The sequence below is a fragment of the Ranitomeya imitator genome, chromosome 5, assembly GCF_032444005.1.
Source record: "Ranitomeya imitator isolate aRanImi1 chromosome 5, aRanImi1.pri, whole genome shotgun sequence".
Lineage (NCBI taxonomy): Eukaryota > Metazoa > Chordata > Amphibia > Anura > Dendrobatidae > Ranitomeya > Ranitomeya imitator.
In genome coordinates, this window is record NC_091286.1 from 251,045,661 (window position 1) to 251,117,749 (window position 72,089).

Here is a 72,089-nt window from a genome sequence, read left to right on the forward strand (position 1 = left end):
AAGGATACTGTGCGGTCAGTATAAAAAACTACAAAATCCACGCAGAGTTTACAAAAATGAACTCCACACCGACTCATGGTGTGGAGGGGCAAATCTGCTTTCCCAGAGCTTCCAGCTAGCCTGAATAAGACATAGTGACAAGCTGGACAAAAGGAGACATATTTTCAAAGCAATAGAGTCCAAACAAATGGACAAACAAAAACTAGCAAAAACTTATCTTTTGCAGACAAGGACTGGCCATAAGAAAATTCCAAGGAGAGAACCAAATCCAACCAAGAACATTGACAGCAGGCATGGACTAAAGCCCAGAGCAGGTTTAAATAACAAACCCAGGCAAGGCGATAAGTGAAGGCAGCTGCTACAGCTACCTAAAGGAGCAGCAGTTCCACTCGAAACCACCAGAGGGAGCCCAAGGGCAGAACTCACAAAAATACCATTAACAACCACAGGAGGGAGCTCCAGAACGGAATTCACAACAGATATTCTAATTTTGTGAGAAGCACCTGTAAGTGTAGGGCATCTCCAAACACTCTTTTTGTGTTTTTTTTTTCAAACATATTTGCTCTACCAAGTAACCAATGTAAACATACTCCACAACAATGAAAAAAGGTTATAGTATACAGTATGTGTGAAGACATGGGGAGTCAGAGAACTCCCTGGTCCGCTAGCTGAAACCGCATGGACCAGGGACGGTCCTGCCAAACGCCCGCTCTCCTTTTAATGTGGGCATAATGCTACTCAGACAACACAGAGTGCGGGTTAAACAGTGTGGCCATGCTTTATTGTACCACAAAACAGGCAGATAACACATAGGACAGTCCCAGCAAAATACTCATCTTCATCTTCCAAGGTCAGTTACCCCACCTGTGGCCCTCACACAGAGAGGAGGCAAAAATGCTAAAAATAGTCATCTGGTTAATTAAGATGCAATGCTTTGTCTCCACAATATAATATACCAGTCACATATTATCCAGTATACAACATCGGATGACTGTGCATCTAGAATTCATAGTATACCACATACAGTATATAGAAGATTACAAGACTGGTATACAAAGAAAGTGAATCAACTCACAGGGCCTTGGTAAGGGGGCTAGGTCAGCATTCTGTGGCCGTTTTATGGGAGTCCGATGAATCTCCTTTTACCTACTGGCATGCATGGCTATTCTTTTAATTTGTAGCCTGGTCCGATGTCACATACTGTATGTGTCACAATGCGAAAATGACATTGCTTCAGGCTGCAAATCAAAAGAGGAGGAGATGCTGACAGGTAAAAGGAGCAAGTCCACATCTGGTGGCCATGGACTACCTATGTGGATGCTGAACCAGGGTCCTGTGAATTCGTTCATCAGTATTGATATATGATATGTGATGACAACATAGCATCAAATGTTATACCGGCCATATATTATCCTGTATATAACAGCTGCCAGGTCACAATGATCGATGTCTCATGGAGTGCAACCACAACAAGATCTGTAGAGTCGGGGGGGGGCCGCCTACACCAGTCCTGTCTACAGCTGAGTGTGTTTGAATGACCACTGGCCTATCAAAGGCAGCAACTGATGTCAGCATCCTTGTTGCATACGGTGCTGGACATCACTGCCATATGTCGCTCGCCCCCCTACAACTGTTAGGCTACATTCACATTAGCGTCATGCGACGCTGCGTCGCCGACGCAACGCACGATGGATCGGAAACGCACGCAAAAACGCACCTTTTTTGACGCAAGCGTCGGACGGATGCGTCGTAAAACGCAGCGTTTTTTGTGCGTTTTTGTTGCGTTTTTACAAAAAACGCAGCGTTTTACGACGCATGCGTTGTCAAACAATGATTATATCTTTACACACAATTTAGTGTCTAGACACTAGATAACACCACCAATGAATAGAAGAGGGTGGGTCTAGTGTCTAGACAATAGATAATGCCACCAATGGGTAGATGAGGGTGGGTATTAATGTAATAGTGGTATATATACCCCGACATAGATTATTTCCAACCATACAGCATCAGGATGGAGCGTACCATGGAGAGTATCTACCTCAATTTTGAGCTGGAATTAGCCCTTGCTATTGCTTATGCTATTGCCTGTCATGAACAGAGGAAAAGAGACAAACTACGGAGAAGGAGTCGTCGGCGTTTTTGGCTACACCCTATAGTGGAAGTCCGAGAGAGTCGTGGAGCCTACCATTGTCTGTTTGGTGAATTAAATGAGAACCAGGAGAACTACTTCGAATACACCAGGATGTCACAAAACAGCTTCCGATATCTGCTGCGTCTGGTGGAAGGAAGCATTTCCAGGCAGGACACGCAGCTCCGTAAATCGATTTCCCCCGAGGAAGGTCTGCTGGTGACTCTACGGTACGTAATGCAATGTGAAGGATTTATATGTTCTTGCTATTTTTTAAAGTAATGTGTTTTGCTATTGTGGGGTGGGGGATTGTAATTATGAATGAAAAATTTTTTCAAATCAATTTAATTAATTACATTTATTTATTTTTCTTCTTGTCAGTTTCCTTGCTACCGGAGAGACATTGAGATCACTGCATTTCCAGTTTCGGATTGGAGTCTCCACACTGTCTGGTATTATTGCCGACACATGCCGCGCATTGTGGGACAACCTCCGGGAGGAATTTTTACCCATCCCTACAAGAGAAATATGGCAGGCCAACGCCCAAAAATTCGAACAAGTGTGTTCTTTCCCTAACTGTATTGGAGCCGTGGATGGGAAGCACATTAGGATTACCAAGCCTTCAAGAAGTGGATCTCTTTTTTTTAATTATAAAAAATACTTTTCCACCGTGCTGATGGCAATTGCAGGTGCGGACTGCAGGTTTCTCGCTGTGGACATTGGAGCGTTTGGCCGTGCAAATGATTCACGGACATTTAAGGAGTCTGATATGGGCCGAAGATTGTACAATAACAATTTTAATTTCCCCCATCCACGACCTCTTCCCAACACCGAAGGCCCGGCCCTGCCATTTGTTGTTGTTGGGGATGAGGCTTTTCAAATGAGTGGCAACCTACTTAAACCGTACTCCAGTCAGGGGTTGGACTGCACCAAAACTATATTTAATTATAGACTGTCCAGGGCCAGAAGAACTGTGGAGTGCGCCTTTGGAATCCTTGTCTCCAAATGGCGTATCTTAGGATCCGATATAAATTTGAAAATTGAGACAGTGGATGAGGTGGTGAAGGCGTGTGTGGTTCTCCACAATTTTATTATTGATAAAGAGAGAGTCAACGTGGAACTCGATGAACCCATACCAAATCCATTGCCTGATTATCAAGATCATCCTCTGCGGACAACTGTGGAGATTGCTCATATGAGGGACCAATTTTCTGCATACTTTGTTTCAGATGTTGGCCGTGTTTCATGGCAAGATCAAATGGTTTAATTCTTCTTGTTATTATGATGTCATGTAAACACTGTGGAGTCCATGTCATTTAACCATCCTATAATGTCCCCTGATTGTCTAATGCGTTGTGTTTTGAAATAAAGTTCTTTTGCCTTTCCGTTTTCAAAAAACAAATCTCCCATACGTTTTTCCATAGTAATAGTAATAAAATCCAATTTTATTGAAAGTAATGTGTGTCCCACAAAATTTGTGTGTTCCATAGTTTTGACGTATAACATAATCGGCTCCCACCTTGTCAACCATTTTTAATCCTGCAGACTATTTGCATATGGAACCTGGCTTGACAAGGAGGGAGACGATCATGTTTGCAAAACTCTACAGAGTTAACACTATTGTACTCAGGATGCTATAAATCGTCCAGAGTCAAATAGTGGCGACACTGTGAACATTGCTACCACCTTACCTGACCAATATTCTTAATGTACATTAATAAAACTATTATCCAACGAGACCGACCAGTGATACGACCGGACCGTGATCGTTGTTTATTTGTCGCGTGGTTGCTGGAGAGCTGTCACACAGACAGCTCTCCAGCGACCAAAAAAGAGCAAGCCCCGTGTTATGGCCGCACTCACGATGTTTACCATTGTAAATGTAATTTTAAAAAATACAAAAAACCCTTACATTCCGGTGTGTGACACGTCCATCGCCGTCAGCTTTCCGTACTGTGCCAGCCCTAAAGCACAGCACAGCGTTTATTATTAAGTCAACGGTGTGCTCTGCTTTACGGGCGGGAATCACAGTGTCAGTCAGTGCGGAAAGATGACGGCGAGGGACGTGGTTGACACCTTTTTATATTTGTGGGGTATTGTTCACATTTTATTTGAGTGTTTAAAACACTGCGCTAGTAACCCAATATTCTCTTGTTTAAAACAAAGACATCGCTGGATCGGTGTCAAACACGCCGATCCAACAATGAGAGCGTGTGACCAGTTACCCCAAAAAATTCCAAATCATTCGCTGAAACAGCAGGGGCCTAATCGTTTTACGATTTCAGAAAAGATAACGTCGGTTACACGCAAAAACCAACTTTATCGATACTGAAATCGTTGTGTGATGGTACATTTTAAACTTGACATATTGAGCAATGCTGTTTGTGTTTGTAACATCTGATAGTACAATGAGCGACAGCCCTATAAAAAAATGAAAAAAAAAATTGAAAAAATATTGTCAGACATTGCACATCAGGTGTTACAAAGACAAGATTTGTGTATACGGCGCAAGGTGTGATTTGGTGCAAACTTTATTTGAGACAATAATAACTATTTTTTTTTTTAAAAATATAAATTTTATTTAGGGACACAAAAAAAAAAGGAATGGGAAATGTTAGGGGGTATCAACATCAGCGATTAAAGGGGATTGATATCCCCCACTTTTTGGGGGTGTTGAGGAGACCGAGGAGGAGGACGAGGGGGAGGAAGCAGCATAGTCTATGACACTAGACGGGATGCCGACATCAATCCAGGCAGTTGATGGTGGCGAGACTGCCAAAGCAGGAGGTGAGGGAGGAGGAGGGACGACCAGTGTCCTTGGCTGGCTACTCCGGCTCCGGGTAGACCCAGGCTGTGATGGTGTACTCCTTGTAGACCCAGGCTGGGTACTGGATGTACTCCGTGTAGACCCAGCCTGGGTACTTGGTGTGCTCCGGGTCGACCCAGGCTGTGTTCTGGTGGTAGTTTTGGGAGCAGCCATAGCCAAGGTCGTAGTGCTTGTCGTCGTCGTCTTCTTCTTTTTTTGCCTCCTCTCTCCCTCTGGGTGTGGGTCGGCTTCCCGTCTGTGTGCCCTTGAAGGCCTGTCATGCTCTGAACTTTGGGGCTCTGTTCTGTGGTGGCCGTGGCGGTGGCGGTGGCCCTCGGCACGCGGAGCTCTGTGGTGGTGCTCTGCAGCAGGAGTCGGAGTCATGGCAGCCAGCGATGGTACTGCGCGCGCATTTGTCGCTGACTGCATGACCCGAGCCTGCTGCAGAGCAGTGACATATGCATTATTGCAGCCCTGCATGACCGAAATCTGGAGTTCCGGCGTAAGATGTTCAACCATGCCCTTGTGAATGGCACTAAAAAAATGTTTGGCCGGCCTCGAGAGATCCGTTTCGATGTTTTCAAGACGCCGTTCGATATTGGACATTTTATCGCACAGCGCCTTGAAACCATTCTGAAATACGGTGCTCAAATGTAAAAATTAGGGCATGACCGCCCTGTCCGAGGCCCGCTGACGCTGTCGGGAAGACCCGAAGGAAGGAACGCCAGAGGTCTCGGCCAGGGGAACATCTGATGGACCGGCTGCCGGTTCGCCAGATTGTGGTGGTGCAGACCTGCTCTCGCTGTGGGATGGCTGCGACAGTTCAGATGGCGCTTCACAAAGGACCGCTCCAGAGGGTCGGACAGTCTCGCGGGTGCTGCTGTGTGTTCTGTGAAAACATAAGGAAACCATTAGTATACTAAATATCACATTTCACATGCGTCATTAATTAACTTTACCGCCAGGTATCCATTGCCGCCATTAATAATAACCTATTTTTAATATTGACACTGCATATGCACCATCAATATTAAAAAAAAATGCATTTATTTAATTACAAATAGTCACCCATGGTTGCGGTTTGTAAAACGCCAGACAATTATGCTTACGTTGGAACTGCCATGACGTCACGGTCATGTGACCGAGACAACATCACAGGTCCTGCGAGCTGAGCAACCATGGGAACATAACCTGCCTTGCAGTTGAAGGTATGACGTGTCTATTATATTTTAATTTTTTGTGTATAAAAAATCTGGGATACAACTGGATGGGCACTATACTACTCCACTATGAAATATTGCCTGGGCATGGCCAATCTACTATCTTTCTGTTTTCTGTATACTTATGATTTCAGGGAAATTACTAGTAAGTCAAGCTCTCCATTGTAGTAATCACAGAAGGGAGCCGCTGTGTCAAGTGTGAGAAGACCTGAAATGATTAAAAAATTCGAGGTCAACGAGGCGTGAAAAGTAAAAAATAAATACTTTATTCACTTCAATCAGAAGCAGAGGATGAAACATCTGCACAATACAATAAAAACACTATCTACGCGTTTCAGGTTGGATGTTCCCTGTCACCTGAAACGCGTAGATAGTGTCTATTGTATTGTGCTGATGTTTCATCCTCTGCTTATTATTGAAGAGGATAAAAGTATGTATTTTTTACTTTTTACGCCTCGGTGAGCTTTCCTATTTTTCTTCATTTCTATACTTTGTACTTTCCAAAATAACTGGCTGGGCAATAAGCTACGTGGCTGGAATATAGTAGGTGAATATGCATGTTGTAAAAACTAGGTGTGTGCATAGGTACTATACTTACTCTCTGCTTTCAAGGACCGGTCGCAAGAACTGCAGTATACGGTTGTACTTGTACACCGAGGTCCTTGAAGCGGCAGCACCACTACGGCTCTGTCCCTCCTTTTTCAGGCCCCTCCTGAAGCGGTCCTTCATGGAGCGCCATCTGGTCCTCAATTGTTTAACTGTGTATAAATTAAAAAAATAAAAAATGTTTTAGAGAATATATTGAAAACGATTACGCAACCGTGTGCAATACCAATAGAAGACATCACAGACGGTTGTGTAATCCTGGCATGATGGGTCACAGCAGCATTTTGGAAATACTTACGGAAACTAGCTTTGGCCTTGGGGGAAGCGCTGTCGAAGCCATCCCACAGAGATTGTGCCACCTCTAACCACAGACGCCGCAATATGCCCTGGTCCGCGTGCCGGGGGTCACGGCTGTCCCACAACGGGCCCCGTGCTTTTATGGATGCCACCATCAGGTCAATATCCAGTGGTTCATCCAGGGCCCGTTGTGAAACCTAGAATAAAAGGAAAATATTAATGTTTGCAAGAAAAAAAAAAAAAAATTGTCCCTACCTCCTCCACCGCCACCTACCACAAACACCACCACCCCCTCCCACCACCCCCCATACCCGCAAAAACAAAAAAATTACAGAAAAAAAATGAATAGGTTTGAAATAAAAACTTACTCTCCGTCCTGCAACCACAGCTTGGCCCCGTGGTCCCTGCTCCCTCTGTTCCTCCTGGTTCTCCTCCTCACTTGAAGAAGCCTGCAAAATAGTTTACCAAAAAGTTGAGTGACCCATCTACAAATGACAGCGAATATAGTAAGCAATAGTAGATCATGTACTCACCGGACTCGTCAGCGGTGGGGTGTTGCTGGTATCGCTGGCCATAATGCAATTCTGATTCTGAAAAAAAAAAAAAAAATAACATTGATCCTGTGCTCATATGCACAATCCAGCAATATAAAAAAAAAAAAAACATTTTCATTTCAACCACAAAGAACATTGCACTCCAACTGAACTAACGCTGAGCAAACAACACTGCCACATTGATTAAAAGAAACAATGGCAGAGACAACCCAATGCCAAAGTAAACAAAAGCCTAAAGATAAGAAAACTAATCTACAGCAAACCCTATGTAGTAATCCCAAAAGAGTATTTTTTTTTTGTTTAAAAAGTACAGTATGCATGGAGAAACCCAAAAAACACAATAGATTTTTGAAAGGTAAAAATTATCAACCCCCAAAAATTAAGGGCAGAGACATTAACACACCATACTTTACAATAAATCCAACAGGGACGGATACAATATACAAGGCCATACAACGCCATACATCACAACCAAAAACATACAACAATGTCTTTACACAACCACAGTGCTTAACATAATACACAACTTGCATTAAAAAATTATTACAGAATCATTCTATACTACCATACTTTAGAATAACCGACAGGACCGGAGACAATTAAACGCCATCATATAACGCAAGAATAAAACATCACAACTGAATACAAAAAACACCACCAAACCAAAAAATGGAAAAGAAAAATCTATTCTGTAAAGAACAATAATCAAGGCCGCAGACAATGAAACGCCATTCTATACAACGCCATACATCACAACCAGACTAAAAATACAACAATATCTTTAAAAAACCACAGTGCAGAATATAATACACAACTTGCAAAAACAAAAAACATGTAGAAAATGCACAGAATCATTCTATACTTACATCTCTGGACAGCGGATGAAGAGACAGTCTGGTCTGATGTAGTCTGATGTGTAGCCTGCAGCAGAAGTGACAAACAATCCAAACATTTTCTTTATATATGGGGGATGTTTTTATCACTGTTTGCACTGTCTAGACACTGTCTAGACACTTTTTTGTTTAATTTTATCTAACGACGCATGCGTCGCACAACGAACGCACGACGCACACATGCGACGCAAGTGCGTTGTCAATAGGTTTCAATGGGAAATTGTAACGCATTGACGACGCACGAGCGACGCAAGTGCGACGTGTGCGTTTTTTGGACGCTACAAAAATGCAACATGTAGCGTCTCCGACGCCACCCAGGTGTGGTGAAACGACGCATGCGTCGTGCGTTTTACCGAAAACGCACGACAACGCAACACATGCGTCCCCAATGATAAAGATAGGGGCGCATGACGCATGCGTTGTCGTGTGTCGACGACGCAGCGTCGCATGACGCTAATGTGAACGTAGCCTTATGGAGGAGAAAAAAGACGCTGCTTGCTCTGGAAGGGAGAAAAGGTGAGAGAAATTGTTTATTTTTTGTGCTTAAATGTGTTTTAGAAAAACACCAGGACAAGTACATTATTACAGGAAGGGGTCATTATTACATACAGGGCACAGGACAGGGAGATTATTACATTCAGGGCTTAGGACAAGTACATTATTACACACAAGATCCAAGACGGGGACATTATTACATACAGTGACCAGAACAAGGACATTATTATATACAGAGACGTTATTGCATACAGAGACCAGGACAGAGACATTATTGCATACAGGGACCAGGATGTGGACATTGTTACAGACAGGGCCTAGGACAAAGATATTGTTTTAAAGAAGGCCCAGGAAAGGGACATTATTACATACAGAGACCAAGACAGGGACATTATTACACACAGGGACCAGGACAGGGACATTATTACATGCAGGGCCCAGGACGGGAACATTATTACATACAGAGCCCAGGATGGGGACATTATGACATACAGGGACCAGGACGGGGAAATTAGTACATACAGGGCCTAGGATGGGGACATAATAATAATAATCTTTATTTTTATATAGCGCTAACATATTCCGCAGCGCTTTACAGTTTGCACACATTATCATCACTGTCCCCGATGGGGCTCACAATCTAGATTCCCTATCAGTATGTCTTTGGAATGTGGGAGGAAACCGGAGTACCCAGAGGAAACCCACGCAAACACGGAGAGAACATACAAACTCTTTGCAGATGTTGTCCTGGGTGGGATTAGAACCCAGGACTCCAGCGCTGCAAGGCTGCTGTGCTAACCACTGCGCCACCGTGCTGCCCGGGACATTATTACATACAGGGACTAGGATGGGGAAAACATTACATTCAGGGCCTAGGATGAAGACACTATTACAGAACGGGGACATTATTACATACAGGGCCCTGGAAAGGAACATTATTACACACAGGGCCTAGGACAAGGACATTATTACATACAGTACCAAGGCCAAGGACATTATTACAGGATGGGGACAATATTACACATTGGGTTTAAGACGGGGAGATTATTACTGGTTGGGGCGCAGGATAGTAACATCTATATATATAATTGTCTAAGGGTTTTTCCGTCTGTCTGTCCTGGAAATCCCGGCTCTCTGATTGGTCGAGGCCACCAGGCCTCGACCAATCAGAGACCGGCACAGCATCGACGTAGAAATCCCGCCTCTCTGATTGGTCGAGGCCGCCAGACCTCGACCAATCAGCAACGGGCACAGCGACGATGATGTCATAAAGGACGTAGACATCCTGCGTCTCTGATTGGTCGAGGCCGCCAGGCCTCGACCAATCAGCAACGGACACAGCGACGATGATGTCATAATGGTTGCCATGGCGACGATGATGTCATAAAGGTTGCCTCGACCAATCAGCAACGGGCACAGTCTGCCGCGAATTCTGGAATCATCATTGTCCATATATTACAGGGACATGCATATTCTAGAATACCCGATGCGTTAGAATCGGGCCACAATCTAGTTATTATATAAGGGGCCAGGAGTAGGGATAATATTACAGGATAGGGCCAGGACAGAGAACATTATAACAGGACAGAGAACATTATTACAGGACGTGGGACATTATTACATAGAGGGCCCAGAGCGGGGACATTATTTTAGGATAAGGTCAGAATAGAAAATATTATTACAGGACGGGGGACGTTATTATACAGAGGGTCCAGAGTTGGGATTTTATTACAGAATGGGGACATCATTAGATAAAGGGCCCAGAGAGGGGATATTATTATAGGATAGGGACAGGACAGTGAACATCATTACAGAGGCCCATAGATCTGACCAACATACTGGTGGGGGCCCCAGTCCAAATGTTGTATTGGGGGCCCATAGGACTCTGGTTACACCTCAGGCCTCTGCACCCAGTACAGCACAGCCAGTATACAGATTAATATATACTATACTTTGACTACAGACATCAGATGGTATATAATAATGTGTACACTGGCTGTTTTATACTATGTACACATATAATGTTATATCCACTGACTTCTTACAGGACCTCACATGTTATAACATATGGTTATATATGTTGTCCTTTAGGTTGATGATCAGTTAGTGCTGTATACACTGTCTACAGTCACTGAGTTATTGCTGCAGACTGTCCTTCCATACAGATCAGGTGATGCTGGAGCTAATGACCCTACTTACAGCGCAATATAATCTGTGTGAGAGTTCAGGCTGCTGCTATAAATCAGAGACTGTGCTTCAGACAGCAACAGCAGAAAAAGCAGATGCCGTGAACATACCAAGAGGTAAGCCTGGTCCTGTCAGCTCCTTACTGGGAGAATTGTCAGTGAGCTTCTGCCTCTGCTGTGTTATGAAAGGCAATTCAGAATCACAATGGACATGGAGGTCAGAGCACATACAGTGAACTGACAATAACCCAAAATAATAGAACGAGCTCTGAGACGTGGGAACTCTGCAGACCGCAATCCCTAAGCCTATCAAACCACACTAAAGGTAGCCGTGGAGCGCTCCTGACCAGAACCTAGGCGCCTCGTCACAGCCTGAGAAACTAGCTAATCCTGAAGATAGAAAAATAAGCCTACCTTGCCTCAGAGAAATTCCCCAAAGGAAAAGGCAGCCCCCCACATATAATGACTGTGAGTAAGATGAAAACACAAACATAGAGATGAAACAGATTTAGCAAAGTGAGGCCCGACTAGCTGAACAGAACGAGGATAGGGAAGATAACTTTGTGGTCAGCACAAAAACCTATAAAAAACCACGCAGAGGGGACAAAAAGACCCTCCGCACCGACTAACGGTACGGAGGTGGTCCCTCTGCGTCTCAGAGCTTCCAGCAGGTGAGAAAAACCAAAAAAGCAAGCTGGACAGAAAAATAGCAACAAAATAACATAAGCAAAACTTAGCTTTGCAGAGCAGCAGGCCACAGGAATGATCCAGGGAAAAAACAAGTCCCACACTGAAACATTGACAGGAAGCATAGATCAAAGCATCAGGTGGAGTTAAGTAGAGAAGAAGCTAACGAGCTCACCAGATCACCTGAGGGAGGAAACTCAGAAGCTGCAGTACCACTTTCCTCCACAAACGGAAGATCCCAGAGAGAATCAGCCGAAGTACCACTTGTGACCACAGGAGTGAACTCTGCCACAGAATTCACAACAGTACCCCCCCCTTGAGGAGGGGTCACCGAACCCTCACCAGAGCCCCCAGGCCGACCAGGATGAGCCACATGAAAGGCACGAACAAGATCGGGAGCATGGACATCAGAGGCAAAAACCCAGGAATTATCCTCCTGAGCATAACCCTTCCATTTAACCAGATACTGGAGTTTCCGTCTTGAAACACGAGAATCCAAAATCTTCTCCACAATATACTCCAATTCCCCCTCCACCAAAACCGGGGCAGGAGGCTCAACAGATGGAACCATAGGTGCCACGTATCTCCGCAACAATGACCTATGGAATACGTTATGTATGGAAAAAGAATCTGGAAGGGTCAGACGAAAAGACACAGGATTAAGAACCTCAGAAATCCTATATGGACCAATAAAACGAGGTTTAAACTTAGGAGAGGAAACCTTCATAGGAATATGACGAGAAGATAACCAAACCAGATCCCCAACACGAAGTCGGGGACCCACACGGCGTCTGCGATTAGCGAAAAGTTGAGCCTTCTCCTGGGACAAGGTCAAATTGTCCACTACCTGAGTCCAAATCTGCTGCAACCTGTCCACCACAGTATCCACACCAGGACAGTCCAAAGACTCAACCTGTCCAGAAGAGAAACGAGGATGGAACCCAGAATTGCAGAAAAACGGTGAAACCAAGGTAGCCGAGCTGGCCCGATTATTAAGGGCGAACTCAGCCAAAGGCAAAAAGGACACCCAGTCATCCTGATCAGCAGAAACAAAGCACCTCAGATATGTTTCCAAGGTCTGATTGGTTCGCTCGGTCTGGCCATTAGTCTGAGGATGGAAAGCCGAGGAAAAAGACAAGTCAATGCCCATCCTACCACAAAAGGCTCGCCAAAACCTCGAAACAAACTGGGAACCTCTGTCAGAAACAATATTCTCTGGAATGCCATGCAAACGAACCACATGCTGGAAGAACAAAGGCACCAAATCAGAGGAGGAAGGCAATTTAGACAAGGGTACCAGATGGACCATCTTAGAAAAGCGATCACAGACCACCCAAATGACTGACATCTTTTGAGAAACGGGAAGGTCAGAAACAAAATCCATAGAGATATGTGTCCAAGGCCTCTTCGGGACCGGCAAGGGCAAAAGCAACCCACTGGCACGAGAACAGCAGGGCTTAGCCCGAGCACAAATCCCACAGGACTGCACAAAAGCACGCACATCCCGCGACAGAGAGGGCCACCAAAAGGATCTAGCCACTAACTCTCTGGTACCAAAGATTCCAGGATGACCAGCCAACACCGAACAATGAAGTTCAGAGATAACTCTATTCGTCCACCTATCAGGGACAAACAGTTTCTCCGCTGGGCAACGATCAGGTTTATTAGCCTGAAATTTCTGCAGCACCTGCCGCAAATCAGGGGAGATGGCAGACACAATTACTCCTTCCTTGAGGATACCCGCCGGCTCAGATAAACCCGGAGAGTCGGGTACAAAACTCCTAGACAGAGCATCCGCCTTCACATTTTTAGAGCCCGGAAGGTACGAAATCACAAAGTCAAAACGGGCAAAAAACAACGACCAACGAGCTTGTCTAGGATTCAAGCGCTTGGCAGACTCGAGATAAGTCAAGTTCTTATGATCAGTCAATACCACCACGCGATGCTTAGCTCCTTCAAGCCAATGACGCCACTCCTCGAATGCCCACTTCATGGCCAGCAACTCTCGGTTGTCCACATCATAATTACGCTCAGCAGGCGAAAACTTCCTGGAAAAGAAAGCGCATGGTTTCATCACTGAGCAACCAGAACCTCTCTGCGACAAAACAGCCCCTGCTCCAATCTCAGAAGCATCAACCTCGACCTGGAACGGAAGAGAAACATCTGGTTGACACAACACAGGGGCAGAAGAAAAACGATGCTTCAACTCTTGAAAAGCTTCCACAGCAGCAGAAGACCAATTGACCACATCAGCACCCTTCTTGGTCAAATCGGTCAATGGTTTAGCAATACTAGAAAAATTGCAGATGAAGCGACGATAAAAATTAGCAAAGCCCAGGAACTTTTGCAGACTTTTCAGAGATGTCGGCTGAGTCCAATCATGGATGGCTTGGACCTTAACAGGATCCATCTCGATAGTAGAAGGGGAAAAGATGAACCCCAAAAATGAAACCTTCTGCACACCAAAGAGACACTTTGATCCCTTCACAAACAAAGAATTAGCACACAGGACCTGAAAAACCGTTCTGACCTGCTTCACATGAGACTCCCAATCATCCGAGAAGATCAAAATGTCATCCAAGTACACAATCAGGAATTTATCCAGGTACTCTCGGAAGATGTCATGCATAAAGGACTGAAACACTGATGGAGCATTGGCAAGTCCGAACGGCATCACGAGATACTCAAAATGACCCTCGGACGTATTAAATGCAGTTTTCCATTCATCACCTTGCTTAATTCGCACCAGATTATACGCACCATGAAGATCTATCTTTGTGAACCAACTAGCCCCCTTAATCCGAGCAAACAGATCAGATAACAATGGCAAGGGGTACTGAAATTTAACCGTGATCTTATTAAGAAGGCGCTAATCTATACAAGGTCTCAGCGAACCATCCTTCTTGGCTACAAAAAGAACCCTGCTCCTAATGGTGACGATGACGGGCGAATATGCCCCTTCTCCAGGGATTCCTTCACATAACTGCGCATAGCGGTGTGCTCAGGCATGGACAAATTAAACAATCGACCTTTTGGGAATTTACTACCAGGAATCAAATTGATAGCACAATCACAATCCCTATGCGGAGGTAGGGTATTGGACTTGGGCTCATCAAATACATCCCGGTAATCAGACAAGAACTCTGGGACCTCAGAAGGAGTGGATGACGAAATTGACAGAAATGGAACATCACCATGTACCCCCTGACAACCCCAGCTGGACACCGACATGGATTTCCAATCTAATACTGGATTATGGGCTTGTAGCCATGGCAACCCCAACACGACCACATCATGCAGATTATGCAACACCAGAAAGCGAATAACCTCCTGATGTGCAGGAGCCATGCACATGGTCAGCTGGGTCCAGAATTGAGGCTTATTCTTGGCCAAAGGCGTAGCATCAATTCCTCTCAATGGAATAGGACACTGCAAGGGCTCCAAGAAAAACCCACAACGCTTAGCATATTCCAAGTCCATCAAATTCAGGGCAGCGCCTGAATCCACAAATGCCATGACAGAATATGATGACAAAGAGCAGATCAAGGTAACGGACAGAAGAAATTTTGACTGTACAGTACCAATGGTGGCAGACCTAGCGAACCGCTTAGTGCGCTTAGGACAATCAGAGATAGCATGAGTGGAATCACCACAGTAGAAACACAGACCATTCAGACGTCTATGTTCTTGCCGTTCAACTCTGGTCAAGGTCCTATCACACTGCATAGGCTCAGGTTTAAGCTCAGGTAATACCGCCAAATGGTGCACAGGTTTACGCTCACGCAAGCGTCGACCGATCTGAATGGCCAAAGACATAGACTCATTCAAACCAGCAGGCATAGGAAATCCCACCAAGACATCCTTAAGGGCTTCAGAGAGACCCTTTCTGAATATTGCTGCCAGCGCAGATTCATTCCATTGAGTGAGCACTGACCACTTTCTAAATTTCTGACAATATACCTCTATCTCATCCTGAGCCTGACAAAGAGCCAGCAAATTTTTTTCTGCCTGATCCACTGAATTAGGCTCATCGTACAGCAACCCAAGCGCCAGGAAAAACGCATCGATATTACTCAATGCAGGATCTCCTGACGCAAGAGAAAACGCCCAGTCCTGAGGGTCGCCGCGCAAAAAAGAAATGACGATCCTAACCTGTTGAATTGGGTCACCAGAAGAGCGAGGTTTCAAAGCCAGAAATAGTTTACAATTATTTTTGAAACTCAGAAATTTAGTTCTATCTCCAAAAAACAAATCTGGAATAGGAATTCTCGGTTCAAGCAAAGAATTCTGGGCCACAAAATCTTGAATATTTTGAACTCTTGCCGTGAGCTGATCCACACATGAAGACAGACCTTTAATGTCCATTGCTACACCTGTGTCCTGAACCACCCAAATGTCTAGGGGAAAAAAAAGACAAAACACAGTGCAAAGAAAAAAAAAATGGTCTCAGAACTTCTTTTTTCCCTCTATTGAGAATCATTAGCACTTTTGGCTTCCTGTACTGTTATGAAAGGCAATTCAGAATCACAATGGACATGGAGGTCAGAGCACATACAGTGAACTGACAATAACCCAAAATAATAGAACGAGCTCTGAGACGTGGGAACTCTGCAGACCGCAATCCCTAAGCCTATCAAACCACACTAAAGGTAGCCGTGGAGCGCTCCTGACCAGAACCTAGGCGCCTCGTCACAGCCTGAGAAACTAGCTAATCCTGAAGATAGAAAAATAAGCCTACCTTGCCTCAGAGAAATTCCCCAAAGGAAAAGGCAGCCCCCCACATATAATGACTGTGAGTAAGATGAAAACACAAACATAGAGATGAAACAGATTTAGCAAAGTGAGGCCCGACTAGCTGAACAGAACGAGGATAGGGAAGATAACTTTGCGGTCAGCACAAAAACCTATAAAAAACCACGCAGAGGGGACAAAAAGACCCTCCGCACCGACTAACGGTACGGAGGTGGTCCCTCTGCGTCTCAGAGCTTCCAGCAGGCAAGAAAAACCAAAAAAGCAAGCTGGACAGAAAAATAGCAACAAAATAACATAAGCAAAACTTAGCTTTGCAGAGCAGCAGGCCACAGGAATGATTGAGGGAAAAAACAAGTCCCACACTGAAACATTGACAGGAAGCATAGATCAAAGCATCAGGTGGAGTTAAGTAGAGAAGAAGCTAACGAGCTCACAAGATCACCTGAGGGAGGAAACTCAGAAGCTGCAGTACCACTTTCCTCCACAAACGGAAGAGCCCAGAGAGAATCAGCCGAAGTACCACTTGTGACCACAGGAGTGAACTCTGCCACAGAATTCACAACACTGCTGGCACTGTGCTCCTGCATGTAAAGAAGCTGCAGAGACACCATCACATGTTTCTCGACGCAAGCAGTGAATAGCCAGGCCTTTCCCCGGGAAGGAACAACCACGGGAAGGGCAGCATCCTATGAAGGAAAGCCACCTATGCCAAGCATGGTATCCATCCACAGACAGCTGTTTCGGGGTTTTTGCCCCTCATCAGTGTGGAGTAGGAATCTGGCTATTAGGCGCAGTGCCTAGTAAAAAGGCTATAAAGGCACAGATGATTGGCCTCGGGGAGACCAAAACATCCAACACCGCGGAGACACCATCACGTGTTTCTCAACGCAGTGATTCCAGAACACTGCCCCCATCCCTTATGGGAAATATGCAGATGCATGTAATGAAGCTGCGGAGACACCATCACATGTTTCTCGACGCAAGCAGTGAATAGCCAGGCCTTTCCCCGGGAAGGAACAACCACGGGAAGGGCAGCATCCTATGAAGGAAAGCCACCTATGCCAAGCATGGTATCCATCCACAGACAGCTGTTTCGGGGTTTTTGCCCCTCATCAGTGTGGAGTAGGAATCTGGCTATTAGGCGCAGTGCCTAGTAAAAAGGCTATAAAGGCACAGATGATTGGCCTCGGGGAGACCAAAACATCTAACACCGCGGAGACACCATCACATGTTTCTCAACGCAGTGATTCCAGAACACTGCCCCCATCCCTTATGGGAAATATGCAGATGCATGTAAAGAAGCTGCGGAGACACCATCACATGTTTCTCGACGCATGCAGTGAATAGCCAGGCCTTTCCCCGGGAAGGAACAACCACTGGAAGGGCAGCATCCTATGAAGGAAAGCCACCTATGCCAAGCATGGTATCCATCCACAGACAGCTGTTTCGGTGTTTTTGCCCCTCATCAGTGTGGAGTAGGAATCTGGCTATTAGGAGCAGTGCCTAGTAAAAAAGCTATAAAGGTACAGATGATTGGCCTCGGGGAGACCAAAACATCCAACACCGCGGAGACACCATCACGTGTTTCTCAACGCAGTGATTCCAGAACACTAGAGTTGAGCGACCTTGACCTTTTTAGAGTCGAGCCGGGTTTCGCGAAACCCGACTATCTCAAAAGTCGGGTCGAGTGAAATCGGCCGATTATGACGTAAAGTCGGGATCGACCGAAACACGAAACCCAATGCAAGTCAATGGGGCAGCATAGTCGGCAGTGAGTGGGGGCCAGGAAAACACCTAGAGTGCCCATTTTAATGTCAAAACCATCCATTCTTCTTAATGAAGCTTGTCAAGCGTAATTTACCTTATAATAATTGGAAGGCATTTGAAATTGGGGGTCATTTGGCTAAAGTTGTGTGGGGTAGGGCTGGTTCAAGTAATTAGTGGGCCCAGGAAATCTGGACCACGTCACGGCAGTGGAGCAGGGAGAGGTAAGTATTTCAACTTTGCAAGTCCTGTGATCCTGAGCAAGCAGGGGGGGCCCACTTGTTGGCATTGGCACTGGCACAGGGCCCCTCAAAGTACAGCGGTGTGTTTGCACGGCGGGGGCGCCTCCCACCGGCAGCAACACTTTTGCGTACTATGAGAGGCCCTGTGCCAGTGATGTCGCCAACTAGTATTCCTCCCCCCACCTGATGAAGGAACCTGCACTTTCATCTGCACCTTCCTCTTTGTCCCCGTGTAAGGTGGTATGGTATGCGGGAAGAGCAACCTGACTTTCAGCAGGGTCACAATGTTGTTGTGTAGCATGCACGGGGAATGTTGCGTTATGGGTCAATGTACCAGCAGACTCATCTATCACTGGCTGGGCAATGGGCACGATGAAGTGGAAACACAGATATAGGCCCAAAGAATAAAGTGGGCTAAATGCAGTTCAAAATTGGTAACACAGGAATAACCAGGGGGCATTGCAGTGGAGGACAACTGGAATGAGAGGCTGACACAGAGAGTAGGGCCAAATCAGTAAGTAGTCGAAATGCAGTTCAAAATTGGCAACCGTAGTAAACAGGCGGCACAGCTTTGTTCAGTGGAGGAGAACAGCAAGGAGTGGCAGACACCGATAGTAGGCCCCAACCCAACTAGTAGGCCAAATGCAGTCTAACATTAACAACTACTTAACGAGAGCCTGAAAATGGAATTTCAGGACAGGAAACCAGGAGAACAGCAAGGAGTGGCAGACACCGATACTAGGCCCCAAACCAACTAGTACGCCAAATGCAGTTGTTCCATTTAACCACAATTTAATGAGAGCCTGAAGATAGAAGCTCAGGAAAGGCAACCTGGGGAACACCTTGGAGTGTAACACACCATCTCTCTCCACCCCATACCCAATTTGTAGGCCTAATGCAGTGTAGTTTCCAAGAACTACTAAACGAGAGCCGGAAGATCGAAGCTCAGGAAAGGCAACCTGCGGAACACCTTGGAGTGTAACACACCCTCTCTCTACACCCCATACCCAATTTGAAGGCCTAATGCAGCGTAGTTTCCAACAACTACTAAACGAGAGCCGGAAGATCGAAGCTCAGGAAAGGCAACCCGGGGAACACCTTGGAGTGTAACACAACGTCTCTCTACACCACGGAAGGGCTGATTCTTAGGAAGGAAGGCTGTTGGAAATAAGCATTGCACGTCCGAGGGTGATTATATTCTTATTAGGTATATACTCACCCTCGGACGCGCCCTGCTTCTTTATTTGGAATGAATGTTTATTTGCAATGTGGTGTTGACTTTCTCTATTATTTTGGTAATTAATGATTTTATTATTTTCATTGTTTTGCATCTTCTCGGCAATAATATAAAGAAGACGCGACAGGACAACACTCGGTGGATGCCATATGTGTGTTTTCAATTTAAAAAACCTTTCAGTTAACTACTTGCAGGAGAAAGTAATTGTAGCTGGTGGCCATTTTTAGTACTGTACCAGATTTTAGTTGTGTGTTTGTTTTTAATGTTAAAATGTCTGCATTTGATATCTCACCAGTATTTTCTTTTTTATAAGCAAAATACTTTTTTTTTTATTTTATGATGTTGGTTCAAGGGGTACAAGGGCAGCAGTAGACAGGTCAGTGGAGGCCTAGTGGAAGGAGGGACCGCAGACAGGCTTCGAAGCCCTAACATAATAAATTGGGCTGCCTGTAGGCAATTTAAAATTGGTTCCAGGGGAACACGGGCAGCAGTAGACAGGTCAGTGGAGGCCTAGAGGAAGGAGGGACCGCAGATGCGCCAATGTTTCCCCCATACCCAATTTGAAGGCCTAATGCAGTGTAGTTTCCAAGAACTACTAAACGAGAGCCGGAAGATCGAAGCTCAGGAAAGGCAACCTGGGGAACACCTTGGAGTGTAACACACCCTCTCGCTACACCCCATACCCAATTTGAAGGCCTAATGCAGCGTAGTTTCCAACAACTACTAAACGAGAGCCGGAAGATCGAAGCTCAGGAAAGGCAACCTGGGGAACACCTTGGAGTGTAACAAACCCTCTCTCTACACCCCATACCCAATTTGTAGGCCTAATGCAGCGTAGTTTCCGACAACTACTAAACGAGAGCATGAAGATCGAAGCTCAGGAAAGGCAACCTGGGGAACACCTTGGAGTGTAACACACCCTCTCTCTACACCCCATACCCAATTTGAAGGCCTAATGCAGTGTAGTTTCCAAGAACTACTAAACGAGAGCCGGAAGATCGAAGCTCAGGAAAGGCAACCTGGGGAACACCTTGGAGTGGAACACACCATCTCTCTACACCCCATACCCAATTTGAAGGCCTAATGCAGCGTAGTTTCCAACAACTACTAAACGAGAGCCGGAAGATCGAAGCTCAGGAAAGGCAACCTGGGGAACACCTTGGAGTGTAACACAACGTCTCTCTACACCACGGAAGGGCTGATTCTTAGGAAGGAAGGCTGTTGGAAATAAGCATTGCGCGTCCGAGGGTGATTATATTCTTATTAGGTATATACTCACCCTCGGACGCGCCCTGCTTCTTTATTTGGAATGAATGTTTATTTGCAATGTGGTGTTGACTTTCTCTATTATTTTGGTAATTAATGATTTTATTATTTTCATTGTTTTGCATCTTCTCGGCAATAATATAAAGAAGACGCGACAGGACAACACTCGGTGGATGCCATATCTGTGTTTTCAATTTAAAAAACCTTTCAGTTAACTACTTGCAGGAGAAAGTAATTGTAGCTGGTGGCCATTTTTAGTACTGTACCAGATTTTAGTTGTGTGTTTGTTTTTAATGTTAAAATGTCTGCATTTGATATCTCTCCAGTATTTTCTTTTTTGTAAGCAAAATACTTATTTTTAAATTTTCTGATGTTGGTTCCAGGGGTACACGGGCAGCAGTGCCCTGGTCAGTGTAGTAGTAGTTGAAAGAATAGACCGCAGACAGGCATCGAAGGCCTAAAATAAAAAAATTGGGCTGGCTGTAGGCAATTTTAAATTGGTTCCAGGGGTACACGGGCAGCAGTGGTGTGGTCAGTGGAGGCCTAGTGGAAGGAGTGACCGCAGACAGGCATCGAAGGCCTAAAATAATAACACATGGCTGTAGGCAATTTTAAATTGGTTCCAGGGGTACACGGGCAGCAGTGGTGTGGTCAGTGGAGGCCTAGTGGAAGGAGTGACCGCAGACAGGCATCGAAGGCCTAAAATAATAACACATGGCTGTAGGCAATTTTAAATTGGTTCCAGGGGTACACGGGCAGCAGTGGTGTGGTCAGTGGAGGCCTAGTGGAAGGAGTGACCGCAGACAGGCATCGAAGGCCTAAAATAATAACACATGGCTGTAGGCAATTTTAAATTGGTTCCAGGGGTACACGGGCAGCAGTGGTGTGGTCAGTGGAGGCCTAGTGGAAGGAGTGACCGCAGACAGGCATCGAAGGCCTAAAATAATAACACATGGCTGTAGGCAATTTTAAATTGGTTCCAGGGGTACACGGGCAGCAGTGGTGTGGTCAGTGGAGGCCTAGTGGAAGGAGTGACCGCAGACAGGCATCGAAGGCCTAAAATAATAACACATGGCTGTAGGCAATTTTAAATTGGTTCCAGGGGTACACGGGCAGCAGTGACCTGGTCAGTGTAGTAGTAGTTGAAAGAATGGACCGCAGACAGGCATCGAAGGCCTAAAATAAAAAAATTGGGCTGGCTGTAGGCAATTTTAAAATGGTTCCAGGGGTACACGGGCAGCAGTGGTGTGGTCAGTGGAGGCCTAGTGGAAGGAGTGACCGCAGACAGGCATCAAAGGCCTAAAATAATAACACATGGCTGTAGGCAATTTTAAATTGGTTCCAGGGGTACACGGGCAGCAGTGACCTTGTCAATGTAGTAGTAGTTGAAAGAATGGACCGCAGACAGGCATCGAAGGCCTAAAATAAAAAAATTGGGCTGGCTGTAGGCAATTTTAAATTGGTTCCAGGGGTACACGGGCAGCAGTGGTGTGGTCAGTGGAGGCCTAGTGGAAGGAGTCAAACAAATAGGGCAGCACACTGCAGCGCCAAAACATGCAAACTTGAAAACACGAAATTTTTTTAAACTGCATTACTGCACTAGAAATATGAAAAATGAGAGCTTTTAGCGCATAAAAATGGCCAATTTTATGTGTACCTCGTAGCCACGTTACGGCATCTCTCTTATACGAGGTCCTACTCTAAACCTACCTCTCTGAGAATAAACGTCTCCATCTGAATGGGTACATGTGAAACCTCTCCTTGGACTCAAATTCTCTCTCACTGTGGAGGGGTATTGGACCTACTATAATTGAAACACCTGAAGCTAGGAGGCAGGGAGTGCACGATCAGAAGGCTAGAGAATACATTTCAAAAAACCTGATCTGCACATCCAAACATAGACACAGTGTGAACAGGTGCTGAACCCAGAGTCGCCAACTCGTATATAATCAAACAAATAGGGCAGCACACTGCAGCGCCAAAACATGCAAACTTGAAAACATGAAATTTTTTTAAACTGCATTACTGCACTAGAAATATGAAAAATGAGAGCTTTTAGCGCAGAAAAATGGCCAATTTTATGTGTACCTCGTAGCCACGTTACGGCATCTCTCTTATACGAGGTCCTACTCTAAACCTACCTCTCTGAGAATAAACGTCTCCATCTGAATGGGTATATGTGAAACCTCTCCTTGGACTCAAATTCTCTCTCACTGTGGAGGGGTATTGGACCTACTATAATTGAAACACCTGAAGCTAGGAGGCAGGGAGTGCACGATCAGAAGGCTAGAGAATACATTTCAAAAAACCTGATCTGCACATCCAAACATAGACACAGTGTGAACAGGTGCTGAACCCAGAGTCGCCAACTCGTATATAATCAAACAAATAGGGCAGCACACTGCAGCGCCAAAACATGCAAACTTGAAAACACGAAATTTTTTTAAACTGCATTACTGCACTAGAAATATGAAAAATGAGAGCTTTTAGCGCATAAAAATGGCCAATTTTATGTGTACCTCGTAGCCACGTTATGGCATCTCTCTTATACGAGGTCCTACTCTAAACCTACCTCTCTGAGAATAAACGTCTCCATCTGAATGGGTACATGTGAAACCTCTCCTTGGACTCAAATTCTCTCTCACTGTGGAGGGGTATTGGACCTACTATAATTAAAACACCTGAAGCTAGGAGGCAGGGAGTGCACGATCAGAAGGCTAGAGAATACATTTCAAAAAACCTGATCTGCACATCCAAACATAGACACAGTGTGAACAGGTGCTGAACCCAGAGTCGCCAACTCGTATATAATCAAACAAATAGGGCAGCACACTGCAGCGCCAAAACATGCAAACTTGAAAACACGAAATTTTTTTAAACTGCATTACTGCACTAGAAATATGAAAAATGAGAGCTTTTAGCGCATAAAAATGGCCAATTTTATGTGTACCTCGTAGCCACGTTACGGCATCTCTCTTATACGAGGTCCTACTCTAAACCTACCTCTCTGAGAATAAACGTCTCCATCTGAATGGGTACATGTGAAACCTCTCCTTGGACTCAAATTCTCTCTCACTGTGGAGGGGTATTGGACCTACTATAATTAAAACACCTGAAGCTAGGAGGCAGGGAGTGCACGATCAGAAGGCTAGAGAATACATTTCAAAAAACCTGATCTGCACATCCAAACATAGACACAGTGTGAACAGGTGCTGAACCCAGAGTCGCCAACTCGTATATAATCAAACAAATAGGGCAGCACACTGCAGCGCCAAAACATGCAAACTTGAAAACACGAAATTTTTTTAAACTGCATTACTGCACTAGAAATATGAAAAATGAGAGCTTTTAGCGCATAAAAATGGCCAATTTTATGTGTACCTCGTAGCCACGTTACGGCATCTCTCTTATACGAGGTCCTACTCTAAACCTACCTCTCTGAGAATAAACGTCTCCATCTGAATGGGTACATGTGAAACCTCTCCTTGGACTCAAATTCTCTCTCACTGTGGAGGGGTATTGGACCTACTATAATTAAAACACCTGAAGCTAGGAGGCAGGGAGTGCACGATCAGAAGGCTAGAGAATACATTTCAAAAAACCTGATCTGCACATCCAAACATAGACACAGTGTGAACAGGTGCTGAACCCAGAGTCGCCAACTCGTATATAATCAAACAAATAGGGCAGCACACTGCAGCGCCAAAACATGCAAACTTGAAAACACGAAATTTTTTTAAACTGCATTACTGCACTAGAAATATGAAAAATGAGAGCTTTTAGCGCATAAAAATGGCCAATTTTATGTGTACCTCGTAGCCACGTTACGGCATCTCTCTTATACGAGGTCCTACTCTAAACCTACCTCTCTGAGAATAAACGTCTCCATCTGAATGGGTACATGTGAAACCTCTCCTTGGACTCAAATTCTCTCTCACTGTGGAGGGGTATTGGACCTACTATAATTAAAACACCTGAAGCTAGGAGGCAGGGAGTGCACGATCAGAAGGCTAGAGAATACATTTCAAAAAACCTGATCTGCACATCCAAACATAGACACAGTGTGAACAGGTGCTGAACCCAGAGTCGCCAACTCGTATATAATCAAACAAATAGGGCAGCACACTGCAGCGCCAAAACATGCAAACTTGAAAACACGAAATTTTTTTAAACTGCATTACTGCACTAGAAATATGAAAAATGAGAGCTTTTAGCGCATAAAAATGGCCAATTTTATGTGTACCTCGTAGCCACGTTACGGCATCTCTCTTATACGAGGTCCTACTCTAAACCTACCTCTCTGAGAATAAACGTCTCCATCTGAATGGGTACATGTGAAACCTCTCCTTGGACTCAAATTCTCTCTCACTGTGGAGGGGTATTGGACCTACTATAATTAAAACACCTGAAGCTAGGAGGCAGGGAGTGCACGATCAGAAGGCTAGAGAATACATTTCAAAAAACCTGATCTGCACATCCAAACATAGACACAGTGTGAACAGGTGCTGAACCCAGAGTCGCCAACTCGTATATAATCAAACAAATAGGGCAGCACACTGCAGCGCCAAAACATGCAAACTTGAAAACACGAAATTTTTTTAAACTGCATTACTGCACTAGAAATATGAAAAATGAGAGCTTTTAGCGCATAAAAATGGCCAATTTTATGTGTACCTCGTAGCCACGTTACGGCATCTCTCTTATACGAGGTCCTACTCTAAACCTACCTCTCTGAGAATAAACGTCTCCATCTGAATGGGTACATGTGAAACCTCTCCTTGGACTCAAATTCTCTCTCACTGTGGAGGGGTATTGGACCTACTATAATTAAAACACCTGAAGCTAGGAGGCAGGGAGTGCACGATCAGAAGGCTAGAGAATACATTTCAAAAAACCTGATCTGCACATCCAAACATAGACACAGTGTGAACAGGTGCTGAACCCAGAGTCGCCAACTCGTATATAATCAAACAAATAGGGCAGCACACTGCAGCGCCAAAACATGCAAACTTGAAAACACGAAATTTTTTTAAACTGCATTACTGCACTAGAAATATGAAAAATGAGAGCTTTTAGCGCATAAAAATGGCCAATTTTATGTGTACCTCGTAGCCACGTTACGGCATCTCTCTTATACGAGGTCCTACTCTAAACCTACCTCTCTGAGAATAAACGTCTCCATCTGAATGGGTACATGTGAAACCTCTCCTTGGACTCAAATTCTCTCTCACTGTGGAGGGGTATTGGACCTACTATAATTAAAACACCTGAAGCTAGGAGGCAGGGAGTGCACGATCAGAAGGCTAGAGAATACATTTCAAAAAACCTGATCTGCACATCCAAACATAGACACAGTGTGAACAGGTGCTGAACCCAGAGTCGCCAAATCGTATATAATCAAACAAATAGGGCAGCACACTGCAGCGCCAAAACATGCAAACTTGAAAACACGAAATTTTTTTAAACTGCATTACTGCACTAGAAATATGAAAAATGAGAGCTTTTAGCGCATAAAAATGGCCAATTTTATGTGTACCTCGTAGCCACGTTACGGCATCTCTCTTATACGAGGTCCTACTCTAAACCTACCTCTCTGAGAATAAACGTCTCCATCTGAATGGGTACATGTGAAACCTCTCCTTGGACTCAAATTCTCTCTCACTGTGGAGGGGTATTGGACCTACTATAATTAAAACACCTGAAGCTAGGAGGCAGGGAGTGCACGATCAGAAGGCTAGAGAATACATTTCAAAAAACCTGATCTGCACATCCAAACATAGACACAGTGTGAACAGGTGCTGAACCCAGAGTCGCCAACTCGTATATAATCAAACAAATAGGGCAGCACACTGCAGCGCCAAAACATGCAAACTTGAAAACACGAAATTTTTTTAAACTGCATTACTGCACTAGAAATATGAAAAATGAGAGCTTTTAGCGCATAAAAATGGCCAATTTTATGTGTACCTCGTAGCCACGTTAAGGCATCTCTCTTATACGAGGTCCTACGCTTGACCTACCTCACTGAGAATAAACGTCTCCATCTGAATGGGTACATGTAAAAACCTCTTCTTGGACTCAAATTCTCTCTCTATGTGGAGGGGTATTGGACCTACTATAATTAAAACACCGGAGGAGTGACCGCAGACAGGCATCGAAGGCCTAAAATAATAACACATGGCTGTAGGCAATTTTAAATTGGTTCCAGGGGTACACGGGCATCAGTGACCTGGTCAGTGTAGTAGTAGTTGAAAGAATGGACCGCAGACAGGCATCGAAGGCCTAAAATAAAAAAATTGGGCTGGCTGTAGGCAATTTTAAATTGGTTCCAGGGGTACACGGGCAGCAGTGGTGTGGTCAGTGGAGGCCTAGTGGAAGGAGTGACCGCAGACAGGCATCGAAGGCCTAAAATAATAACACATGGCTGTAGGCAATTTTAAATTGGTTCCAGGGGTACACGGGCAGCAGTGCCCTGGTCAGTGTAGTAGTAGTTGAAAGAATGGACCGCAGACAGGCATCGAAGGCCTAAAATAATAACACATGGCTGTAGGCAATTTTAAATTGGTTCCAGGGGTACACGGGCAGCAGTGGTGTGGTCAGTGGAGGCCTAGTGGAAGGAGTGACCGCAGACAGGCATCGAAGGCCTAAAATAATAACACATGGCTGTAGGCAATTTTAAATTGGTTCCAGGGGTACACGGGCAGCAGTGCCCTGGTCAGTGTAGTAGTAGTTGAAAGAATGGACCGCAGACAGGCATCGAAGGCCTAAAATAATAACACATGGCTGTAGGCAATTTTAAATTGGTTCCAGGGGTTTCACGGGCAGCAGTGGTGTGGTCAGTGGAGGCCTAGTGGAAGGAGTGACCACAGACAGGCATCGAAGGCCTAACATAACAAAAATGTCAATACAATGGTATTGTCAGTGGCAGGCATTGAAGGATGTCAGCGCATAGACTAAACATTGGTGGAGCTGTGAGATAATTTTGCAAGTGGTAGAGCACTGTTTGAGCTGGGGTGGGGGGAAACTGTCTTGTGGCCGGCGGTACAGGCCGAGGGCCCCTCATATTACAACGGTGTGTCTGACGTTGGGTGCGCACCACCACCGCCAGAGACACTTTATTGTACTAGGAGGGACCCAGTGGCAGTGCCGTCGACCAAAAGCGGGCTCACCCACCTCTTCAGACAAACTGCACTCTCACGGGTGCTGTCGCCAAGTGTCGATACCACGGCCCCGTGTGGGGAGTTTGGCCATTTAGTGAGGTGTAAACATGTCGTATGCTGGACAATCAGGTGCTGAAAGTTACGAGATTGGAAAAGGCATTCAGAATAGTCCACAGGCAAGACCTTTTCATAGGAAAGCTAGGTGTCAGCCGGGCAAGGTGGGGCAAAAGATTTCGAAATCCAGTTGTGGTTCATTTTAATGAAGGTTAGATCATCTACATTTTGGGTAGCCAGACGAGTCCTTTTTTCTGTTAGTATTGAACCTGCAGCACTGAATACTCTTTCTGATAGGACACTAGCTGCCGGGCAAGCAAGCTCCTGCAATGCATATTCTGCCAATTCTGGCCAGGTGTCTAATTTTGATGCCCAGTAATCAAATGGGAATGACGGTTGAGGGAGAACATCGATAAGGGATGAAAAATAGTTTGTAACCATACTGGACAAATGTTGTCTCCTGTCACTTTGAATTGATGCTGCAGTACCTGTCCTGTCTGCGGTCATAGCAAAATCACTCCACAACCTGGTCAGAAAACCCCTCTGGCCAACGCCACTTCTGATTTCTGCCCCTCTAACTCCTCTGGTCTGCTGGCCCCTGCAGCTCGTGTGAGAACGATCACGGGCGCTGTGTGCAGGGAATGCCAGAAGCAAACGGTCAACAAGAGTTGATTGTTTGGTTGCTAATATTAGTTCCAAGTTCTCATGTGGCATTATATTTTGCAATTTGCCTTTATAGCGAGGATCAAGGAGGCAGGCCAACCAGTAATCGTCATCATTCATCATTTTAGTTATGCGTGTGTCCCTTTTGAGGATACGTAAGGCATAATCCGCCATGTGGGCCAAAGTTCCAGTTCTCAAATCTGCGGTTGTGCTTGGTTGAGGGGCAGTTTCAGGCAAATCCACGTCACTTGTGTCCCTCAAAAAACCAGAACCCGGCCTTGCCGCGCCACCAATTTCCAGTGGCCCCGGAAAAGCTTCCTCATTAAAAATATAATCATCCCCATCATCCTCCTCGTCCTCCTCCTCCTCTTCGCCCGCTACCTCGTCCTGTACACTGCCCTGGCCAGACAATGGCTGACTGTCATCAAGGCTTTCCTCTTCCTCAGCTGCAGACGCCTGATCCTTTATGTGCGTCAAACTTTGCATCAGCAGACGCATTAGGGGGATGCTCATGCTTATTATGGCGTTGTCTGCACTAACCAGCCGTGTGCATTCCTCAAAACACTGAAGGACTTGACACATGTCTTGAATCTTCGACCACTGCACACCTGACAACTCCATGTCTGCCATCCTACTGCCTGCCCGTGTATGTGTATCCTCCCACAAAAACATAACAGCCCGCCTCTGTTCACACAGTCTCTGAAGCATGTGCAGTGTTGAGTTCCACCTTGTTGCAACGTCTATGATTAGGCGATGCTGGGGAAGGTTCAAAGAACGCTGATAGGTCTGCATACGGCTGGAGTGTACGGGCGAACGGCGGATATGTGAGCAAAGTCCACGGACTTTGAGGAGCAGGTCGGATAACCCCGGATAACTTTTCAGGAAGCACTGCACCACTAGGTTTAAGGTGTGAGCCAGGCAAGGAATGTGTTTCAGTTGGGAAAGGGAGATGGCAGCCATGAAATTCCTTCCGTTATCACTCACTACCTTGCCTGCCTCAAGATCTACAGTGCCCAGCCACGACTGCGTTTCTTTCTGCAAGAACTCGGACAGAACTTCCGCGGTGTGTCTGTTGTCGCCCAAACACTTCATAGCCAATACAGCCTGCTGACGTTTGCCAGTAGCTGCCCCATAATGGGAGACCTGGTGTGCAACAGTGGCAGCTGCGGATGGAGTGGTTGTGCGACTGCGGTCTGTGGACGAGCTCTCGCTTCTGCAGGAGGACGAAGAGGAGGAGGAGGGGGTGCGAACGGCTACAGCCAATTGTTTCCTAGACCGTGGGCTAGGCAGAACTGTCCCAAACTTGCTGTCCCCTGTGGACCCTGCATCCACCACATTTACCCAGTGTGCCGTGATGGACACGTAACGTCCCTGGCCATGCCTACTGGTCCATGCATCTGTTGTCAGGTGCACCTTTGTGCTCACAGATTGCCTGAGTGCATGGACGATGCGCTCTTTAACATGCTGGTGGAGGGCTGGGATGGCTTTTCTGGAAAAAAAGTGTCGACTGGGTAGCTCGTAGCGTGGTACAGCGTAGTCCATCAGGGCTTTGAAAGCTTTGCTTTCAACTAACCGGTAGGGCATCATCTCTAACGAGATTAGTCTAGCTATGTGTGCGTTCAAACCCTGTGTACGCGGATGCGAGGCTAAGTACTTCCTTTTTCTAACCATAGTCTCATGTAGGGTGAGCTGGACTGGAGAGCTGGAGATCGTGGAACTAGCGGGGGTGCCGGTGGACATGGCAGACTGAGAGACGGTGGGAGATGGTATTGTTGCCACCGGTGCCCTAGATGCAGTGTTTCCTACTACGAAACTGGTGATTCCCTGACCCTGACGGCTTTGGCCTGGCAAAGAAACCTGCACAGATACTGCAGGTGGTGCGGAAAATGGTGGCCCTACACTGCCGGAAGGGATGTTGCGTTGCTGACTAGCTTCATTGGCCGAGGGTGCTACAACCTTAAGGGACGTTTGGTAGTTAGTCCAGGCTTGCAAATGCATGGTGGTTAAATGTCTATGCATGCAACTTGTATTGAGACTTTTCAGATTCTGTCCTCTGCTTAAGGTAGTTGAACATTTTTGACAGATGACTTTGCGCTGATCAATTGGATGTTGTTTAAAAAAATGCCAGACTGCACTCTTTCTAGCATCGGATACCTTTTCAGGCATTGCAGACTGAGCTTTAACCGGATGGCCACGCTGTCCTCCAACAGGTTTTAGCTTTGCCACGCGTTTTGGGCAAGATACGGGCCCGGCAGATGGAACCTGTTGCGATGTTGATGCCTGCTGCGGCCCCTCCTCCTCCGCTTCAGAACTGCTGCCGCCTGCACCCTGTTCCCCCAATGGCTGCCAATCGGGGTCAAGACCTGGGTCATCTATTACCTCTTCTTGTAGCTCGTGTGCAACTTCGTCTGTGTCACCGTGTCGGTCGGTGGTATAGCGTTCGTGATGGGGCAACATAGTCTCATCAGGGTCTGATTCTTGATCAGCACCCTGCGATGGCAATGTTGTGGTCTGAGTCAAAGGACCAGGATAGTAGTCTGGCTGTGGCTGTGCATCAGTGCACTCCATGTCAGATTCAACTTGTAATGGGCATGGACTGTTAACTGCTTCACTTTCTAAGCCAGGGACGGTATGTGTAAAGAGCTCCATGGAGTAACCCGTTGTGTCGCCTGCTGCATTCTTCTCTGTTGTTGTTTTTGCTGAAGAGGACAAGGAAGCGACTTGTCCCTGACCGTGAACATCCACTAACGACACTCTGCTTTGACATTTACCAGTTTCACGAGAGGAGGCAAAAGAGCTAGAGGCTGAGTCAGCAAGATAAGCCAAAACTTGCTCTTGCTGCTCCGGCTTTAAAAGCGGTTTTCCTACTCCCAGAAAAGGGAGCGTTCGAGGCCTTGTGTAGCCAGACGACGAACCTGGCTCCACAGCTCCAGACTTAGGTGCAATATTTTTTTTCCCACGACCAGCTGATGCTCCACCACTACCACTACCCTCATTACCAGCTGACAATGAACGCCCCCGGCCACGACCTCTTCCACCAGACTTCCTCATTGTTTTAAAAACGTTACCAAACGAACGGTATTTGTTGCTGTCACACAACTTACACGGTGAGCTATAACTTCAGTATGATTTAGCTACCCCTTTACAGGTGGGTGAGACCACAACGAAAATCAGCCACAATGTTACACACTCTGTTGTTGTTGGCAACAAATGAGATGGCACACACGCAGGACTGTCACTGAAGCGCAAATGTAAATATTTATCTTCCACTGATTTGTGTTTGTTTTTTTTAAAAGGGAGACTTCAGAAAAAAAAAAAAAAAATAAAAAATTATTTTTTACAGAAGAATTTATAAAACAAATAAAATGAAATGATTGTTTCAGGTAGAATTTAGGGAAAAAAAAAAAAAAAAGGCTTTGTAGGGCCCACTGAGTGAGAGAGGACGCACACAGGAGTCAGGAGTGGCACACAAGCCCAGAGGCCAATATTAATCTCCCACCGATTGATTTAGTTATTTTTTTTGGTAGATTTTGGAACACAAATCAAGCAAAAAAATTAATAGGCTTTCTATGGCCCACAATTGGGGAGAGAGAGAGAGATGGCACACCCAGGAGTCAAGACTGGCACACAAGCAGAAGGGGCAATATGAATCTCCCACAGATTTTTTTTTTTTTTTTTCAGGGAGACTTGAGAGAAAAAAAAATACAAAAAAAATGATTTTTTTCAGGAATAATTTAGAAACCAAAGAAAATAAAATGATTGTTTCAGGGAGAATTTAGAAAACAAATAAAACAAAAAATAGGCTTTCTAGGGCCCACTGAGTGACAGATGACGCACACAGGAGTCAGGAGTGGCACACAAGCCCAGAGGCCAATATTAATCTCCCACTGATTGATTTAGTGTTTTTTTTGGTAGATTTTGGAACCCAAATCAAGCAAAAAAATGTATAGGCTTTCTATGGCCCACAATTGGGGAGAGAGAGAGAGATGGCACACCCAGGAGTCAAGACTGGCACACAAGCAGAAGGGGCAATATGAATCTCCCACAGATTTTTTTTTTTTTTTTTTTTTTCAGGGAGACTTGAGAGAAAAAAAAATACAAAAAAAATGATTTTTTTCAGGAATAATTTAGAAACCAAAGAAAATAAAATGATTGTTTCAGGGAGAATTTAGAAAACAAATAAAACAAAAAATATGCTTTCTAGGGCCCACTGAGTGACAGATGACGCACACAGGAGTCAGGAGTGGCACACAAGCCCAGAGGCCAATATTAATCTCCCACTGATTGATTTAGTGATTTTTTTTGGTAGATTTTGGAACCCAAATCAAGCAAAAAAATTAATAGGCTTTCTATGGCCCACAATTGGGGAGAGAGAGAGAGATGGCACACCCAGGAGTCAAGACTGGCACACAAGCAGAAGGGGCAATATGAATCTCCCACAGATTTTTTTTTTTTCAGGGAGACTTGAGAGAAAAAAAAAATACAAAAAAAATGACTTTTTTCAGGAATAATTTAGAAACCAAAGAAAATAAAATGATTGTTTCAGGGAGAATTTAGAAAACAAATAAAACAAAAAATAGGCTTTCTAGGGCCCACTGAGTGACAGATGATGCACACAGGAGTCAGGAGTGGCACACAAGCCCAGAGGCCAATATTAATCTCCCACTGATTGATTTAGTGATTTTTTTTGGTAGATTTTGGAACCCAAATCAAGCAAAAAAATTAATAGGCTTTCTATGGCCCACAATTGGGGAGAGAGAGAGAGAGAGATGGCACACCCAGGAGTCAAGACTGGCACACAAGCAGAAGGGGCAATATGAATCTCCCACAGATTTTTTTTTTTTTTTTTCAGGGAGACTTGAGAGAAAAAAAAATACAAAAAAAATGATTTTTTTCAGGAATAATTTAGAAACCAAAGAAAATAAAATGATTGTTTCAGGGAGAATTTAGAAAACAAATAAAACAAAAAATAGGCTTTCTAGGGCCCACTGAGTGACAGATGACGCACACAGGAGTCAGGAGTGGCACACAAGCCCAGAGGCCAATATTAATCTCCCACTGATTGATTTAGTGATTTTTTTCAGGTAGATTTTGGAACCCAAATCAAGCAAAAAAATTAATAGGCTTTCTATGGCCCACTATTTGTGAGAGAGATGGCACGCTCAGGACTGGCACACAAGCCCAGAGGCCAATATTAATCTCCCATTTTTTTTTTTTCCAGGGAAAATTTATAAACCCAATAAAAAAAATAATAATAAATAGGCTTTCTATGGCCCACTATCTGAGAGAGAGAGATGGCACGCTTAGGACTGGCACACAAGCCCAAAGCCCAATATTAATCTCCCACTGATTGATTTAATGATTTTTTCAGGTAGAATTTAGAACCCAAATCAAGCAAAAAAATTAATAGGCTTTCTATGGCCCACTGAGTGAGAGATGGCACACACAGGAGTAAGGAGTGGCACACAAGCCCTGAAGGCCAATATTTTTCTCCCACTGATTGATTGATTGATTTTTTCAGGTAGAATTAGGAACCCAAATCAACCCAAAAAATAAATAGGCTTTCTATGGCCCACTATTTGTGAGAGAGATGGCACGCTCAGGACTGGCACACAAGCACAGAGGCCAATATTAATCTCCCACTTTTTTTTTTTTTCCAGGGAAAATTTATAAACCCAATAAAAAAAATTATAATAAATAGGCTTTCTATGGCCCACTATCTGAGAGAGAGAGATGGCACGCTTAGGACTGGCACACAAGCCCAAAGGCCAATATTAATCTCCCACTGATTGATTTATTGATTTTTTCAGGTAGAATTTAGAACCCAAATCAAGCAAAAAAATTAATAGGCTTTCTATGGCCCACTGAGTGAGAGATGGCACACACAGGAGTAAGGAGTGGCACACAAGCCCTGAGGCCAATATTTTTCTCCCACTGATTGATGTTGTGATTTTTTCTGGTAGATTTTGGAACCCAAATCAAGCAAAAAAATAAATAGGCTTTCTATGGCCCACTGAGTGAGAGATGACACAGACAGAGATGGCACTCTAGCAGAAATGTCAATCTTAATCTCCCACAAAAAAAAAAAAAAAAAAAAAAAAAGGAACTGTCCTTCAATTACTATCTCCCTGCAGTAATCTCAGCCAGGTATGGCAGGCAGCAATAAGGAGTGGACTGATGCACAAATTAAATAAAAAGTGTGGACAAACAAACAAGATAGCTGTGCAGAAAGGAAGGAACAAGAGGATTTGTGCTTTGAAAAAAGCAGTTGGTTTGCACAGCGGCGTACACACAGCAATGCAGCTATCAGGGAGCCTTCTAGGGCAGCCCAATGAGCTACAGCGCTGAGGAAAAAAAAAAAAAAAAAAGGAGCTTCCACTGTCCCTGCACACCGAAGGTGGTGTTGGGCAGTGGAAATCGCTACAGCACAAGCGGTTTTGTGGTTAATGGACCCTGCCTAACGCTATCCCTGCTTCTGACGAAGCGGCAGCAACCTCTCCCTAAGCTCAGATCAGCAGCAGTAACATGGCGGTCGGCGGGAACTCCCCTTTATAGCCCCTGTGACGCCGCAGACAGCAAGCCAATCACTGCAATGCCCTTCTCTAAGATGGTGGGGACCAGGACCTATGTCATCACGCTGCCCACACTCTGCGTTTACCTTCATTGGCTGAGAAATGGCGCTTTTCGCGTCATTGAAACGCGACTTTGGCGCGAAAGTCGTGTACCGCATGGCCGACCACGCACAGGGGTCGGATCGGGTTTCATGAAACTCGACTTCGCCAAAAGTCGGCGACTTTTGAAAATGTTCGACCCGTTTCGCTCAACCCTACAGAACACTGCCCCCATCCCTTATGGGAAATATGCAGATGCATGTAAAGAAGCTGCGGAGACACCATCACATGTTTCTCAACACAAGCAGTGAATAGCCAGGCCTTTCCCCGGGAAGGAACAACCACGGGAAGGGCAGCATCCTATGAAGCAAAGCCACCTATGCCAAGCATGGTATCCATCCACAGACAGCTGTTTCGGGGTTTTTGCCCCTCATCAGTGTGGAGTAGGAATCTGGCTATTAGGAGCAGTGCCTAGTAAAAAGGCTATAAGAGCACAGAAGATTGGCCTCGGGGAGACCAAAACATCCAACACCGCGGAGACACCATCACGTGTTTCTCAACGCAGTGATTCCAGAACACTGCCCCCATCCCTTATGGGAAATATGCAGATGCATGTAAAGAAGTTGCGGAGACACCATCACATGTTTTTCGACGCAAGCAGTGAATAGCCAGGCCTTTCCCCAGGAAGGAACAACCACGGGAAGGGCAGCATCCTATGAAGGAAAGCCACCTATGCCAAGCATGGTATCCATCCACAGACAGCTGTTTCGGGGTTTTTGCCCCTCATCAGTGTGGAGTAGGAATCTGGCTATTAGGAGCAGTGCCTAGTAAAAAGGCTATAAAGGCACAGATGATTGGCCTCGGGGAGACCAAAACATCCAACACCGCGGAGACACCATCACGTGTTTCTCAACGCAGTGATTCCAGAATGAGAGGCAAAAACCCCGAAACAGCTGTCTGTGCATGGATACCATGCTTGGCATAGGTGGCTTTCCTTCACAGAGACGTTTATTTAACACCTTATGAACTGTAGTCTTGCTTTGGTGTAATTGTCGAGCACACGCACGGACAGATTTTTTAGGGCTCCTTAGGTAGCTATCCGATATAGCCTCTACAGACTCGTCACTGACTGCTGGCCTACCAGAACAGGGTATCTCCACCAAACTGTCAGTTTCTTTCAACTGCTTATCCCACCGAGTAATGTTATTCCTATGTTGTGGCGCTTCGTTATAATTGCGCCGATATTGACGTAGCACTTTCGTCACGTATCCGAATTTAGTGAGCCACAGAACACACTGAACTTTCCTCTGTACCGTCCACATCTCGACTGGCATGGAAAACCACACAGCTGGCATAAGCTTGTGGTTGCATGATGTCACAGACCTGGCAATTTATTAATGAGAGCTCAGTTTATCAGGGGTTAATCTGACTGGGGGCTCAGCAACAGCTTACATGTGTTTGTGTTGTTTGATTGGTTCTTGTTATCTCTCCTCATGAACAGGTCTGATATGATTGAGCCAGGGAAAGGGTGCCAAAATGTAAACTACGATCCTATGACTGGTCAAAAGTGCACCATGACTTAACGGACACACTTGAGTATGCTAACAATTTTATCCAGCCCATTTATTGGCTTTTGTGTGAAATTATGTCCAATTTGCCTTTTTTGCTCGGTTTTTTTGTTGTTCCAATACACACAAAAGAAATACCGTAAACATGTTTATAACAAAACATGTGTAATTGCAATGATTTTCAAAGAAAAATACTTCATTTTCTGGAGCAATGTCAAGGGTGCAAACACTTTCGTCCATAACTGTATAAGAGACAAATACTGTTACACGAAAATCTTAAATTACACCAGGTAGGGGTATAATGGTAGAGGCAATGACCACATAGTAGAAGGTATATGCATTACAGGTACCTCCAGCGAAGTTTCAAATTGAAATAATTATTTTTTTTCTTTTCCACTTTATCTGGAGCAGCCTGCTTCTAGCCACGACTTGTCTTTGCAAAATATAACACACAGATATCTATAGCTGATCACGTCTATAGAATACTGCTCACCTTCCCTCCATTTCTCACATTTGTCCCAAAGTAACACTATCCCCAAGGTTAAAATACAGTACAATAGTGTTGCAGTAGTAATGTTTATGCCATCTTTGTGCCCAAATATAGAATTGTCCCTGCTGTGGCAATCAACAGTATTAGTTATCCCCCATATACAGTAGGAGTAATGTCCCTCTTTAAGGCCCCGATATAGTAGTGATATTCCTCTTTGTTGCCCCATTCATTAATAATGTCCTCCATATTGTAATAATGTCCCCCTACATGACCTCATGTCATAAAAATGTAACACTATGTGGCCTTGTATTGTAATATTGTCTCCCTATGCAGTCCCCATGTTGTAATAATGGCCCCCACATTGTAATCCTGTCTCCTTATGTGGCCCCCATATTTCAATAATGTCCCTTTATTTGGTTCACATGTTGTAATATCTCTCTAATGTCCTTCAATTCTGGACCCCATATAGTAATAATGTCCTCTTATTCTTCCCCATAATTTAATAGTGTTCTTCAAATCTGTTCCCCCCAAATAAATATCCTCCAATTCTGGCTTCTATGAATGATGTTCACCAATTCTAGCCCCCATAAGCTAGTGATGTGTACCAATTCTAGCCCTCGTATAGTAGTAATGTCATGCAATTCGCCCCCCCCCCCCACATAACTTAAAGAAGCGCTCCCATTAACTTTTCTTTCTGTAAACCTTTAAAAATGTTAACGTAGTATCAATGTCTTAATATGGTCATTGGTCACCGGTCACATCTTCTCCAGTAGGGTTGAGCGAAACGGATCGGACAAATTAAAAAAATCGCCGACTTTCGGCAAAGTCGTGTTTCATGAAACCCGACCCGATCCTAGTGTGGGATCAGCCATGAGGTCGGCGATCTTCGCGCCAAAGTCGCATTTCGTATGATGCGTTCAGCGCCATTTTTCAGCCAATGAAGGAGGACGCAGAGTGTGGGCAGCGTGATGACATAGCTCTCGGTCCCCACCATCTTAGAGAAGGGCATGACAGTGATTGGCTTGCTTTCTGCAGCATCACAGGGGCTATAAAGGGGCGTGCACGCCGACCGCCATCTTACTTCTGCCGATCGTAGCATAGGGAGAGGTTGTCACAGCTTCATCAGAAGTAGGGATATACTTAGGCAGGGAAGATTAAGCCCGAAACTACTTGTGCTGTAGCGATTTCCACTGTCCAACACCACCATTTTATTGCAGGGACAGTGGAGTTTATATTTTTGTGCATCAGCTCTGTAGCTTATTAGGCTGCCTTATAAGGCTCCCTGATAGCTGCATTGCTGTTTGCACGCCACTGTGAAAACCAACTGCTTTTTCAAAAGCAAATATCCTGTTGCTCCTTTCTGCACAGTTATCTTCTGTATTTGTCCACACTTTTGTGTGCAGCAGTCCTTTTTATTGCTGCCATACTTGTCCTGAGATCATTGTAGGGAGATTGAAATTGTACTACAGTCCTTGTATTTTTTCATATATCTTCCAGCCACTTTCTGCCACTTACATTGTGTTGTTTTGTGCACAGGGCCTGTGGTTTGGTTTAGTCTCCCCCACAAAAAAGTGGGATTCAAATTATCACAAAGTGGATATACTGCAGTCCTGTTAGTTTGTGGTATATCAGCCAGCCACTTTCTGACACTTACATTATGTTGTTTTATGCACAGGGCCTGAGGTTTGGTTTTGTCTCCCCCCAAAAAAGGTGAGATTCAAATTATCACAAAGTGGATATACTGCAGTCCTGTTAGTTTGTGGTATATCAGCCAGCCACTTTTTGCCACTTACATTGTGTTGTTTTATGCACAGGGCCTGATGTTTCGTTTAGTCTCCCCCCAAAAAAGTGAGATTCAAATTATCACAAAATGGGTATACTGCAGTCCTGTTAGTTTGTGGTATATCAGCTAGCCACTTTCTGCCACTTACATTGTGTTGTTTTTTGCACAGGGCCTGATTTTTTTGTTCAGTCTCCCCCCAAAAAGGGAGATTTAGAAACTCAACACGTTTATATACACCTTGTACCTTGTTTTACAGTACCATATAACGGTTGTTATTTTGGTTAGATTTTCCAAAAAATGAGGAAGTCAGGTGGAAGAGGCCATGGGCGGTGGTTGTGAGCTGGTACTGATGGTGTTGGTGGTGCATCTGGTGGTAGTGGCAAAAGCAACATAGCACCTAAGGCTGGAGGTGTTGAGCCAGCGTCATCGTCTGGCTACACAAGGCCTCAAAGGCTCCCTTATCTGGGAGTAGGAAAAAAGCTTTTAAAGCCGGAGCAGCACAAAAAGTTTTGGCTTTCCTTGCTGACTCAGCCTCTAGCTCTTTCGCCTCCTCTTCAGAAAGTTCCAAATATAAAAGCAGCGAGTCGTCAATGGATGCTCCCGGTCAGGAACAAGACGTTTCCTTGTGTCCTTCACCCAACCCAAAAGTGAAGGATGCATCAGGTGGCACTACGGGTTACTCCATGGAGCTCTTTACACATACCGTGCCTGGGTTAGAACGGGAAATTGTTAACTGTCCATTACAAGATGAATCGGACATGGTGTGCACTGATGCACAGCCACAGCTAGATTATAATGCTGTTCCATTGACTTATATCACTACATTGCCCTCACAGTGTACTGAGCCAGAATCTGACCCTGATGAGACTATGGTGCCCCGTCCAGAACGCTATAGCACCTTACACGGTGACACAGAGGAAGGTGCACATGACATTGAAGAGGAGGTGATAGATGACCCAGTTGTTGACCCAGATTGGCAGCCATTGGGGGAAGAGGGTGCCGCTGCAAGTAGCTCAGAAGCGGAGGAGGATGATCCGCAGCAGCCATCTACATCGCAACAGCTGTCCTCTGGCAGGCCTGTATCAGGCCAAAAACGTTTGTCAAAAGCAAAAGCAGTTTTAGGACAGCGTGGCCATCCGGTGAAAGTAGCACAGCGAGCAATGCCTGAAAAGGTATTCCATAGTAGGAAGAGTGCAGTGTGGCAATTTTTTAACCAATTTCCGAATGATCAGTCAAAAGTTATCTGTAAGAAATGCTCAAAGACCTTTAGTAAAGGGAAGAATCTTCAAAATTTAAATACAACGTGCATGCTTAGACATTTAACCAGCATGTACTTGCAAGCCTGGACTAACTACCAAACGTCCCGTACCGTTGGTGAACCTGCTCAGAATGAAGGTAGTCAGCAATACTACATTGCTTCCCTCACTGTAAGCCCACTGGTTAGGACACCACCAGCAGCAAATGTGGAGGTATCATCGCAAGGCCAAAGCAGTCAGGGAATCACAAGGTTATTGGTAGGAAACACTGTATGTAGGCCAACATCGAGAATACCATCACCAACCCTCTCTCAATTCGCCATGTCCACCACCACCACCACCGCTAGTTCCACCATATGCACCTCTCCATTCCAGCTCACCCTACAAGAGACTCTCGTTAGGAAAAGAAAGTACTCATCCTTTCATCCGCATACACAGGGTTTGAACGCCCACATTGCTAGACTAATCTAGTTAGAGATGATGCCTGTTATGAACAGGTAATTCAGAACCACAATGGACCTTGAAGTTCAGAGCACACAAAGTGACCTGACAATTACCAAAAAACATAGGACGAGCTCTGAGACGTGGGAACTCTGCTGACCACAATCCCTAATCCTATCACACCACACTAGAGGTAGCCGTGGAGCGCTCCTGACCAGTCCTATGCGCCTCGAGCACAGCCTGAGAAACTAGCTAGCCCTAAGAAAGAAAAATAAGCCTACCTTGCCTCAGAGAAATACCCCAAAGGAAAAGGCAGCCCCCCACATATAATGACTGTGAGTTGAGAAGAAAATACAAACGCAGAGATGAAATAGATTTAGCAAAGTGAGGCCCAACTTACTGAACAGACCGAAGATAGGAAAGATTGCTTTGCGGTCAACACAAAACCCTACAAACAACCACGCAGAGGGGGCAAAAAGACCCTCCGCACCGACTAACGGTACGGAGGTGCTCCCTCTGCGTCCCAGAGCTTCCAGCAAGCAAGAAAAACCAATATAGCAAGCTGGACAGAAAAAATAGCAAACAAAAATAACACAAGCAAAACTTAGCTTATGCTGGATAGACAGGCCACAGGAACGATCCAGGAGGAAGCAAGACCAATACTAGAACATTGACTGGAGGCCAGGATCAAAGCACTAGGTGGAGTTAAATAGAGCAGCACCTAACGACTTAACCTCATCACCTGAGGAAGGAAACTCAGAAGCCGCAGTACCACTCTCATCCACCAAAGGAAGCTCATAGACAGAACCAGCCGAAGTACCACTCACGACCACAGGAGGGAGCTTGGCCACAGAATTCACAACAGATGCCCTACCGGTTAGTTGAAAGCAAAGCTTTCAAAGCCCTGGTGGCCTATGCAGTACCACGCTATGACCTACGTAGTCGACACTTCTTTGTCAGAAAAGCCATCCCAGCCCTCCACCAGCATGTCAAAGACCGCATTGTCCATGCACTGAGGCAATCAGTCAGTAGAAAGGTGCACCTCACAACAGATGCATGGACCAGTAGGCATGGCCAGGGACGTTACGTGTCCATTATGGCACACTGGGTTAATGTGGTAGATGCAGGGTCCACAGGGGACAGCAATAGTGGGATAGTTCTGCCTAGCCCACAGTCTAGGAAACAGTTAGCTGTAGGCGTTCGCCACCCCTCCTGCTCCTCCTCCTCCTCCAGAAGCGAAAGCTCGTCCACAGAGCGCAGTCACATGACCACTCCATCCGCAGCTGCCAGTGTTGCACACGAGGTGTCCCATTATCAAACAGCTAGTGGTAAGCGTCAGCAGGCTGTATTAGAAATGAAGTGTTTGGGCGACAACAGACACACTGCAGAAGTACTGGTTGAGTTCTTGCAGCAACAAACTCAGTCATGGCTTGGTAGTGTACATCTTGAGGCAGGCAAGGTAGTCAGTGATAACGGAAGGAAATTTTTGGCTGCCATAGCCCTTTCAGAACTTAAACACGTACCTTGCCTGGCTCACAACTTGAACCTGGTGGTGCAGTGCTTCCTCACAAATTATCCGGAGTTACCAGCCCTGAAGGTGCGAAGACTCTGCTCGCACATCTGCCGGGCGCCCGTACACTCCAGCCGTATGCTGAACCATCAGCGATCACTGAATCTTCCCCAGCACCGCCTAATAATCGACGTTGCAACAAGGTGGAACTCCACACTGCACATGGTTCAGAGGCTGTGCAAACAGAGGCGTTCTGTAATTAATTTGTGGGAGGTTACACATACACGGGCTGGCAGTTGGATGGCAGACATGGCGTCTTCTGATGTGCAGTGGTCGAAGCTCCAACACCTCTATCAAGTCCTTCAGTGTTTTGAGGAATGCACACGGCGGGTAAATGAAGACGACGCCATCATAAGCATGAGCATCCCACTAATGCGTCTGCTGATGCAAAGTTTGATGCACATTAAGGAGCTGGCATCTGCAGCCGAGGAGAAGGGAAGCCTTGATGACAGTCAGCCATTGTCTGGTCAGGGAACTCTCCTGGACGAGGTGGCGGATGAAGAGGAGGAGGAGGAGGATGATGGGGTTGAATATTTATGGGAGGAGGATGCTTCACAGGGGGCAATAGAAACTGGTGGCATTGCAAGGTCAGGTACAGAGTTTTTGCAGGACATAAGTGATGTTGATTTGCAAGAAAGCGCTCCTCAACCCAGCACAAGCAGTGAATTGACACCTGGAACATTAGCCCACATGGCTGAGTATGCCTTGCGTATCCTAAAAAGGGACCCCCGCATTATCAAAATGATGACCGATAATGATTACTGGTTGGCCTGCCTCCTGGATCCACGATATAAAGGAAAATTACAAAATATCATGCCACATGAGAACCTTGAGCAAATATTGGCTACCAAACAAGCAAATCTTGTAGACCGTTTGGTTCAGGCATTCCCAGCACACAGCGGCGGTGATGGTTCTCACACGAACCATAGGGGGCAACATGACAGAGGTGTTAGAGGTGCACAAATCCAAAGTGGCGTTGGACAGAGGGGTTTTGTGACCAGGTTGTGGAGTGATTTCGCAATGACCGCTGACACGACAGGTACTGCTGCATTGATTCAAAGTGACAGGAGACAGCATTTGTCCAGTATGCTTACAAACTACTTTTCCTCCCTTATCGATGTTCTCCCTCACAGGTCATTCCCCTTTGATTACTGGGCATCCAAAATAGACACCTGGCCTGAATTGGCAGAATATGCATTACAGGAGCTCGCTTGCCCTGCTTCTAGTGTGCTATCAGAAAGAGTCTTCAGTGCTGCTGGTTCAATACTGACCGAAAAAAGGACAAGTCTGGCTACTAAGAATGTTGATGATCTAACCTTCATTAAAATGAACAAATCATGGATTTCAAATGATTTTGCCCCACTTTCTCCTGCTGACAAGTAGCTTGCCTGAAAAATGTCTTGCTTTTGGCCTCCTCTTACTGACTTCTCCAATTCCGCCATTTGCAGCTGCTGAATGTCCATCATAGGCCATTTTTATACATCCCTAAATGGGCTGACTCCCCCCACAGGGCCGTGGTCACCACCTGGCACAAGCACCCGTGCGAGTGCCGTTTGCCTGGACAGGTGAGTGCGCCCACTCTTGGGCGACGGCACTGGCACAGGGTCCTTCATAGTACAATGAAGTGTCTCTGACGGTTGTGGTGCACAACCATTATCAGACACACCGTCGTAATATGAGGGGCCCTGTGCCAGTACCGCTGCCCACGAGAGAGTGTTCCCCCCAGCTCGAACAGTGCTCTACCACGTGCAATACTTACCTCTCCCTGTTCCACCACTCTGTAGTCTGTGCTGTTAAATCCTTCAATGGCACTGCCAATACAAATTTGTTGAAATGATAGATGATAGTTAAAATATACAGGGGCCCTGGCCTCCATTTCGACCAGTTAATACTTTGCACCTACTACCACTGTCTGCTACTCAGCAGAGGAGCCCACCCCAGTATCTAGCTATGCCGCCTGTTTAGTCCTGTTACCAATTTTGAGCTGCATTTAGCCTACTTTATTATTTGGGCCTACTAACTGTGTCTGTGCCACTCATTACAGTTGTCCTCAACTGAACAAAGCAATGCCGCCTGTTTAGTCCTGTTACCGATTTTGAACTGCATTTAGCCTACTTTTTTATTGTGGGCCTACAAACTGTGTCTGCGCCATTCATTACCATTGTCCTCCACTGAACAAAGCAATGCCGCCTGTTTAGTCCTGTTACCAATTTTGAACTGCATTTAGCCTACTTTTTTATTGTGAGCCTACAAACTGTGTCTGTGCCACTCATTACAGTTGTCGTCCACTGAACAAAGCTATGCCACCTGTTTAGTCCTGTTACCAATTTTGAACTGCATTTAGCCTACTTTTTTATTGTGAGCCTACAAACTGTGTCTGTGCCACTCATTACAGTTGTCGTCCACTGAACAAAGCTATGCCGCCTGTTTAGTCCTGTTACCAATTTTGAACTGCATTTAACCTACTTTTTTATTGTGAGCCTACAAACTGTGTCTGTGCCACTCATTACAGTTGTCGTCCATTGAACAAAGCTATGCCGACTGTTTAGTCCTGTTACCAATTTTGAACTGCATTTAACCTACTTTTTTATTGTGAGCCTACAAACTGTGCCTGCGCCACTCATTACCATTGTCCTCCACTGAACATAGCAATGCCGCCTGTTTAGTCCTGTTACCAATTTTGAACTACATTTAGCCTACTTTTTTATTGTGAGCCTACAAACTGTGTCTGTGCCACTCATTACAGTTGTCGTCCACTGAACAAAGCAATGCCGCCTGTTTAGTCATGTTACTAATTTTGAACTGCATTTAGCCTACTTTTTTATTGTGGGCCTACAAACTGTGTCTGCGCCACTCATTACAGTTGTCCTCCACTGAACAAAGCAATGCCGCATGTTTAGTCCTGTTACCAATTTTGAACTGCATTTAGCCTACTTTTTTATTGTGAGCCTACAAACTGTGTCTGTGCCACTCATTACAGTTGTCGTCCACTGAACAAAGCAATGCCGCCTGTTTGATCCTGTTACCAATTTTGAACTGCATTTAGCCTACTTTTTATTGTGGCCTACAAACTGTGTCTGCACCACGCATTACAGTTGTCCTCCACTGAACAAAGCTATGCCACCTGTTTAGCCTTGTTACCAATTTTGAACTGCATTTAGCCTACTTTTTATTTTGGGTCTACTAACTGTGTCTGTGCCACTCATTACAGTTGTCCACCACTGAACAAAGCAATGCCGCCTGTTTAGTCATGTTACCAATTTTGAACTGCATTTAGCCTAATTTTTTATTGTGGGCCTACAATCTGTGTCTGCGCCACTCATTACAGTTGTCCTCCACTGAACAAAGCAATGCCGCCTGTTTAGTCCTGTTACCAATTTTGAACTGCATTTAGCCTACTTTTTTTATTGTGGGCCTACAAACTGTGTCTGCGCCACGCATTACAGTTGTCCTCCACTGAAAAAAGCTATGCCGCCTGTTTAGCTTTGTTACCAATTTTGAACTGCATTTAGCCTACTTTTTTATTTTGGGTCTACTAATTGTGTCTGCGCCACTCATTACAGTTGTCCTCCACTAAACAAAGCAATGCCGCCTGTTTAGTCCTGTTACCAATTTTGAACTGCATTTAGCCTACTTTTTTATTGTGGGCCTACAAACTATGTCTGCGCCACTCATTACAGTTGTCCTCCACTGAAAAAAGCTATGCCGCCTTTTTAGTCCTGTCACCAATTTTGAACTGCATTTAGCCTAGTTTTTTATTTTGGGCATACAAACTGTGTCTGCGCCACTCATTACAGTTGTCCTCCACTGAACAAAGCTATGCCGCCTGTTTAGTCCTGTTACCAATTTTGAACTGCATTTAGCCTACTTTTTTATTTTGGGCCTACAAACTGTGTCTGCGCCACTCATTACAGTTGTCCTCCACTGAACAAAGCTATGCCGCTTGTTTAATCCTGTTACCAATTTTAAACTGCATTTAGCCTACTTTTTTATTTTGGGCCTACTAACTGTGTCTGCACCACTCATTACAGTTGTCCTCCACTGAACAAAGCTATGCCTCCTGTTTAGTCCTGTTACCAATTTTGAACTGCATTTAGCCTACTTTTGTATTTTGCCTACTAACTTTGTCTGTGCCACTCATTACAGTTGTCCTCCACTGAACAAAGCTATGCCGCCTGTTTAGTCCTGTTACCAATTTTTAACTGCATTTAGCGTAGTTTTTTATTTTGGGCCTACAAACTGTGTCTGCGCCACCCATTACAGTTGTCCTCCACTGAACAAAGCTATGCCGCCTGTTTAGTCCTGTTTCCAATTTTGAACTGCATTTAGCCTACTTTTTAATTTTGGGCCTTCAAACTGTCTGCACCACTCATTACAGTTGTCCTCCATTGAACAAAGCAATGCCGCCTGTTTAGTCCTGTTACCGATTTTGAACTGCATTTAGACTACTTTTTTAATGTGGGCCTACTAACTGTGTCTGCGCCACTCATTACAGTTTCCTCTACTGAACAAAGCTATGCAGCCTGTTTAGTCCTGTTACCAATTTTGATCTGCATCTAGCCTACTTTTGTATTTGGCCTACTAACTGTGTCTGCACCACTCATTACAGTTGTCCTCCACTGAACAAAGCTAGGCCTCCTGTTTAGTCCTGTTACCAATTTTGAACTGCATTTAGCCTACTTTTTATTGTGGGCCTACAAACTGTGTCTGCACCACTCATTACAGTTGTCCTCCACTGAACAAAGCTATGCAGCCTGTTTAGTCCTGTTACCAATTTTGAACTGCATTTAGCCTACTTTTGTATATGTGCCTACTAACGTTCACTGCACCACTCATTACAGTTGTCCTCCACTGAAGAAAGCTAGGCCACCTGTTTAGTCCTTCTATCAATTTTGAACTGCATTTAGCCTACTTTATTATTTGGGCCTATATCTGTGTTTCCTCCTCATCCTGCCCATTGCCCAGCCACTGCTAGATGAGTCTGCTGGTACACTGACCCAGACCACTACATTCCCCTTGCACTCTACACAGCCAGAATCTGACCCTGCTGAAAGTCATGTTCCCCTTCCCACATACTATACCACCTTACATGGGGACAAAGAGGAAGGTGCAGATGAAAGTGCAGGTTCCTTCATCTGGTGGGGGGGACATACTCGTTGGCGACGTCACTGGCACAGGGCCCCTCATAGTACGCAAAAGTGTCTCTGGCAGTGGGAGGTGCCACCCGCCGTCACACACACCACCATACTATGAGGGACCCTGTGCCAGTGCCAAGTGCCAACGAATGGGCCCCCCCCTGCTTGCCCAGGATCACAGCACTTGCAAAGTTGAAATACTTACCTCTCCCTGCTCCACCGCTGTAACGTATTCTGCGTTTCCTGGGCCCACGAAAATCTAGAGCCAGCCCTGCCCCTCACAACTTTAGCCAAATGACCCCCTGTTTTCAATGCCTAACTATTATTATAAAGTAAATTAAGATTGACAAGCTTAAGAAATAAGAATTGATGTTTTTGGCATTAAAATGGGCACTGTAGGTGTTTTCCTGTCCTCCACTCACTGCCGACTTTGATTCCCCATTGACTTGCATTGGGTTTCGTGTTTCGGTCGGCCCCCGACATTTCGCAATAATCGGCCGATTTCACCCGACCCGACTTTTGACAAAGTCGGGTTTCACGAAACCCGACTTGATCCTAAAAAAGTAAAAGTCGCTCAACTCTATTCTCCAGTATCTAGAGCGGTTATGATACTCTTCTGAGTCACGTCATGGCATTTTCAGCTTCTCTTTATCACACTGTGCTCCATGCATGAGCTGTAAGTCTTCTTGACAACGTAAACCTAGGGAGCCTTACTCTGACACTTCATTAGCTTAAATTGGCTTAAATTGTAAAAAGCCACTTCTGAGTTAAGGAGAGAGAGGAGAAGAACTGGCTTGTTCTTACTCTTACCTGCCGCAGAGCTATCATGCGCCCACATCTACCGAGCATGTCAATCTTATGTCTGCAGCAGTGTAGTCATATCAGCTAGGCATTAGATCACAAGCCCCACCTCCAACCTTGATGTTATGCTGGAATACTCTGCAGCTACCAGCCTCGAATAACATAGTAACATAGTAACATAGTTAGTAAGGCCGAAAAAAGACATTTGTCCATCCAGTTCAGCCTATATTCCATCATAATAAATCCCCAGATCTACGTCCTTCTACAGAACCTAATAATTGTATGATACAATATCATAATAACAATAAACAGAGAAGCACATTGCTAAGGAGAGTAAAACTAATCCCAAACTGTTCTTCAACTATATCAATAGTAAAAGAATAAAAACTGAAAATGTAGGCCCCTTAAAAAATAGTGAGGAAAGAATGGTTGTAGATGACGTGGAAAAAGCTAACATATTAAACACCTTCTTCTCCACGGTATTCACGGTGGAAAATGAAATGCTAGGTGAAATCCCAAGAAACAATGAAAACCCTATACTAAGGGTCACCAATCTAACCCAAGAAGAGGTGCGAAACCGGCTAAATAAGATTAAAATAGATAAATCTCCGGGTCCGGATGGCATACACCCACGAGTACTAAGAGAACTAAGTAATGTAATAGATAAACCATTATTTCTTATTTTTAGTGACTCTATAGCGACAGGGTCTGTTCCGCAGGACTGGCGCATAGCAAATGTGGTGCCAATATTCAAAAAGGGCTCTAAAAGTGAACCTGGAAATTATAGGCCAGTAAGTCTAACCTCTATTGTTGGTAAAATATTTGAAGGGTTTCTGAGGGATGTTATTCTGGATTATCTCAATGAGAATAACTGTTTAACTCCATATCAGCATGGGTTTATGAGAAATCGCTCCTGTCAAACCAATCTAATCAGTTTTTATGAAGAGGTAAGCTATAGACTGGACCACGGTGAGTCATTGGACGTGGTATATCTCGATTTTTCCAAAGCGTTTGATACCGTGCCGCACAAGAGGTTGGTACACAAAATGAGAATGCTTGGTCTGGGGGAAAATGTGTGTAAATGGGTTAGTAACTGGCTTAGTGATAGAAAGCAGAGGGTGGTTATAAATGGTATAGTCTCTAACTGGGTCGCTGTGACCAGTGGGGTACCGCAGGGGTCAGTATTGGGACCTGTTCTCTTCAACATATTTATTAATGATCTGGTAGAAGGTTTACACAGTAAAATATCGATATTTGCAGATGATACAAAACTATGTAAAGCAGTTAATACAAGAGAAGATAGTATTCTGCTACAGATGGATCTGGATAAGTTGGAAACTTGGGCTGAAAGGTGGCAGATGAGGTTTAACAATGATAAATGTAAGGTTATACACATGGGAAGAGGGAATCAATATCACCATTACACACTGAACGGGAAACCACTGGGTAAATCTGACAGGGAGAAGGACTTGGGGATCCTAGTTAATGATAAACTTACCTGGAGCAGCCAGTGCCAGGCAGCAGCTGCCAAGGCAAACAGGATCATGGGGTGCATTAAAAGAGGTCTGGATACACATGATGAGAGCATTATACTGCCTCTGTACAAATCCCTAGTTAGACCGCACATGGAGTACTGTGTCCAGTTTTGGGCACCGGTGCTCAGGAAGGATATAATGGAACTAGAGAGAGTACAAAGGAGGGCAACAAAATTAATAAAGGGGATGGGAGAACTACAATACCCAGATAGATTAGCGAAATTAGGATTATTTAGTCTAGAAAAAAGACGACTGAGGGGCGATCTAATAACCATGTATAAGTATATAAGGGGACAATACAAATATCTCGCTGAGGATCTGTTTATACCAAGGAAGGTGACGGGTACAAGGGGGCATTCTTTGCGTCTGGAGGAGAGAAGGTTTTTCCACCAACATAGAAGAGGATTCTTTACTGTTAGGGCAGTGAGAATCTGGAATTGCTTGCCTGAGGAGGTGGTGATGGCGAACTCAGTCGAGGGGTTCAAGAGAGGCCTGGATGTCTTCCTGGAGCAGAACAATATTGTATCATACAATTATTAGGTTCTGTAGAAGGACGTAGATCTGGGGATTTATTATGATGGAATATAGGCTGAACTGGATGGACAAATGTCTTTTTTCGGCCTTACTAACTATGTTACTATGTTACTATGTTACTATGTTCTGCTCCAGGAAGACATCCAGGCCTCTCTTGAACCCCTCGACTGAGTTCGCCATCACCACCTCCTCAGGCAAGCAATTCCAGATTCTCACTGCCCTAACAGTAAAGAATCCTCTTCTATGTTGGTGGAAAAACCTTCTCTCCTCCAGACGCAAAGAATGCCCCCTTGTGCCCGTCACCTTCCTTGGTATAAACAGATCCTCAGCGAGATATTTGTATTGTCCCCTTATATACTTATACATGGTTATTAGATCGCCCCTCAGTCGTCTTTTTTCTAGACTAAATAATCCTAATTTCGCTAATCTATCTGGGTATTGTAGTTCTCCCATCCCCTTTATTAATTTTGTTGCCCTCCTTTGTACTCTCTCTAGTTCCATTATATCCTTCATGAGCACCGGTGCCCAAAACTGGACACAGTACTCCATGTGCGGTCTAACTAGGGATTTGTACAGAGGCAGTATAATGCTCTCATCATGTGTATCCAGACCTCTTTTAATGCACCCCATGATCCTGTTTGCCTTGGCAGCTGCTGCCTGGCACTGGCTGCTCCAGGTAAGTTTATCATTAACTAGGATCCCCAAGTCCTTCTCCCTGTCAGATTTACCCAGTGGTTTCCCGTTCAGTGTGTAATGGTGATATTGATTCCCTCTTCCCATGTGTATAACCTTACATTTATCATTGTTAAACCTCATCTGCCACCTTTCAGCCCAAGTTTCCAACTTATCCAGATCCATCTGTAGCAGAATACTATCTTCTCTTGTATTAACTGCTTTACATAGTTTTGTATCATCTGCAAATATCGATATTTTACTGTGTAAACCTTCTACCAGATCATTAATGAATATGTTGAAGAGAACAGGTCCCAATACTGACCCCTGCGGTACCCCACTGGTCACAGCGACCCAGTTAGAGACTATACCATTTATAACCACCCTCTGCTTTCTATCACTAAGCCAGTTACTAACCCATTTACACACATTTTAACCCAGACCAAGCATTCTCATTTTGTGTACCAACCTCTTGTGCGGCACGGTATCAAACGCTTTGGAAAAATCGAGATATACCACGTCCAATGACTCACCGTGATCCAGCCTATAGCTTACCTCTTCATAAAAACTGATTAGATTGGTTTGACAGGAGCGATTTCTCATAAACCCATGCTGAATAGGCATACAGGTATAGAGTAAGTGAGAATCAGGGAGCGGGTTACTCTCACCTGGAGGTGCATCCACCATCAATTGAAAATGGCACTTGTACCGATGGGCTTCCTTGTTCACCCATGGTGGTTAAGCCCCTGATCACCTCTATCCTTTCATTGCATAGTGACTTTTACAAAGATAATAGAGCAAAGGTGTGGTTGGAAAGTTAAATGTCCATCAACATGTTTGTTTTTTTTCTCTCAGTTTGTTTGGAGACAGACAAGTCTCCAGACAGTAGCTCCAAGTGGGGCTGAAGATTTTGTTTATCCTGAGCGGGCAAATCACGCAGGTTTATTGACTCTGAAATACCTTATCTTTTGTTTTGTCGTTATGATGGAAAGGACATGTTTGTACCAGTTATGACTTGTATGGTTTAAGATTATTGTACTTGTTTTTATTATGTATACCCCTCCTTACATGTAAAGCGCCATGGAATAAATGGCGCTATAACAATAAATAATAATTATAAAGTTTGTTTTGCTAAATCCTGCCATGGTTTATGTTGTGCTTTAAGAAACCAGCAGGTGCTTGACCCAAAAAGTGTTCCTGTGTCTACCTCTTAAAGCAGACGAGTGAGTCAACCTTCCACAGAGTGATACCAGGGCTGGCGTTAGGGGCAAGCAGACAAGGAAGCTGCCTAGGGCCCCAGCTCCCCCAGGGCCCCACAGCCAGCGGCACATCACACAGCCGCTATGGGTCCCCTGTGAGGTGGGGGGCCCACTTGCTGCCAGCACCGACTCCCCCCACCACCGCCGCATTAAACTATACCAGCGCTACCGGTACAGTTCAAAGCAATGATGGAGGAGAGAGCGTCAGCTGACGCTTTCTCTCCCGTCATTCCCCGCTCTGCCTCTGACACTGCGGGTGCGCGATGAGGCCATCGCACACTCACTGTGTGCCAGGCAGTGCAGCTGAGACAGGAGCAGGGAGCAGCGCGGGCACAAGGAGAGATGAGGATTGTATTTTTTTTTACTATAACAGTGAGTGCTGGACTGTGGGGCCATTCTCGAGGGGGAGATGTGGGCTGTGCTATTAACTACGCGGGCTGTGCTATATACTATGCGGGCTGTGCTATATACTATGCGGGCTGTGATATATACTATGTGGGCTGTGCTATATACTATGCGGGCTGTGTTATAAACTATGCGGGCTGTGCTATATACTATGTGGCTGTGTAATATACTATGTGGGCTGTGTTATATACTATGTGGGGTGTGCTATATACTATGCAAGCTGTGTTATATACGATGCTGGCTGTGCTATATACTATTTGGGCTGGCTGTGCTATATACTATGTGGCTGTGTTATATATTATGTTAGTAAATATGTTTACACCGCACACTCTAATGACAACGTGTGATTTTTACTTGAATATTTATTAGTCAAAATAAATTTACATAACGGAGCGAAACAGAAATATAATGCTGGAAGCGATATATAAAGCAAACGTTTCGACTCAACCAGAGCCTTATTCATTGAATCGCTGAAAGAACAAAAAAATAATGTATCACCAAAAGACAAAATAACAAACTAATAAATAATAAACAAAATAATAGTAGTGTATTATAGAGAAGTTCCGTGAACCTGGAAATAAAAGACAACATAACTTGAACGGACAATATATACAGTATATACAATGATAGGCTGTCAGGTAGTCTAGTTCTAATGGATGTAAATATACATAGAGGAAACATATGATTACCTTATCCACAATAAGAAGTGATGTGAAGCGGAAAGGGTAGAGATCCCTCAGTGCCAAGAAACGGCTGCAAAGAATGGCATCATAATTAGAAAAGAGGTCTAACTCACTATAAAATAGAGATAAGGAAGAATGGGATACCTATAGCTCAGATATTGAATGTAAGTCCTCGAGGGTGATGGCCCAAAATTAATGTGGTAGCCTATAGGGGGAAGGGGAAAAAGAAAAGCCCAAATAGAGCAATATGTATGGGGACAAGTGGATGTCAGGTCATGGCGCTAGTAAGTCCTAAATAGTGTGGAGGCGCACGTTACCTGCAGAGTAGTGGATGTAAGCGGCGCTCCCGCGCCTTGCTAAGGTCAGCAGCGTGCCTGCAGCCCCCCTGTCACAGCGTTATATGCGGCGAGGAGCACCGAAACCGGAAGTCCCGGACCGGAAGTGACGTAGCGCTGTCTGTAAGGGTCGCACTGCGCAGGTGTGAGAGCCTATGTGTATCCTGGAGTCAGGGTAACCGAGAGAAGAGTGTTAGCGCTGAAAGAGCGCTATGTAGTAGCCCCAGAGTGCTACAATGTGTCAAACAACTACCTGTATGGACTATGGAGTAAAGAGGAGGGCTAATTAGAGGGCTAAGTGAAAGCGCAAAATGGAAAGCTATGATAGGCATCTAAGATGAAAATAATGTAAGGACAAACATTAGGGGGAGGAGCTAAGGTACTAGAATCCCTGGTGGATATAAATCTAATACTAGTGATGACAAAAGGATAGGGACATGGAATGATATAGACTGAATAAGGGTATATGTACAACAGGAACAGGGAAGACAAAGAGACAGAAACCAGAGGGTGGAAGGGGAAGAGGGAGGGGAAGAGGGGGGGGGAGAGGAGGGGGAAAGGACAAGGGAAAGGGAGGGAAAAGAGAGGGGGGGTTTTGTAAAGGGGAAGAAAGGATATATATGGGAAACTCACCTACACAGACAGTAGTCTAGCGGGTCTGTAAAAGCAATGGGAAAAAGATTATTTATAGGAGCCAATCTATGTCTCTATTGAGCCCTTTAGGGGCTAAAGTATCTAATTTATGGATTCAATATGTCTCTCTCAACTTGAGCAGTCTTACATGATTACCACCCCTACGGGGGCGGGGGACGTGTTCTATAACCTGAAAACGCAGTTGAGCCACAGAGTGTCCGGATTTAGAAAAATGTTCTGGTATGGGGAGCCAATTCTTATTACAATGGATAGTCGATTTATGGCTCGCAATACGATCCCTCACATGTTGAGTGGTCTCCCCCACATAGAGGAGACCACAAGGACATTTCACCAGATACACTACAAAATTAGAATTGCACGTATGGAAACCTTTGATTGGGAAAGATTTGCCTGTCCTAGGATGGGTTACGCTGTCAGATTTGATGACATTTGAGCAGGCTGCACAATTGAGACAGGGGAATGTCCCCTGTCGGCGGGTTATCAGTGTCTTTTGTATTGAGGTAGGCCTGGAACTTCCCACATCAGCTCTATACTATGCGGGCTGTGTTATATACTATGTGGGCTGTGTTATATACTATGCGGGCTGTGTTATATACTATGCGGGCTGTGCTATATACTATGCCGGCTGTGCTATATACTATGTAGGCTGTGCTATATACTAAGTGGGCTGTGCTATCTACTATGTGGGCTGTGCTATAGACTATGTGGGCTGTGCTATATACTATGTAGGCTGTTATATACTACGTGGCTGTGCTATATACTATGTGGGCTGTGCTATATACTATGTGGGCTGTGTTATATACTATGCGGGCTGTGCTATATATTATGCAGGCTATGTTGCATACTATGCGGGCTGTGCTATATATTGTGAGGGCTGTGTTATATACTATGGGTGTATAGTAAATTCTATGGGGGAGGCTGTGTTATATACCATGTGGCTGTGTTATATACTATGGGAGGTAAATTATATTCTATGGGGGAAGATGTGTTATATATTATGGAGGGTACATTATATCAGGGGCGTCAAACTGCATTCCTCGAGGGCTGCAAACAGGTCATGTTTTCAGGATTTCCTTAGCATTGCATAAGGTGCTGGAATCATTCTCTGCAGGTGATTAAATTATCACCTGTGCAATGCAAGGAAATCCTGAAAACATGACCTGTTTGCAGCCCTCGAGGAATGCAGTTTGACACCCCTGCATTATATTCTATGGGGGAAGGCTGTGTTATATACTATGGGGAGCTGCATTATATTCTAGGGGGGCTACATTATATACTATGGGGAGGTGGGCTGTATTATATTCAATGGGGGACTACATTATATTCTATGGGGGCTGTATTAGATTTTATAAGGGAGGATTGCATCATACTCTTTGATGGGGCTACATTATATTCTATGGAGAGGTGGGCTGCATTCTATTCTATTCTGGGCTACATTATACTCTATTGGGGCTGTATTATATTTATATTCTATGAGGTGTGATTGCATCATACTCTATGAGGGAGCTACATTATACTATATGAGGGGTCTGCATTATATTCTTTGGTGGGGTTACATGATACTCTGTGGGGTGGTTGCATTATGCTATATGTGGGCTTCATTATACTGTATTGAGAACTATGGGGAGTACATTATACTATAAGGACTATGGGGTGCATTATACTATGGGAAGATTGTACTACATGGATGATTATGGCAGTGCATTATTCTATAAGGAGCACTATGAGGAGTGTATTGTACTATGTGAAAGACTGAGCTGTGTATTTTAATATATGGAGGACTATGAAGAGTGTATTATGCTATATGGAGGACTATGGGAAGTGTATAATACTATATGGAGGACTGAGGAGTGCATTATACTATATTAAGAACTATGGGGCATATTATATGGAAGACTATGGGGTGTGCATTTTACAATATGGAAGACTATGGGGCACATTATAATATATGGAGGACTATGGGGTGTATTATACTAAACAAGTAAAATGCTGCATATTCATCAAGTGATTGGATTGTTTATGCAGGAACAAAAATCATTGTTCTCAGCAGCACATCGTCGGTGTAAACTGTAGATGTGCTGCTGATAACATGATACTTTATGGAGAACTATTAGTGATCTCTTAGTGATCATTCTGTCCCCATCATTCTTTCTCAGATGGTGGAAAGCTGCGGGGAAACAAGTGTTGAACAATTTCAATATTGTCGATCACACTCATTTAGCGGCCTCAACTCAGCGCATGTAAATTCAACCGAAATGCTCCTGTGTGATGTGCAATATGTTTGCATTTGGGGCCCCATTTTAAACTTTGCTTTGGGCCCCACTTTTCCTAAAACCAGCCCTGGGTGATACATTCCCACACCTCTCAAAGTAAATGTAGAGTATGACTGGAATATAATTTGCAAATTTATTAGGGCCCAACAAAATCCTCTTAAAGGGACTCTGTCACCTGAATTTGGAGGGAACAATCTTCAGCCATAGGGGCGGGGTTTTCGGGTGTTTGATTCACCCTTTCCTTACCCGCTGACTGCATGCTGGCTGCAATATTGGATTGAAGTTCATTCTCTGTCCTCCAAAGTACACACCTGCGCAAGGCAAGATTGCCTTGTGCAAGCGTGTACTACGGAGGACAGAGAATGAACTTCAATCCAATATTGCAGCCAGCATGCAGCCAGCGGGTAAGGAAAGGGTGAATCAAACACCAGAAAACCCAGCCCGTATGGCTGAAGATTGTTCCCTCCAAATTCAGGTGATAGAGTCCCTTTAAGGCTTCACTGTTTTAACGGCATTTGTACATATTTTCACACTAAACTACAACAAACTGAGATAATATATCGTAGCTTTGTTTTCCATATTTCAACTCAAAGTAGTTGTCTTCTGTTAACATGCAAGAGGGTAAAGGGTCACGGAGGTGCCAGATGAAAGATATTAGACTAAGGCCCTTTTCTGCCTTCAAAACCTATTAGTTCTTGATTAAGGTTCCCTTAAAAGAAGGTTTAAAACAGAAGCCCTAATGGATTTTTAACAGCATCATTAACCTCCATTAAGGTCAGAAACCTCTAGCAGTACATGTTATAGCATCAAAGCTGTCACTATCCGGTGTTTAGCTTTAACCCATTCAGCTTCCATAATGCAATCATTTTTACAGAAAGGCTGATTAAATAAATAGGCTGGTATGACAAATCTTGACTGCCCTTAACACTCAAAGCATATAAAACGTTAGTAAGAACTCTACAATTAACACTCACACTGTCTCATAATGTCAACAGATTTGCACAGTGCATTTTACTTGGCACAATAGTAAATTCAGCCAGAACGTTGATGCTTCTGATGTCTTTTACTATTAGCTGCTATCAAAATGAAAAGGTTAAACACATCACGCAGAATAGTTTTTCCTATTAGTTGTTCATATTAAGCAATTTCTGATTCATCTTAGCTATTAGTAATCAAAACCAAACTCTCATAATGTTCATGATTTAGGTCTCAGTTTTCACAGATCCAAAAACAAAAACCCTTCATACACAAATAAATTCTTTCAAAGGCAAAATGTTTTTTTTAGATTTCTTCAATATTAGGGCTCTGAAAGAGCAGCTCTACTGTATATTATTAGATCATCACTCAAAACTAAATAATACTTTTTTTTATATCTACAGAATAAATGTCTCATCAGTGGCTCCACTAGAATGATGGTACTGAGTTTAAAGCGAATCTAACAGGTCTCTCATGCTCACCAAATCACCAGCATATGTACCGTATATACTCGAGTATAAGCCGACCCGACAGTGGCGTAGGAAGGGGGGTGCGGGGGGGGCGGGCCGCCCCGGGCGGCACAATGTGGGGGCGGCTATCAGCACGGCTGCGCGCACTCATTCTCTGCTCCTTCCTCCCAGCATTATGAGGACTGGAGCAGAGCGCTGGCAGTGCGCGCGGCCGTGCAGAGTTGCTGGCTGCAGTGTAGCAGGGGCACACAGTCACACACGCTGTGACTCACCCCCGCACCTGCAGTCAGCAGCAGAAGCTCCGATCCCGCCCCTCCAGCAGCGTCACAGCTCTCACAATGTGAAGAGCCATGGAGGGGCGGGGCTAAATGTCGGGGGCGGAGCCACGGACAAGCAGGAAGAAGAGGCAGAAGGAAATATGAAAATCAGAGCGGGAGACAGAAAAGATGTGAGAACAGAGACAGAAAACAACAGAGAGGCAAGACACAGGTGAGAAGTATATATGTATATATATATATATATATATATATATATATATTACATCATTGTCAAAGGGTCACACTTCCGTCTTTCTGTCTGTCCTTCTGTCTTTCTTTCTTTCACGGATATTCATTGGTCGCGGCCTCTGTCTGTCGTCGCTGATTGGTCTCGGCAGCTGCCTGTCATGGCTGCCGCGACCAATCAGCGACGGGCACAGTCCGATTAGTCCCTCCGCTGCAGTCAGTGCCCGGCGCCTGCTCTATACTCCCCACAATCAGCGCACGCACCATAATCCCCTCCAGTCACCACTCACACAGGGTTAATAGCAGCGGTAACGGGCCGCGGTTTAACGCACTCCGTTACCGCTGCTATTAAGCCTGTGTGTCCCCAACTATTTACTATTGATGCTGCCTATGCAGCATCAATAGTAAAAATATGTCATGTTAAAAATAATAAAAAAATGAAAAAACCTGCTATACTCACCCTCCATCGCCTTTCCCGCTCCTCGCAACGCTCCAGTGCCCGCTCCATGCAAGCGGCAGCTTCCGGTGCCAAGGATGGTATGTGAGAAGGACCTGCCATGACGTCACGGTCATGTGACCGCAACGTCATCACAGGTCCTGCGCTCATACCAACCCTGGGACTGGAAGCTGCCTCGTGCGATACAGGGCCAGAATTCATCGGAGGGTGAGTATATGTTTATTTTTTATTTTAAGTCTGTATACTACGTGGCTCTGTGCTGTATACTCCATCACTGGGCAATATACTACGTGGCTGGGCAATATACTACGTGACTGGGCAATATACTACGTGGCTGGGCAATATACTACATGGCTGGGCAATATGCTACGTGGGCTGTGCAATATACTACATGGCTGTGTTATATACTACGTGGCTGGGCAATATGCTACGTGGGCTGTGCAATATACTACATGGCTGTGTTATATACTACGTGGCTGTGTTATATACTACGTGGCTGTGCTATACGCTATGTGGGCTGTGCTATATACTGCGTGGGCTGTGTTATACACTACGTGGCTGTGCTATATGCTACGTGGGCTGTGTTATATGCTATGTGGCTATGCTATATTTCTCTGCTGTATCTGCATCATGAATCATGCTATGTGTTAAAGGGGGGGCCCACTGAGACTCTTTCGCCCGGGGCCCTCTAAAACCGCGGCCGGCGCTGCAGCTGTTTAACGCTATTGATGTGCGGGCCCGCGCCCGTACGTCAATAGTTAACAACAGCCACCAGCCATTTGGAGGCTGGCAGCTGAAGTCGGCCGCTGCGCACACGTCGACGGCTTCTGACGTCATTGTCAGTCGCCGGCGAGTGCACGCTTCAGCTGCGTGGAGAGAGCAGGAGTGCGGTCAGGTAAGCAGAACTTGTTTTTTTTTTTGCAGACCCTATCATGTGTGTTGCCCTATTTTTGGTAACCTTTGTGTGTATTGAGCCGAGGGGGGGGGCGCCAAACTCGGGAGCAGCCCCGGGCGGCAAAAGCTCTAGCTACGCCCCTGCGACCCGAGTATAAGCCGACCCCCCTAATTTTGCCACAAAAAACTGGGAAAACTTATTGACTCGAGTATAAGCCTAGGGTGGAAAATGCAGCAGCTACTGGTAAATTTCAAAAATAAAAATAGATGCTCCATACCGTTCATTATTGCCCCATAGATGCTCCATATACAACTGTGCTATATACAATGCTCTATACCGTTCATTATGGCCCCATAGATGCTCCTTATAAAGCTGTGCCCCATATACGGTATATTGCTCTGCACCATTGATTATGGCCCCATAGATGCTCCTTATAAAGCTGTGCCCCATTTGTATTGCTCTGCACCATTGATTATGGCCCCATAGATGCTCCTTATAAAGCTGTGCCCCATATACGGTATATTGCTCTGCACCATTGATTATGGCCCCATAGATGCTCCTTATAAAGCTGTGCCCCATATACGGTATATTGCTCTGCACCATTGATTATGGCCCCATAAATGCTCCTTATAAAGCTGTGCCCCATATGTATTGCTCTGCACCATTGATTATGGCCCCATAGATGCTCCTTATAAAGCTGTGCCCCATATACGGTATATTGCTCTGCACCATTGATTATGGCCCCATAGATGCTCCATATAAAGCTGTGCCATATAGAATTTTCTGCACCGTTCATAATGGCCCATAGATGCTCCACATAAAGCTGTGCCATATAGAATGTTCTGCACCGTTGATTATGGCCCCATAGGTGCTCCATATATAATGCTGTGCCCCATATAGAATGCTCTGCACCGTTGATTATGGCCCCATAGGTGCTCCATATATAATGCTGTGCCCCATATAGAATGCTCTGCACTGTTGATTATGGCCCCATAGATGCTGCACATAAAGCTGTGCCATATAGAATGTTCTGTACCGTTGATTATGGCCCCATAGATGCTCCATCTATAATGCTGTGCCCCATATATATTGCTCTGCACCGTTGATTATTGCCCCATAGTTGCTCCATATAATGCTGTGCCATATAGAATGCTGCTGCTGGTGCTGCAATAAAAAAATTAAAATCACATACTCATCTTTCTTGCTCAGGGCGCCAGCACTTTCGATATTTACCTGCTCCTCGTGCGGCCTCGTCTCCAGCACTGACGCTCAGCAGAGGGCGCGCACTGACTACGTCACAGCGCCCTCTAACCTGAGCGTCACTGCTAGAGGACGCTGCAGACGGAGCCGCACTGGAGCGAGGAGCAGGTAAATATAGCGCAGCACTGCACTCCCCTTACCTGCTCCGGCGCGGTCCCTGCTTCCCCGACGCTGCAGCTTCTTGCTGTAATTGAGCGGTCACAGTTACCGATCATTTATAGCAACGAATATGCGGCTCCTCCCCTATGGGAGGTGGAGCCGCCTATTCATTTCTGTAATGAGCGGTGCCATGTGACCGCTCAGTACAGGGAGAATCTGCAGCGCCGGGGAAGCCAGGGATTGCAGGGACCGCGCCGCAGCAGGTAAGTATAACTACACAGCCCCCGCTCCCCCTCCCCTGCCGACCCCCGGGTATATGACTCGAGTATAAGCCGAGAGGGGGACTTTCAGCCCAAAAATATGGGCTGAAAATCTCGGCTTATACTCGAGTATATACGGTATATTCCTTTATAAAAACCCTACCCAATAATTCCTCTATACTGTTTGACAGATTACCAGAACTTTAAAAAAAAAGTATTTATAAATTCAGCTTTTAATATGCAAATTAACCTTTTAACTAGTTCATGGTGCGTTTGCGTCACCGACTAGTTGTTCCACTCATCATGTTGTCAGGCCCCTGTGGGTGTGATAACACGAACAGACCACTTGTGCTCGACACCGCAACTGGGGTGTCAAAGTAACAGAAAATATAACTTAAAGCACAAGAGTGCGTGCTGTGCCGCTTTGGCGGACGCCACTAACCACCCAGACTTGGGATAGGAAAGTGCTCTATAAGCGCATGGCACCGCACTAGCAGTTACAGCAATAGACACTGTATCGTGTGTCTTTATGTTGACAGCTTAGTCGGGCGCTAGATAGCAAGCATCCACCTTTTGCGAACAGTCATACACAAGGGAGTGGATTTTAAAGAATGACTTGCACTCATCAACATACACACGATTCCAAATGTACACTAGCGCATGGCTGTGTGGCCATGCGAACCTTTTATAGCTGCAGCAAGAACAGGACCTTCCCAGAAGGACCAATGGGAGTCAGCCACAGAAGAACACCTTCAGGACCTTCCTAAAGGACTGATGAGATTTGCTGCAGTATCTAAACATGTGACCCTTGATCTCCAACGAGAGATCTTGCCTTGGGCATGCTCAGAAAGGGAAGAGCAGGACTTAGTCCCAAACACGTCTGCTCGCCGCTGCCCAGTACTGGCTACAATGGCAGAAGCTGGAAAGGCAGCAGTAACCAGTCGTCCAGTATCAGCCTGAGCTAGACGCTGGGACCGACTTCTCCACTGAGCAGACTCCACTGCAGCTGGAGAAGAATGGCAGACCGCAGGGGGGATGGTTCGAGATTTCCCCTGTGCAGAGGTGGGAGCTCAACACCTAACAAATGCTGAGTAAACCACAGAGCTCTCTCCAGAAGCGAGACACAAACTGGGGACCCCGGTCACTGACAATTTTGTCTGGCATGCCATGTAGGCGGAAAACATGTTTAATTAACAGTGCCGCCAAGGCCCATGCAGAAGGTAACCGTGGAAACGGTATCAAGTGCACCATTTTAGAAAAATGGTTGGTGACTACCCAGATAACGGTGCAGCTACGAGACTTGGGTAAGCCCACCATGAAGACCATCTCCCAGGGCCTGTCTGTCACCGGAAAGGGGTAAGGTAACCCAGCAGGCCATTGCCAAGGAGACCAATTCTAGGCGCAGGAGACACACGCCCGAATATAGTCCCCGACGTCAGGGGCCATATGCGGCCACCAGTACGTCCTCGCCAAAAGCTCAAATGTCCTCTTGGTCCCAAAATGTCCTCCCACCCTGGACGAGTGAGCCCAAGAGAGAACCTCTGGTCACAAATTAGATGATACAAAAGTCTTGTCTGGGGACACAGACACTATTGAAACCGGAGCCACAGTTCTCATGCTCTCTGAAGGGAAAATAAACCGAGGCTCCTCCGCGAGAGATAGCGTCAACCCAAGTGTTCTTCTTCCCAGAGAGAAAATGGAGGGTAAAGTGGTACCGGGAGAAGAACTGGGACCATCTGGCCTGGTGAGAGTTTAGCCGCTGGGCGGTTTGTAAATATACCAAATTTTTATGGTTGGTGAATACTTGGAAGGGGTAGCGAGCCCCCTCCAGAAGATATCTCTACTCTGAAAAGGCCAACTTCATGGCTAGCAGCTCCCAGTCCCCGATAGAATAATTTCTCTTTGACGGTGTGAAGGTCTTGAAGAAGAAGCAAGGATGCTTCCAACCAAGAGCATCCTTCTGGAAGAGGACTGCTCAAGCTCCAACGGAAGATTCATCCACCTCCATGATAAATGGTTTATCATCATTGGGGCAATGTAAAATGGGAGCACCAGCAAAGTGTGAATTGATAGAGAGGAAGGCCTTGGAGACCTCCTCCGACCACAATTTGGAATTAGCTCACAACCAAGGGAGCTACCAAAGTTGAGAAGGGGGGAATGAACTAGCGATAATAATTGATGAAACACAAAAAGCGCTGCACCGTTTTGAGAGAATGGGGTTCCTGCCAGTCCATCACAGCCTGTAGCTTGGCAGGATCCATAGCCAATCCTTGGGTAGAGATGATATAGCCCAGGAAACGCAAATACTCCTGCTCAAACACACACTTCTCCAACTTGGTATATGGATGCAAATCAGGTTGTAAGAACCCCGCAGATCAAGCTTAGTAAATACCCTCGCTCCCTACAACCTGTAGAAGAGCTTAGATATCAGGGGCAGAGGGTATTTATTCTTAACGGTGATGGTGTTAAGACCCCTGTAATCTATGCATGGACGTAATTCTTCATTCTTCTTCTGCGCAAAGAAGAACCCGGGACCTGCAGGTGACACTGACTTCCTAATGAATCCTCTTGCCAGATTCTCCTGAAAGTACTGAGACATTGCTTCTATCGCCGGAAGAGATAACGGGTAGACTCGACCCAGGGGTGGATTAAGGGTAGCCAGGGCTCCGGGCTGTTCAGACACTGTGGGCCCCCCGGTCATGTGACGGGGGTCATGTGACGGGGGTCATGTGACGGGGGTCATGTGACGGGGGTTATGATATACCTGAACCAGATTATTCCAGAAAAAATGGCCGGGCCCTACTCTACTGTAACCTATTAAATATTTGTTAAAATGTGCAATACAATTTAGGTATATTTTGACCAATATCACATACAAGGAACAAATACCACTGCACCATGACCAGACCACAAATTACAACCACAGTGATCGAATAATATCACATACAAGGAACAAATACCACCGCACCATGTCAAGACCACATATTACCACCACCTGGTGACCAAATAGCACATACAAGGGACAAATACCACAACACCATTTGCAGACCACATATTACCACCACATAGTGACTGAATAGTACAATACTGATCAGTAATAAAAAAAAACACAATACTATCACCATAAGTGCCAGTATTCACAGGAGATCTGTACTTCGTATGCAGTGTCTGTGGAGAGGTAATACAGAGATCACTGGTGGTATTATACACAGGAGCTCTGTATATAATGTATAGGTAATACAGTGATCACTGGTGGTATTATACACAGGAGCTCTGTATATAATGTATAGGTAATACAGTGATCACTGGTGACATTATACACAGGAGCTCTGTATATAATGTATAGGTAATACAGTGATCACTGGTGACATTGTACACAGGACCGCTGTATATAGTATACAGTGTATAGTGTCAGTGTATAGGTAACACTGACTCACCAGTGACGTCTCTGTTGTGAATTCTGCTCTTGGGCTCCCTCCGGTGGTTATGAGTGGTAGTGCTGCTGTCTTTGGATCACAGCATTTATCAGGTGTGCCCACTTATTGCAATTTGGACTGGGCTATTTAGTCTTGCTTGATCCTTTAGTCAGTGCCACTTGTCCATTATTTTTGGAGGATTCACATCCATACCTGGTCTCTCCTGTTTTGCTGTTCATTTCAACAAAGATAAGTTCTGGCTTTGTTTTTGCTGTCCACAAAAGTTCAGTGCATTTTCATGTTTTGTCTTGTCCAGCTTTGTCTGTGAAGGATTTTTTGCAGCCAAGCTGTGTCTTTGGAGATGCAGATATACCCTCCATGTCTTTAGTCAGATGTGGAGATTTGTATTTTCTGTGGTGGATATTTTCTAGTGTTTTAATACTGACCGCATAGTACTCTGTCCTATTCTTTCTTTTTAGCTAGAATGGCCTCCTTTGCTAAATCCTGATTTCAGTCTGCGTATGTCATTTCCCTCTCCTCTCACAGTCAATATTTGTGGGGGGCTGTCTATCCTTTGAGGATTTTCTCTGAGGCAAGATAGTTTTCCCGTTTCTATCTTTAAGGGAAGTTAGTTCTTAGGCTGTGTCGAGGTGTCTAGGAAGTGTTAGGTACATCCCACGGCTACTTCTAGTTACAGTGCTAAGTTCAGGGTCTGCGTTCAGTACAGGTACCACCTTCTCCGGAGTACGTCTCATGCTGCTCCTAGGCCACCAGATCATAACACGTCTCTAGGTGAAGTCCTTCATCTTTCATCCAGCACAGACCGCCATCATTTCTTCCAGCCAGGACTCGTTACTGCAGGAAATAACACAGTTATCTCAAGCTCCGCTTGCAGAACACATTACTTAATTTTTCACAACTTCTACATAACACCACATGAAGAAAAAAAGGCGACATAGTGTCACTGCACAGTAACAGGACCACCCCCCCATTTAAAACAGTATACTCAAAAAATAAAATAAATACATCACTGCAGTAATAATATCCCTTACTTAGCCCCTATGGTAATAATATTCCCCATCCTGGCCCCGTTTATCTCATTCCTGGCTCCAGCCATATGTTCTCGCATCCAGCCCTCATGAGCATCCATTCTACCCCATATGATCTCCCCATCTGTCTCCATTGTATCCATCCTGCCCCATGATCCAATCCTGCCTTATGTCTTTCATTCTGCCCCGTGTCTCCAATCATGCCGCGTATCTTCATTCTGCCCATGCCTCCAGTCCTGCCCCCAGTGTGTCCAGCAATCTGCCCCAGTGTATCCAGCATATTACCCCCAGTGTGTCCAGCATGTTACCCCCAGTGTGTCCAGCATATTACCCCCAGTATGTCCAGCATATTGCCCCAGTGTCCAGCAATCTGCCCCAGTGTGTCCAGCATTGCCCCCAGACAGTGTGTCCAGCAATCTGCTCCAGTGTCTGACTCCAGCATATTGCCCCCAGTGTGTCCAGCAATCTGCTCCAGTGTGTCCAGCATTGCCCCCAGACAGTGTGTCCAGCAATCTGCTCCAGTGTCTGACTCCAGCATATTGCCCCCAGTGTGTCCAGCAATCTGCCCAAGTGTGTCCAGCAATCTGCCCCAGTGTGTCCAGCATATTACCCCCAGTGTGTCCAGCATATTACCCCCAGTGTGTCCAGCAATCTGCCCCAGTATGTCCAGCATATTGCCCCAGTGTGTCCAGCATTGTCCCCAGACAGTGTGTCCAGCATTGTCCCCAGTGTTCAGCAATCTGCCCCAGTATGTCCAGCAATCTGCCCCAGTGTGTCCAGCATATTACCCCCAGTGTGTCCAGCAATCTGCCCCAGTATGTCCAGCATATTGCCCCAGTGTGTCCAGCATTGCCCCCAGACAGTGTGTCCAGCAATCTGCCCCAGTGTCTGACTCCAGCATATTGCCCCCACTGTGTCCAGCAATCTGCCCCAGAGTGTCCAGCATTGCCCCCAGTGTGTCCAGCAATCTGCCCCAGTGTGTCCAGCATATTACCCCCAGTGTGTCCAGCAATCTGCCCCAGTATGTCCAGCATATTGCCCCAGAGTGTCCAGCATTGCCCCCAGTGTGTCCAGCAATCTGCCCCAGTATGTCCAGCAATCTGCCCCAGTATGTCCAGCATATTTCCCCAGTGTGTCCAGCATTGTCCCCAGACAGTGTGTCCAGCAATCTGCCCCAGTGTGTCTAGCAATCTGCCCCAGTGTGTCCAGCATATTACCCCCAGTGTGTCCAGCATATTACCCCCAGTGTGTCCAGCAATCTGCCTCAGTATGTCCAGCATATTGCCCAAGTGTGTCCAGCATTGCCCCCAGACAGTGTGTCCAGCAATCTACCCCAGTGTCTGACTCCAGCATATTGCCCTTAGTGTGTCCAGCAATCTGCCCCAGTGTCCAGCATATTGCCCCAGAGTATCGAGCATTGCCCCCAGTGTGTCCAGCAATCTGCCCCAGTATGTCCACCAATCTGCCCCAGTATGTCCAGCATATTGCCCCAGTGTGTCCAGCATTGCCCCCAGACAGTGTGTCCAGCAATCTGCCCCAGTGTGTCCAGCATATTACCCCCAGTGTGTCCAGCAATCATCTCCCCCAGTGTGTCCAGCATTGCCCCAGTGTGTCCAGCATTGCCCCAGTGTCTCCAGCATTGCCACAGTGTCTCCAGCATTGCCCCAGTGTCTCCAGCGTTACCCCATTGTCTCCAGCAATCATCTGCTCCAGTGTGTCTAGCAATCGTTAGGTTAGCAAAAAACAAAAAAAAACAAAAAAACAAATAGAGTTCTCCTCACCTGACCAGCGCTCCAGGCGGTGAGCTCCTTCCAGCAGCGCGCACTCGCCGGCGACTAACAATGTTGTCAGACGCCGGTGACGTGTGCGCTGCGCATGTGCCTGCGGCCGACTTCAGCTGCCAGCCTCCAATTGGCTGGCGGCTGTTGTTGTTAGCTATTGACGTGCGGGCACGCACCCGCACGTCAATAGGAAACCGCCGCAGCGCCGGTAGGGGCCCGGTGAGCAGATGAGACGGGGCCCGATGCGAGCCTCCTCTCTCTGCCAACCGGGCCCATAAATGATACGCCAGTCAGGGCACGGGCAGTAATGCCCTGATGGCGGTGGGCAATCTGTGCAGTAACCCAGGGCCCCCCCACACCACTGGGCCCTGGGCTACCGCCCATATTGACCCTCTTATAATCCACCCCTGACTCGACCCCGGAGAGGCTCAGCACCAGGCAAGAGGTCAATAGGACAGTCATAGGAACAGTGAGGTGGAAGGGTCCCTGCAGCCCTCTTGGAGAACACATCTGCATATGGCCAATAGTGCTTGGGGAGAGAGGAAAGATCTGCGGGCACTTCAGTAGTAGCAACCTGAACACACTCTCTACCCTCACAAGATTCACTCCATCCCAGAATTCTCCCTGAGGATCACTCTATATGAGGAGAGTGGTAGCGTAGCCATGGTATCCCCAACAGGAGCTCATCAATTCCCTCGGGAATGACTAGCAGGAAGATAATCTCCTGATGAAATGGAGACATGGATAAAGTAAATGGGATGGTTTGGTGTGTTATCTGTGAGGGCAGTGTCGACCCATTTACCACTCGTACGATCACAGGTTTGGCAAGCATCACCAGGGGTATTGAGTGTCGCTGGGCGAACGCAGATGACATAAAATTGTCCTCCGCCTCGGAATACACGCAAAGCTCTACAGTAAGAGTGGATGGGCCTATGGTAATTACCCCTTGAAGGACAGTTTGGAGGAAAACGTCGCCGTGTCTAGTGTACCTCTTCCTACAACCACTAGACGCTGACATTTTCCCGACCGCTGGGAACATCTGGAAGCAAGATGTCCTGACTGCCGGCAAACATGACGGACCTTGAGTGCACAAGCGGTCTGGGACTTAGATCCCACTCGTGACACCTCCATGGCCTCATGTCACTCGGATGCCTGCACCGGAGATTCCAGAGGTTTGGCGAAGATGGGAGCCAGCCAAAACCTCTGCCTACACTGTTCTCGCTCCAACCTTCACTCGTTAAAATGAAGGTCGATGCGAGTTAATACAGCTATTAGCTCCTCCAGTGTGGCGGGAATCTCCCTAGTGGCCAAAGCGTCCTTCACATGGTCAGCCAGTCCCCTCCAAAATACAGGGATGAGGGCTTTATCTGGCCACTCCAGCTCAGATGCTAAAGTCCGGAATTGGACGGCAAACTGGCTTACCATGGATGAGCCCTGGGTCAATGCCAGCAGTTGGAGCGCCGTATCATGGGTGACTTGAGGTCCTAAATAGACCTGTTTCAGAGTACTCAGAAACAGCAGAGCACTCTGTACCACATGATCGTCGCGCTCCCACAGCGGCGTAGCCCACTCCAACGCCCTGTCCAACAGGATGGATATAATGAATCCCACCTTTGCCCGCACTGTGGGAAAATGTGCAGCCAGGAGCTTGCGGTGTATAGCGCACTAGATCACGAATCCTCTACATGACTTGCTATCACCAGAGTATTTATCTGGCAGCGGGAGGCGGGATAAGGTCAGAACAGGGGTGGCAGTGGACAAACTTGTTGCAGCCAGGCTAGCAGCCTGAACAGCTACTGCGGTACCATCCAGAGCTGAGGTTGTAAGCTCGAGAGCCGCCAACCTGCCCTTCAGCTGCTGGATGTACCGCTGCAGTCGCTGTTCGTCCACTATTACTAGCCAGACCCTGGCGCTAAAATAATGTTAGGACTGGCGGAACACACCAAATAATAATATAATTATTATGAGAATATGAGATGCGTTCGCAGTCTGGGGTCCAACGTGCAGAGATTACACCTGCTGCTGAGTAATGGCGGATGGACGCTTGCTCACACGTGGGTTAGACCTCACCAAGTTTGAATGGAAGTGAACTCTGTTGCTTCACAGTCGCCTTAAATACGCTGCGCCCTGTTAGCAGTCACAGGGTGCAGCTGTAAGACACTAGTGGGATCCCTAGGAATCACCCCCACTAAACTGGTGATTGGACTCGCTCTGACCCTCGGTGGCTATTGAGTCCGCACCTGAGGACGCCCTGAGTCAGATGCTGAGTCCAAGCAGGAATTCCCACCCTACACTGACCAGCTGTCAGCAAAGCGCACTGATTGCGCATGGTGCCGTACAGGTGGGCACTGCGAATAGACGCTGAAATGTGTGCTAATTGTGCAGGTAGAACTGTCACGCGCTAGGTAGCTTCCACCATTCGCAAGCAGTCATCAACACAAAGAATGGCAATGATTAAGGAGCTTTCATCCATCGACAGACATTCATCTACACACACATGTTATCAAGTTTATGCTAGCGCATGGCCGTGCGGCTATGCAAACCTTTTATAGCTGTAGCTCTCAAGGACATTCCTAATGGTCCAATAGGAGCTGCTACAGGACCATGCTCAGTATGGGAAAAGCAGGACTTAGCCCCTGAAATGCCTGCTTGCTGCTGATCAGTACTGGCTACAAAGGCAAAGCCTGGAAAGGCAACAGTAACCAAGCGCACTGTATCAGCTTGAGCCAGACGTTGCGACCGACGTCTCTGCTGACCAGGCTCCACTGTGGCTGGAGGAGAATGGGAGACCGCAGCGGGCATGGTTCGAGATTCCCCCTGTGCAGCGGCAGGAACTCGACTCCTAACACAGCAGTTTAAATCAGCTGTCATGTGTGGGGAAAGATGCAGGCTCAGTTTCTGAGCCCGCATCAAAGTCAGGGATATGACATGTGACTGAAATATATGTCATATGTCATGAAGGGTCTAAATTGAGCAGAAGTTCAAGCAAGAAGCACCAAAAACCTAAAAGTCACAAGAGTTGAACATGTATTTAAATCAATAAATAAATAATGTCTGTAAAGCGCTGCAGAATAGGTTAACGCTATATACAAAAAGAGAAAGAATAAGGCTATGTGCACACGATGCGGATTTTGCTGCGGATCCGCAGCGTTTCTGCAGCTGCGGATCCGTAGCAGTTTCCCATGAGTTTACAGTACAATGTAAACCTATGGGAAACCAAAAACGCTGTGCCCATGCTGTGGAAAAAGCCGCGCGGATACGCAGCGGATTATTTTCCGCAGCATGTCAATTCTTTGTGCGGAATCCACAGCAGTTTTCCATCTGCTTCAATAGAAAACTGCAGATTGAAAACCGCAGCGGAATCCGCAGTAGAATCCGCAATAAATCCACAGTAAAAACCACAGCGGTTTTCCACTGCGGATTTATCAAATCTGCTGCGGAAAAATCCACAGTGGTCCATTCTATGTGTGCACATAGCCTAAGGGGTGGAGACCATAGATGAGAAATGCTGAATAGATAATTATAGTTTGATATACTGCATAACCTTAAAACAAGAATAGTACAGGGAGTCAATATTAGACATGATATATCATAAAATTCCACAACTATGGTTCTATTCTTTTACTATAGCTTTCCCTTTGTATATAAAATATACAGGGTGGGCCATTTATATCTAAGGTCCTTCAGGCGCTGATTCTTAGGAAGGAAGGCTGCGGGTTAGAACCAGGGCGCGTCCGAGGGTGAGTATATACCTATTATACTCACCCTCGGACGCACCCTCGGACGCTTCCTTCCTAAGAATTAGCGCCTGAAGGACCTTAGATGACGTCGCGGCTTGTGATTGGTCGCGTGACCGCCCATGTGACCGCTCACGCGACCAATCACAAGCCGTGATGTCATCGAAGG